The sequence below is a fragment of the Excalfactoria chinensis genome (assembly GCF_039878825.1).
Source record: "Excalfactoria chinensis isolate bCotChi1 chromosome Z unlocalized genomic scaffold, bCotChi1.hap2 SUPER_Z_unloc_4, whole genome shotgun sequence".
NCBI lineage: Eukaryota > Metazoa > Chordata > Aves > Galliformes > Phasianidae > Excalfactoria > Excalfactoria chinensis.
This window is the reverse complement of record NW_027315575.1, coordinates 517,800-588,137: the sequence shown is the minus strand read 5'-3', so window position 1 is coordinate 588,137 and position 70,338 is coordinate 517,800. Positions and strand designations below refer to the sequence as shown.

General features: G+C 49.1%; 2 protein-coding genes across 2 annotated transcripts; both read left to right on the top strand.

Annotated features, from left to right (window-relative positions):
• The first annotated feature begins 10,131 nt into the window (after positions 1-10,131).
• Positions 10,132-13,809, top strand: LOC140264751 (PHD finger protein 7-like). The gene is made up of 11 exons (XM_072360661.1): positions 10,132-10,183; positions 10,521-10,612; positions 10,700-10,801; positions 11,047-11,171; positions 11,342-11,504; positions 11,620-11,726; positions 11,926-12,039; positions 12,191-12,328; positions 12,487-12,533; positions 12,807-13,151; positions 13,709-13,809. Exons 1-11 carry the CDS (start codon positions 10,132-10,134, stop codon positions 13,807-13,809), a joined length of 1,386 nt encoding a protein of 461 aa, XP_072216762.1.
• Positions 13,810-33,948: 20,139 nt separating this feature from the next.
• Positions 33,949-49,076, top strand: LOC140264749 (G2/M phase-specific E3 ubiquitin-protein ligase-like). Its single transcript, XM_072360660.1, has 12 exons — positions 33,949-34,000; positions 34,338-34,429; positions 34,517-34,618; positions 34,864-34,988; positions 35,159-35,321; positions 35,437-35,543; positions 35,743-35,856; positions 36,008-36,145; positions 36,304-36,350; positions 36,624-36,968; positions 37,170-37,287; positions 48,743-49,076. The coding sequence occupies exons 1-12, from the start codon at positions 33,949-33,951 to the stop codon at positions 49,074-49,076; spliced, it is 1,737 nt and encodes a 578-aa protein (XP_072216761.1).
• The last annotated feature ends 21,262 nt before the right edge of the window (positions 49,077-70,338 follow it).

The following is a 70,338-nucleotide window of genomic DNA, read 5'->3' as shown; positions in this document are numbered from 1 at the left end:
TCTCTTCTGGCCAGGATGGCTCTGACACAGCTAACCTTGGCAGTCAAGGGTTACATCAAGTGTTTCATCGTGTTATCTTGCATTCCAATGTCATATTCAGGAAATCAACTTTCCTCAGATTGCTGCCGCCTTTTTGTTCTCAGGCCCGACTCCCACCTCCCTTCTCCTCCCTCCCTTTCCCCTTTGGCCTTCCCCAGGGGTTGGGTCTGCGGGTCCCCTTTTCCCATTGGTCACACAGGCAGCCTGAACTGGCGTGTAAACCCTCAAGGCACCTCCATCACCGTCCCTTTTTCTTCAGGCCGCTGGGCCTACGGGCCTGCTGACCCCCATCACAGACACAGATGGAGGTAAAGAGAACTCTGTGCTAAATAGCTGCAGAGAAGACAACCCTGTGATCTCGGCTCCTAACACCCCGCCGCAGGACAAAGCAGAGAAGAATGATGCCAATATGTGGGGAATATGTTAAGGGTTTATTTTTGTTATAAATGGGACAGGGTTTTTTTTATAAATGGGATGGGACAGGGTTGTTGCCACGCTGTCTTTGGGACTGTCTGTGGGGATGTCTTCTCTGTTGTTGGACCCGGGAGCAGCTGTGTGCCCGGGCTGGCCCACAGAGGAATGAAGACACGTGGACTGTCTTCAAGGTTTGTTTTCTTTGCCGCTTGGGACAGCAGCCATCAGGTGGGGATGGGACACGGCTGCTTCGGTGCCATCCTTGGGTCTGGCTGTGGGGACGTCTTCTCCGGTGGTTTGCCCGGGAGCGGCTTTGTGCCCGGGCTGGTCCGCTGAAGAGTGAAGCCAAGTCTGTGTGGACTCTCGTCAAGGTTTCCTTTCTACACAGCTTGAGACCGCAGCTATCGTGTGCGGTTGGGACACGGCCGCTCCTGTGCTGTCTTCAGGACGGTCTGTGGGGACATATCTTCTGGAGATTTCCCCTTGAAGCGGCTTTGTGCCCAGGCTGGTCCCCGCTGCCTGGACGGGCTGGTCCCCGCTGCCTGGACCGGCTGCCACAGCCTCCTCGGGGCCGGCTGCTGGAAGCTGAAGCCCGACGCCCCACTGGGGATCGGCTTCGAGTGTGGGCCCGCCTTCGCTGCCTGGATTGTCTCCGGCGTGGAGGCCGCAGGGCAACCCTCAAGGACCACCGTCGTGCTGGTGAGGCCGAGGTGTGGGTGCTGCTCTGAGCACCTTGGGCTGTGGTATGGCTCCCACCAAGACGTCTTCGGGGATGAGTCTGGGAGCCTGAGGCCCGGCCTTGCAACGGGGAGCGGCTCCTTGTGCTTCCGGTCCCCTGCTGCCTGGGCCGCGCTGTGGGCGCAGGTACTGCGGATCTTCTGCAGGACCACGCTGTCCTCCTTCTGGTGCGGGTCTGGGAGCAGGTATTGTCACCTGCAGCTGGTGCCCGTCTTCTCCCACCACGTCCTCGGCGCTGCTGAGTAGTGTCCTGCTCCTCAGATAGATGGGAGCAGGTGGTGGACTCCTCAGTGGCCAGCACTCTGGGCTGGATGCTGAGTTCAGGCAGCTGGGAGCTGCAGGATGGGCTGGATGCTGCCTGTTTAGCAGGACCAGAGCTGACGTTTTCAGGCCCTGTAACGATGTGGGGAAGGCAGTGGTACCTCCCGGATGGAAGTGCTGGGAAGCTCAGAGCTGATGCAGGAGTCTGTAAGGAGAGATGGGAAGCTCAGCAGGATGAACATGCAGCCCCAGGGCAGGACAGGCTGCCAGCCCCATGGGGCAGAGAGACTGTGGCAAGGCCACCCTGAGCACCTGCTGCCAGGCCATGCCTGGCCCCAGTCCCGCGGCACGTGGCTCTTTGCTTCTTACCGGTGCACACGCCAGCACAGCTGTCACACTCCCAGCTGCTGATCATTGTGGCCCAGAAGGAGCAGCACAGGTGCATGCCTTTTGCTGCACAGGAGCTACAGAGGAGCAGCTCCCAGAGCCTGCAGATGCAAAGGGGTTTGTGGCTGTGAGGATGAAGCCAACCAAGGCAGGGAGCAGCCGGCACAGTTCTGGTGCTCAGTCCTTGCTCCCCCCAGCCGATGGTGAAGCTGAGATCCCACACAGAGCCCAAGAGGACTGTGGAGCTCACTCACCCGTCCACCGGTGCACTCTCCCTGCCTCCAGGATAGGTGCACCTGCGGGCATCACAGCGCCCGTGCCTTTCTCTCAGTGGCTGGAATGACTCGTCGTCCCACCAAGATGGTCGTCTGCCAGAGAAGAGAGGGAATGTGATGACTCCCCAGTGCCCCAGGTGTAAGGCAGATCAGGGCATCCACCTTGAGCTCATTCCCAGCTTCTCCACGAAGCTGAGACCAGTGCTTGTGGGACGGCAAGGGACTGGGCCTGCCAGAGCTGGCACAGCTTCTGTGCCCGAGTGTCTGCAGAGCCGGGCAGAAGGACACCAACCTGACTGGGATTTGGATCCCCAGCGTGGTCATTCTGGAGCGGAATCGCCCTCTTGCTCTACAGACGGGGCAGACAAAACACATGGTGGCAGCGTGCGCGGCATATTTCTGCAGGAGAAGCACAAGCAGCGTGAGCACCAGCAGGGCTGGGTGCTACTCAGCACTGGCCGTGCCTGCAGCAGCACAAAACCATGACAAGGGTGCAGGGTGAGGGGAGGGCTCCTACCCTGATGCAGGCCCGGTGGAACCAGGCCTGTTTGCACACCGGGCACACCATGGTGTGGAAGGACGTGCTGTCCCCCACAGGCTCCACACAGATGACGCAGAGTGTGTTGGGAGATGGAGCTGCCTCCTCTGCCTGCTGAGGGCGATGCTCCCAGCAGAAGGACCTGGGCAGGAGGACAGAAGGGACATGCACGGTGAGAAGTGCTGTGAGGAGGGCAGAGGACCAGGAAAGAGCGCCAGGCCTGGGCTCTGGCTGTGGCAGGCTGCTGGCAGGTGTTGCTGTGGGTTCCTCTCTGGGAGGGACAGCAGCTTTGCTGCTGCGGCCAGACCTTACCTGTACTGCCCGAAGTATTGCGTCACGCACTCCCCGTCCTCGGCGCAGGGTAGATGGAAGCTGCGCTCACAGCCTGTCTCCGCGCAGCTGATGGCATTGGAATGCAAGATAACACGATGAAACACTTGATGTAACCCTTGACTGCCAAGGTTAGCTGTGTCAGAGCCATCCTGGCCAGAAGAGCAGTAACTGATTGCAGTTACTGACAATGCTATCCTTAGATATACATCCCTGCTCATTTAACCAGTAATGGGATCATGTCATCAGCCTAACTACATAATGCTCTCTGCTTATGACATGGAAGACTGGGAGGAAGTCTAAAATCACTTACCTGGATCTAAATAATATGTTAACAAACACTGGTTAATCCTGACACAGTTATGAGTTGGGATATTTGATTTATATTATTCCATAAAAATCATAGGATCATAGAATGGTTTGGGTTGGAAGGGACCTTTAAGATCATCTAGTTCCAGTCTCCCTTCTACCTTGCTCTAGACCCAGAAGGATGAAATACCTGTATTTCAGAAGAACGAAGTAATTAAGGGAATTATAATTAGACAGTGAGATGGTCTATTGCATAGCAGAAAAAAATACTTGGTCTAGTGGAGGACTAAATAGGAAGTTATCATTTAGTTACCACAGACTTGCATTATTTGAATCCAGAGTAATTCTGATGTATGTAAAGATCCTCAGGAAGGCTAGTGAGCATTAAGCAGGAGTACCTCGTTAACAGGGCTGTGTATTAACTGTATGTTACCCACATCAAATTAATTTAATCGCAAGATCAAAAAAGTAGCCTAGGAACAGCAGCTGCTGATGTATCGGATGCTTACTAACTACTTTGGTCAGGTTAAATATGGCGGAATCTTCAGGAATGTAAGTTATCCATGCATTCCCCAGGAAGATGACCAAGTTTTAGATGTGTAGTTTAAGATTTTGATTCCCAGTATTAAGCGTTTATTACAGGTCAATGTGTTCACTTAATGCATAACTGTACTTGGTATAAGTGAGAGCTGAATTACTTTGGGATTCATACATACATATATATATATATATTGTAGTTCTGAATAAAATTTGTGCTCTAAAGCATGAATTCCTAAGATCTGCAAGAATTCCTACCTTGAGATAAGCTCTAATGGACAAACACAATTCAGGGACAATTAGAGAAGCGCAGTTAATATTCATTATACTTCCCCTACGTGGAAAACTACAGCAAAATGGTCAGACTGTCATTAAGGGTCACGTTTTCCAAACACAAAGTTAAAAAATAGAACGACAGAGGCAGACTAGGTAGTTTTGAACTATGATGTCCAAGCAGTAGTTATTGTAGTTGTGTAGAAAGGAAACCTTGACGAGAGTCCACACAGACTTGGCTTCACTCTTCAGCGGACCAGCCCGGGCACAAAGCCGCTTCAAGGGGAAATCTCCAGAAGATATGTCCCCACAGACCGTCCTGAAGACAGCACAGGAGCGGCCGTGTCCCAACCGCACACGATAGCTGCGGTCTCAAGCTGTGTAGAAAGGAAACCTTGACGAGAGTCCACACAGACTTGGCTTCACTCTTCAGCGGACCAGCCCGGGCACAAAGCCGCTTCAAGGGGAAATCTCCAGAAGATATGTCCCCACAGACCGTCCTGAAGACAGCACAGGAGCGGCCGTGTCCCAACCGCACACGATAGCTGCGGTCTCAAGCTGTGTAGAAAGGAAACCTTGACGAGAGTCCACACAGACTTGGCTTCACTCTTCAGCGGACCAGCCCGGGCACAAAGCCGCTTCAAGGGGAAATCTCCAGAAGATATGTCCCCACAGACCGTCCTGAAGACAGCACAGGAGCGGCCGTGTCCCAACCGCACACGATAGCTGCGGTCTCAAGCTGTGTAGAAAGGAAACCTTGACGAGAGTCCACACAGACTTGGCTTCACTCTTCAGCGGACCAGCCCGGGCACAAAGCCGCTTCAAGGGGAAATCTCCAGAAGATATGTCCCCACAGACCGTCCTGAAGACAGCACAGGAGCGGCCGTGTCCCAACCGCACACGATAGCTGCGGTCTCAAGCTGTGTAGAAAGGAAACCTTGACGAGAGTCCACACAGACTTGGCTTCACTCTTCAGCGGACCAGCCCGGGCACAAAGCCGCTTCAAGGGGAAATCTCCAGAAGATATGTCCCCACAGACCGTCCTGAAGACAGCACAGGAGCGGCCGTGTCCCAACCGCACACGATAGCTGCGGTCTCAAGCTGTGTAGAAAGGAAACCTTGACGAGAGTCCACACAGACTTGGCTTCACTCTTCAGCGGACCAGCCCGGGCACAAAGCCGCTTCAAGGGGAAATCTCCAGAAGATATGTCCCCACAGACCGTCCTGAAGACAGCACAGGAGCGGCCGTGTCCCAACCGCACACGATAGCTGCGGTCTCAAGCTGTGTAGAAAGGAAACCTTGACGAGAGTCCACACAGACTTGGCTTCACTCTTCAGCGGACCAGCCCGGGCACAAAGCCGCTCCCGGGCAAACCACCGGAGAAGACGTCCCCACAGCCAGACCCAAGGATGGCACCGAAGCAGCCGTGTCCCATCCCCACCTGATGGCTGCTGTCCCAAGCGGCAAAGAAAACAAACCTTGAAGACAGTCCACGTGTCTTCATTCCTCTGTGGGCCAGCCCGGGCACACAGCTGCTCCCGGGTCCAACAACAGAGAAGACATCCCCACAGACAGTCCCAAAGACAGCGTGGCAACAACCCTGTCCCATCCCATTTATAAAAAAAACCCTGTCCCATTTATAACAAAAATAAACCCTTAACATATTCCCCACATATTGGCATCATTCTTCTCTGCTTTGTCCTGCGGCGGGGTGTTAGGAGCCGAGATCACAGGGTTGTCTTCTCTGCAGCTATTTAGCACAGAGTTCTCTTTACCTCCATCTGTGTCTGTGATGGGGGTCAGCAGGCCCGTAGGCCCAGCGGCCTGAAGAAAAAGGGACGGTGATGGAGGTGCCTTGAGGGTTTACACGCCAGTTCAGGCTGCCTGTGTGACCAATGGGAAAAGGGGACCCGCAGACCCAACCCCTGGGGAAGGCCAAAGGGGAAAGGGAGGGAGGAGAAGGGAGGTGGGAGTCGGGCCTGAGAACAAAAAGGCGGCAGCAATCTGAGGAAAGTTGATTTCCTGAATATGACATTGGAATGCAAGATAACACGATGAAACACTTGATGTAACCCTTGACTGCCAAGGTTAGCTGTGTCAGAGCCATCCTGGCCAGAAGAGCAGTAACTGATTGCAGTTACTGACAATGCTATCCTTAGATATACATCCCTGCTCATTTAACCAGTAATGGGATCATGTCATCAGCCTAACTCCATAATGCTCTCTGCTTATGACATGGAAGACTGGGAGGAAGTCTAAAATCACTTACCTGGATCTACCTGGCTGGAGGGCCGGGCCCAGAGAGTGGTGGTAAATGGAGTTAAATCCAGTTGGAGACCAGTCACGTGTGGTGTCCCCCAGGGTTCGGTGCTAGGGCCTGTCCTCTTCAACATCTTTATTGATGACTTGGATGAGGGCATTGAGTGCTCCCTCAGCAAGTTCGCAGATGACACCAAATTGGCTGGGAGTGTGGATCTGCCTGAGGGTAGCGAGGCCCTACAGAGAGATCTGGATAGGCTGGAGAGCTGGGCCGAAGCCAAAGGGATGAGGTTTAACAAGACCAAATGCCGGGTCCTGCACTTTGGCCACAACAACCCCAGGCAACGCTATAGGCTTGGGACAGAGTGGCTGGAGGACTGTGTTGAGGAAACGGACCTGGGAGTACTGATTGATGCACGGCTGAACATGGGCCGACAGTGTGCCCGGGTGGCCAAGAAGGCCAACGGCATCCTGGCTTGCATCAAAAACAGTGTTACTAGCAGGAACAGGGAGGTAATTGTCCCCCTGTACTCGGCATTGGTGCGGCCGCACCTTGAGTACTGTGTTCAGTTTTGGGCCCCTCACTGCAAGAAAGACACTGAGGCCCTGGAACGTGTTCAGAGGAGGGCTACGAAGCTGGTGAGGGGTCTGGAGCACAAGCCTTATGAGGAGCGGCTGAGGGAACTGGGATTGTTCAGCCTGGAGAAGAGGAGGCTCAGGGGAGACCTTATAGCTCTCTATAACTTCCTGAAGGGAGGTTGTGGTGAGCTGGGGGTTGGCCTCTTCTCTCGTGTAGACAGTGATAGAACTAGAGGGAATGGTTTCAAGCTGCGACAGAAGAGGTTCAGGCTGGACATTAGGAAGTATTTCTTCTCAGAAAGGGTAGTCAGGCATTGGAATGCACTGCCCAGGGAGGTGGTAGAGTCACCGACCATGGGGGTGTTCAAGAAACGTTTGGATGTTGCATTGAGGAATATGGTTTAGCTGGGAAGTATTGGTAATGGTTGGACTAGATGATCTTCTAGGTCTTTTCCAATATGAAAATTTCTGTGATTCTGTGATTCTGTGACGTGGTCTACCTGGACTTCAGTAAGGCCTTTGACACTGTCCCCCATAACATTCTGGTAGAGAAGCTGGCTGCCCGTGGTTTGGATGGGCGCACGCTCCGCTGGGTGAAGAACTGGTTGGATGGCCGGGCCCAGAGAGTTGTGGTCAATGGAGTGGAATCCAGTTGGCGGCCGGTCACAAGTGGCGTCCCCCAGGGCTCGGTGCTTGGTCCGCTCCTGTTTAACATCTTCATTGATGATTTGGATGAGGGGATTAAGTGCACCCTCAGTAAGTTCGCAGACGACACTAAGCTGGGAGGGAGTGTTGATCTGCCTGAGGGGAGAAGGGCACTACAGAGAGACCTGGATAGACTTGATCGATGGGCCAAGGTTAATGGAATGTGTTTCAACAGGGCCAAGTGTCGGATCCTGCATTTTGGTCATAACAACCCCAGGCAACCCTACAGGCTTGGGGAGGTGTGTCTGGAAAGCTCCCAGACGGAAAGGGACCTTGGTGTGCTGATGGACAGTCGGCTGAATATGAGCCAGCAGTGTGCCCAGGTGGCCAAGAGGGCCAATGGCATCCTGGCTTGTATCAGGAATGGTGTGGTGAGCAGGACTAAGGGAGTCATCCTGCCCCTGTACTCAGCATTGGTGAGGCCTCACCTCGAGTACTGTGTCCAGTTTTGGGCACCTCAGCACAAGAAGGACATGGAGGTACTGGAGCAGGTCCAGAGAAGGGCAACGAGGCTCGTTAAGGGCTTGGAGAATCAGCCCTACGAGGAGAGACTAAGGAAGCTGGGGCTGTTTAGTCTGAGGAAGCGGAGGCTGAGGGGAGACCTTATTGCCGTCTTCCAGTACCTGAAAGGTTCTTACAGCGAGAGTGGGGCAGGTCTCTTCTCACTAGTGACATGTGACAGGACGAGGGGAAATGGTCTCAAGTTGCGCCAGGGCAAGTTTAGGATGGATATTAGGAAGAACTTCTTTACAGAAAGGGTGGTTAGGTACTGGAATGGGCTCCCCAGGGATCACTGCAGGTTGAATCGCCATCCCTGGATGTGTTTAAGAGCCGTTTGGATGTGGTACTCAGGGATATGATTTAGCAGAGGTTTGTTGTTGTGGTGTTGTTTCGTGGTTGTTTTTTTAAGATATATGCTACTGGTTAGTCTGCGGTTGGACTTGATGATCTTCAAGGTCTTTTCCAACCTGAGTAATTCTATGATTCTATGATTCTATATAATATGTTAACAAACACTGGTTAATCCTGACACAGTTAGAAGTTGGGATATTTGATTTATATTATTCCATAAAAATCATAGGATCACAGAATGGTTTGGGTTGGAAGGGACCTTTAACATCATCTAGTTCCAGTCTCCCTTCTACCTTGCTCTAGACCCAGAAGGATGAAATACCTGTATTTCAGAAGAACGAAGTAATTAAGGGAATTATAATTAGACAGTGAGATGGTCTATTGCATAGCAGAAAAAAATACTTGGTCTAGTGGAGGACTAAATAGGAAGTTATCATTTAGTTACCACAGACTTGCATTATTTGAATCCAGAGTAATTCTGATGTATGTAAAGATCCTCAGGAAGGCTAGTGAGCATTAAGCAGGAGTACCTCGTTAACAGGGCTGTGTATTAACTGTATGTTACCCACATCAAATTAATTTAATCACAAGATCAAAAAAGTAGCCTAGGAACAGCAGCTGCTGATGTATCGGATGCTTACTAACTACTTTGGTCAGGTTAAATATGGCGGAATCTTCAGGAATGTAAGTTATCCATGCATTCCCCAGGAAGATGACCAAGTTTTAAATGTGTAGTTTAAGATTTTGATTCCCAGTATTAAGCGTTTATTACAGGTCAATGTGTTCACTTAATGCATAACTGTACTTGGTATAAGTGAGAGCTGAATTACTTTGGGATTCATACATACATATATATATATATATTGTAGTTCTGAATAAAATTTGTGCTCTAAAGCATGAATTCCTAAGATCTGCAAGAATTCCTACCTTGAGATAAGCTCTAATGGACAAACACAATTCAGGGACAATTAGAGAAGCGCAGTTAATATTCATTATACTTCCCCTACGTGGAAAACTACAGCAAAATGGTCAGACTGTCATTAAGGGTCACGTTTTCCAAACACAAAGTTAAAAAATAGAACGACAGAGGCAGACTAGGTAGTTTTGAACTATGATGTCCAAGCAGTAGTTATTTTAATTTGGGCATAAGACAGTAATGCCACTATGTGCTGCTGTGCTTCCAACGTGCAGATATCTTGAGTGTCTTCCTGCCAGTGATGCCGTTCCCCCTTGTCCTGTGGCCATCAGAGCCTGGGAAGTCGGTCAGCACACGCACTAGAAATGCGGGCTGCGCTGTTGACCCGCAGGCCTTTCCTAGACTCTCTGCTGTGCCGTCCCAGCACGGGCGCGGTGCGGAAGGCCTGAGGGAGGCCATCTTTGCTCCCTAAGGATGCTGTCAGCACCGGGCCCCTAACTCTGCATTGCCCACAGGAGCTGCCACCCTCCCAGACGTGTGCTGCACCCTCAGCCCCTGTGATGTCACAGTGGTGACCGTGATGTCACAGTGGTGGCAGGGAGCGGCCATTGTGACCCGCGGGGCCGGGAGCAGAGCTAAGGCTGCTGGGCTGGGGCCGAGCTCAGTGCGGCTTGGTGAGGTGTGGAGAGAGCACTGACTCTCTTGTTTCTTGCCAATGATGCCGAACGTGTTTGGAGGGAAGGAGGAGGCCCCCAACTCTGGGGAGCCAGGTGAGAGCAGCGTATCCCTGTGCGCAGCTCCCCGCTGCCAGGCAGAGGGCTGCTGGGGGTCTGCCTGTGGCCAGGAGGAGAGAAAGGGACAAGGAGGAGCTTCCCCAGCACTGTGGGCAGGCAGGGCCCCTCTGCTCCTCGGCCAGGGAACCCAGCCAAGCTGTGGCTGCTGCTGGCAGCACTAGGCCTGCAATGCCCCCTTCCCCTCCACCCCTTCCAGCCCTGCCCCTCAGCCGGCATGGCAGGCCCGGAGCAGGGCCCGGGGATGGCCCCCAGGGACACCCGGTCCTGCCAGGTGCTCAGCGCTGCTCACGGTTGCTCTCTCCTTCCTCTGCAGTGTGCATGCTGTGCCGCCGGGCACAGGTCCACCCCGACATCTGTGGACAGATATTTGCCACTGGTGGGCTCTGCGTCCACCAGTTCTGCTTGGTGAGTTCCCTCGAGGCCTAGGGCTCCTGCCAGGGATGCTCCCTTCCTTTCCGGCCTCACGAGATCACGCTCTTTTCTCTCTTACAGTTCTTTGCCGATGGCCTCTTGGAATGGAGAAGCCGAGAGGGGGGGATTTTTGGCTTCCCCCCTGGCGCCATCCAGCACACAATCCAACTGGCAGACCAGAAGGTGAGGACCTGAACTGAATGGGGAGCTTGGTGTTGGCAGAGGCTCACACTGGCTTTGCGTGGGCCCAAAGAAAGTGATCATGGCTCCGGTACAAAGTCCCACCACAGCAGACAAGCCTCGTCTGCCAGGTGGCTCTCCAGAGCGTGGGGCAGTGCTGCCCACAGCCTGTGCCCTGCCTGGAAAAGTGGGGTCGGCCGCGGAGGCCCTGAGCCCACAGCTGATGGGCACTGGTCTGTTCTTTGCAGCACTGCTTTGTCTGTGGCGAGAGGGGAGCTGCCATCAGCTGCGCGGAGACAGGCTGTGAGCGCAGCTTCCATCTACCCTGCGCCGAGGACGGGGAGTGCGTGACGCAATACTTCGGGCAGTACAGGTAAGGTCTGGCCGCAGCAGCAAAGCTGCTGTCCCTCCCAGAGAGGAACCCACAGCGACACCTGCCAGCAGCCTGCCACAGCCAGAGCCCAGGCCTGGCGCTCTTTCCTGGTCCTCTGCCCTCCTCACAGCACTTCTCACTGTGCATGTCCCTTCTGTCCTCCTGCCCAGGTCCTTCTGCTGGGAGCATCGCCCTCAGCAGGCAGAGGAGGCAGCTCCATCTCCCAACACACTCTGCGTCATCTGTGTGGAGCCTGTGGGGGACAGCACGTCCTTCCACACCATGGTGTGCCCGGTGTGCAAACAGGCCTGGTTCCACCGGGCCTGCATCAGGGTAGGAGCCCTCCCCTCACCCTGCACCCTTGTCATGGTTTTGTGCTGCAGGCACGGCCAGTGCTGAGTAGCACCCAGCCCTGCTGGTGCTCACGCTGCTTGTGCTTCTCCTGCAGAAATATGCCGCGCACGCTGCCACCATGTGTTTTGTCTGCCCCGTCTGTAGAGCAAGAGGGCGATTCCGCTCCAGAATGACCACGCTGGGGATCCAAATCCCAGTCAGGTTGGTGTCCTTCTGCCCGGCTCTGCAGACACTCGGGCACAGAAGCTGTGCCAGCTCTGGCAGGCCCAGTCCCTTGCCGTCCCACAAGCACTGGTCTTAGCTTCGTGGAGAAGCTGGGAATGAGCTCAAGGTGGATGCCCTGATCTGCCTTACACCTGGGGCACTGGGGAGTCATCACATTCCCTCTCTTCTCTGGCAGACGACCATCTTGGTGGGACGACGAGTCATTCCAGCCACTGAGAGAAAGGCACGGGCGCTGTGATGCCCGCAGGTGCACCTATCCTGGAGGCAGGGAGAGTGCACCGGTGGACGGGTGAGTGAGCTCCACAGTCCTCTTGGGCTCTGTGTGGGATCTCAGCCTCACCATCGGCTGGGGGAGCAAGGACTGAGCACCAGAACTGTGCCGGCTGCTCCCTGCCTTGGTTGGCTTCATCCTCACAGCCACAACCCCTTTGCATCTGCAGGCTCTGGGAGCTGCTCCTCTGTAGCTCCTGTGCAGCAAAAGGCATGCACCTGTGCTGCTCCTTCTGGGCCACAATGATCAGCAGCTGGGAGTGTGACAGCTGTGCTGGCGTGTGCACCGGTAAGAAGCAAAGAGCCACGTGCCGCGGGACTGGGGCCAGGCATGGCCTGGCAGCAGGTGCTCAGGGTGGCCTTGCCACAGTCTCTCTGCCCCATGGGGCTGGCAGCCTGTCCTGCCCTGGGGCTGCATGTTCATCCTGCTGAGCTTCCCATCTCTCCTTACAGACTCCTGCACCAGCTCTGAGCTTCCCAGCACTTCCATCCGGGAGGTACCACTGCCTTCCCACATCGTTACAGGGCCTGAAAACGTCAGCTCTGGTCCTGCTAAACAGGCAGCATCCAGCCCATCCTGCAGCTCCCAGCTGCCTGAACTCAGCATCCAGCCCAGAGTGCTGGCCACTGAGGAGTCCACCACCTGCTCCCATCCATCTGAGGAGCAGGACACTACTCAGGAGTGCCGAGGACGTGGTGGGAGAAGACGGGCACCAGCTGCAGGTGACAATACCTGCTCCCAGACCCGCACCAGAAGGAGGACAGCGTGGTCCTGCAGAAGATCCGCAGTACCTGCGCCCACAGCGCGGCCCAGGCAGCAGGGGACCGGAAGCACAAGGAGCCGCTCCCCGTTGCAAGGCCGGGCCTCAGGCTCCCAGACTCATCCCCGAAGACGTCTTGGTGGGAGCCATACCACAGCCCAAGGTGCTCAGAGCAGCACCCACACCTCGGCCTCACCAGCACGACGGTGGTCCTTGAGGGTTGCCCTGCGGCCTCCACGCCGGAGACAATCCAGGCAGCGAAGGCGGGCCCACACTCGAAGCCGATCCCCAGTGGGGCGTCGGGCTTCAGCTTCCAGCAGCCGGCCCCGAGGAGGCTGTGGCAGCCGGTCCAGGCAGCGGGGACCAGCCCGTCCAGGCAGCGGGGACCAGCCCGGGCACAAAGCCGCTTCAAGGGGAAATCTCCAGAAGATATGTCCCCACAGACCGTCCTGAAGACAGCACAGGAGCGGCCGTGTCCCAACCGCACACGATAGCTGCGGTCTCAAGCTGTGTAGAAAGGAAACCTTGACGAGAGTCCACACAGACTTGGCTTCACTCTTCAGCGGACCAGCCCGGGCACAAAGCCGCTTCAAGGGGAAATCTCCAGAAGATATGTCCCCACAGACCGTCCTGAAGACAGCACAGGAGCGGCCGTGTCCCAACCGCACACGATAGCTGCGGTCTCAAGCTGTGTAGAAAGGAAACCTTGACGAGAGTCCACACAGACTTGGCTTCACTCTTCAGCGGACCAGCCCGGGCACAAAGCCGCTTCAAGGGGAAATCTCCAGAAGATATGTCCCCACAGCCAGACCCAAGGATGGCACCGAAGCAGCCGTGTCCCATCCCCACCTGATGGCTGCTGTCCCAAGCGGCAAAGAAAACAAACCTTGAAGACAGTCCACGTGTCTTCATTCCTCTGTGGGCCAGCCCGGGCACACAGCTGCTCCCGGGTCCAACAACAGAGAAGACATCCCCACAGACAGTCCCAAAGACAGCGTGGCAACAACCCTGTCCCATCCCATTTATAAAAAAAACCCTGTCCCATTTATAACAAAAATAAACCCTTAACATATTCCCCACATATTGGCATCATTCTTCTCTGCTTTGTCCTGCGGCGGGGTGTTAGGAGCCGAGATCACAGGGTTGTCTTCTCTGCAGCTATTTAGCACAGAGTTCTCTTTACCTCCATCTGTGTCTGTGATGGGGGTCAGCAGGCCCGTAGGCCCAGCGGCCTGAAGAAAAAGGGACGGTGATGGAGGTGCCTTGAGGGTTTACACGCCAGTTCAGGCTGCCTGTGTGACCAATGGGAAAAGGGGACCCGCAGACCCAACCCCTGGGGAAGGCCAAAGGGGAAAGGGAGGGAGGAGAAGGGAGGTGGGAGTCGGGCCTGAGAACAAAAAGGCGGCAGCAATCTGAGGAAAGTTGATTTCCTGAATATGACATTGGAATGCAAGATAACACGATGAAACACTTGATGTAACCCTTGACTGCCAAGGTTAGCTGTGTCAGAGCCATCCTGGCCAGAAGAGCAGTAACTGATTGCAGTTACTGACAATGCTATCCTTAGATATACATCCCTGCTCATTTAACCAGTAATGGGATCATGTCATCAGCCTAACTCCATAATGCTCTCTGCTTATGACATGGAAGACTGGGAGGAAGTCTAAAATCACTTACCTGGATCTACCTGGCTGGAGGGCCGGGCCCAGAGAGTGGTGGTAAATGGAGTTAAATCCAGTTGGAGACCAGTCACGTGTGGTGTCCCCCAGGGTTCGGTGCTAGGGCCTGTCCTCTTCAACATCTTTATTGATGACTTGGATGAGGGCATTGAGTGCTCCCTCAGCAAGTTCGCAGATGACACCAAATTGGCTGGGAGTGTGGATCTGCCTGAGGGTAGCGAGGCCCTACAGAGAGATCTGGATAGGCTGGAGAGCTGGGCCGAAGCCAAAGGGATGAGGTTTAACAAGACCAAATGCCGGGTCCTGCACTTTGGCCACAACAACCCCAGGCAGCGCTATAGGCTTGGGACAGAGTGGCTGGAGGACTGTGTTGAGGAAACGGACCTGGGAGTACTGATTGATGCACGGCTGAACATGGGCCGACAGTGTGCCCGGGTGGCCAAGAAGGCCAACGGCATCCTGGCTTGCATCAAAAACAGTGTTACTAGCAGGAACAGGGAGGTAATTGTCCCCCTGTACTCGGCATTGGTGCGGCCGCACCTTGAGTACTGTGTTCAGTTTTGGGCCCCTCACTGCAAGAAAGACACTGAGGCCCTGGAACGTGTTCAGAGGAGGGCTACGAAGCTGGTGAGGGGTCTGGAGCACAAGCCTTATGAGGAGCGGCTGAGGGAACTGGGATTGTTCAGCCTGGAGAAGAGGAGGCTCAGGGGAGACCTTATAGCTCTCTATAACTTCCTGAAGGGAGGTTGTGGTGAGCTGGAGGTTGGCCTCTTCTCTCGTGTAGACAGTGATAGAACTAGAGGGAATGGTTTCAAGCTGCGACAGGAGAGGTTCAGGCTGGACATTAGGAAGTATTTCTTCTCAGAAAGGGTAGTCAGGCATTGGAATGCACTGCCCAGGGAGGTGGTAGAGTCACCGACCATGGGGGTGTTCAAGAAACGTTTGGATGTTGCATTGAGGAATATGGTTTAGCTGGGAAGTATTGGTAATGGTTGGACTAGATGATCTTCTAGGTCTTTTCCAATATGAAAATTTCTGTGATTCTGTGATTCTGTGACGTGGTCTACCTGGACTTCAGTAAGGCCTTTGACACTGTCCCCCATAACATTCTGGTAGAGAAGCTGGCTGCCCGTGGTTTGGATGGGCGCACGCTCCGCTGGGTGAAGAACTGGTTGGATGGCCGGGCCCAGAGAGTTGTGGTCAATGGAGTGGAATCCAGTTGGCGGCCGGTCACAAGTGGCGTCCCCCAGGGCTCGGTGCTTGGTCCGCTCCTGTTTAACATCTTCATTGATGATTTGGATGAGGGGATTAAGTGCACCCTCAGTAAGTTCGCAGACGACACTAAGCTGGGAGGGAGTGTTGATCTGCCTGAGGGGAGAAGGGCACTACAGAGAGACCTGGATAGACTTGATCGATGGGCCAAGGTTAATGGAATGTGTTTCAACAGGGCCAAGTGTCGGATCCTGCATTTTGGTCATAACAACCCCAGGCAACCCTACAGGCTTGGGGAGGTGTGGCTGGAAAGCTCCCAGACGGAAAGGGACCTTGGTGTGCTGATGGACAGTCGGCTGAATATGAGCCAGCAGTGTGCCCAGGTGGCCAAGAGGGCCAATGGCATCCTGGCTTGTATCAGGAATGGTGTGGTGAGCAGGACTAAGGGAGTCATCCTGCCCCTGTACTCAGCATTGGTGAGGCCTCACCTCGAGTACTGTGTCCAGTTTTGGGCACCTCAGCACAAGAAGGACATGGAGGTACTGGAGCAGGTCCAGAGAAGGGCAACGAGGCTCGTTAAGGGCTTGGAGAATCAGCCCTACGAGGAGAGACTAAGGAAGCTGGGGCTGTTTAGTCTGAGGAAGCGGAGGCTGAGGGGAGACCTTATTGCCGTCTTCCAGTACCTGAAAGGTTCTTACAGCGAGAGTGGGGCAGGTCTCTTCTCACTAGTGACATGTGACAGGACGAGGGGAAATGGTCTCAAGTTGCGCCAGGGCAAGTTTAGGATGGATATTAGGAAGAACTTCTTTACAGAAAGGGTGGTTAGGTACTGGAATGGGCTCCCCAGGGATCACTGCAGGTTGAATCGCCATCCCTGGATGTGTTTAAGAGCCGTTTGGATGTGGTACTCAGGGATATGATTTAGCAGAGGTTTGTTGTTGTGGTGTTGTTTCGTGGTTGTTTTTTTAAGATATATGCTACTGGTTAGTCTGCGGTTGGACTTGATGATCTTCAAGGTCTTTTCCAACCTGAGTAATTCTATGATTCTATGATTCTATATAATATGTTAACAAACACTGGTTAATCCTGACACAGTTAGAAGTTGGGATATTTGATTTATATTATTCCATAAAAATCATAGGATCATAGAATGGTTTGGGTTGGAAGGGACCTTTAACATCATCTAGTTCCAGTCTCCCTTCTACCTTGCTCTAGACCCAGAAGGATGAAATACCTGTATTTCAGAAGAACGAAGTAATTAAGGGAATTATAATTAGACAGTGAGATGGTCTATTGCATAGCAGAAAAAAATACTTGGTCTAGTGGAGGACTAAATAGGAAGTTATCATTTAGTTACCACAGACTTGCATTATTTGAATCCAGAGTAATTCTGATGTATGTAAAGATCCTCAGGAAGGCTAGTGAGCATTAAGCAGGAGTACCTCGTTAACAGGGCTGTGTATTAACTGTATGTTACCCACATCAAATTAATTTAATCACAAGATCAAAAAAGTAGCCTAGGAACAGCAGCTGCTGATGTATCGGATGCTTACTAACTACTTTGGTCAGGTTAAATATGGCGGAATCTTCAGGAATGTAAGTTATCCATGCATTCCCCAGGAAGATGACCAAGTTTTAAATGTGTAGTTTAAGATTTTGATTCCCAGTATTAAGCGTTTATTACAGGTCAATGTGTTCACTTAATGCATAACTGTACTTGGTATAAGTGAGAGCTGAATTACTTTGGGATTCATACATACATATATATATATATATTGTAGTTCTGAATAAAATTTGTGCTCTAAAGCATGAATTCCTAAGATCTGCAAGAATTCCTACCTTGAGATAAGCTCTAATGGACAAACACAATTCAGGGACAATTAGAGAAGCGCAGTTAATATTCATTATACTTCCCCTACGTGGAAAACTACAGCAAAATGGTCAGACTGTCATTAAGGGTCACGTTTTCCAAACACAAAGTTAAAAAATAGAACGACAGAGGCAGACTAGGTAGTTTTGAACTATGATGTCCAAGCAGTAGTTATTTTAATTTGGGCATAAGACAGTAATGCCACTATGTGCTGCTGTGCTTCCAACGTGCAGATATCTTGAGTGTCTTCCTGCCAGTGATGCCGTTCCCCCTTGTCCTGTGGCCATCAGAGCCTGGGAAGTCGGTCAGCACACGCACTAGAAATGCGGGCTGTGCTGTTGACCCGCAGGCCTTTCCTAGACTCTCTGCTGTGCCGTCCCAGCACGGGCGCGGTGCGGAAGGCCTGAGGGAGGCCATCTTTGCTCCCTAAGGATGCTGTCAGCACCGGGCCCCTAACTCTGCATTGCCCACAGGAGCTGCCACCCTCCCAGACGTGTGCTGCACCCTCAGCCCCTGTGATGTCACAGTGGTGACCGTGATGTCACAGTGGTGGCAGGGAGCGGCCATTGTGACCCGCGGGGCCGGGAGCAGAGCTAAGGCTGCTGGGCTGGGGCCGAGCTCAGTGCGGCTTGGTGAGGTGTGGAGAGAGCACTGACTCTCTTGTTTCTTGCCAATGATGCCGAACGTGTTTGGAGGGAAGGAGGAGGCCCCCAACTCTGGGGAGCCAGGTGAGAGCAGCGTATCCCTGTGCGCAGCTCCCCGCTGCCAGGCAGAGGGCTGCTGGGGGTCTGCCTGTGGCCAGGAGGAGAGAAAGGGACAAGGAGGAGCTTCCCCAGCACTGTGGGCAGGCAGGGCCCCTCTGCTCCTCGGCCAGGGAACCCAGCCAAGCTGTGGCTGCTGCTGGCAGCACTAGGCCTGCAATGCCCCCTTCCCCTCCACCCCTTCCAGCCCTGCCCCTCAGCCGGCATGGCAGGCCCGGAGCAGGGCCCGGGGATGGCCCCCAGGGACACCCGGTCCTGCCAGGTGCTCAGCGCTGCTCACGGTTGCTCTCTCCTTCCTCTGCAGTGTGCATGCTGTGCTGCCGGGCACAGGTCCACCCCGACATCTGTGGACAGATATTTGCCACTGGTGGGCTCTGCGTCCACCAGTTCTGCTTGGTGAGTTCCCTCGAGGCCTAGGGCTCCTGCCAGGGATGCTCCCTTCCTTTCCGGCCTCACGAGATCACGCTCTTTTCTCTCTTACAGTTCTTTGCCGATGGCCTCTTGGAATGGAGAAGCCGAGAGGGGGGGATTTTTGGCTTCCCCCCTGGCGCCATCCAGCACACAATCCAACTGGCAGACCAGAAGGTGAGGACCTGAACTGAATGGGGAGCTTGGTGTTGGCAGAGGCTCACACTGGCTTTGCGTGGGCCCAAAGAAAGTGATCATGGCTCCGGTACAAAGTCCCACCACAGCAGACAAGCCTCGTCTGCCAGGTGGCTCTCCAGAGCGTGGGGCAGTGCTGCCCACAGCCTGTGCCCTGCCTGGAAAAGTGGGGTCGGCCGTGGAGGCCCTGAGCCCACAGCTGATGGGCACTGGTCTGTTCTTTGCAGCACTGCTTTGTCTGTGGCGAGAGGGGAGCTGCCATCAGCTGCGCGGAGACAGGCTGTGAGCGCAGCTTCCATCTACCCTGCGCCGAGGACGGGGAGTGCGTGACGCAATACTTTGGGCAGTACAGGTAAGGTCTGGCCGCAGCAGCAAAGCTGCTGTCCCTCCCAGAGAGGAACCCACAGCGACACCTGCCAGCAGCCTGCCACAGCCAGAGCCCAGGCCTGGCGCTCTTTCCTGGTCCTCTGCCCTCCTCACAGCACTTCTCACCGTGCATGTCCCTTCTGTTCTCCTGCCCAGGTCCTTCTGCTGGGAGCATCGCCCTCAGCAGGCAGAGGAGGCAGCTCCATCTCCCAACACACTCTGCGTCATCTGTGTGGAGCCTGTGGGGGACAGCACGTCCTTCCACACCATGGTGTGCCCGGTGTGCAAACAGGCCTGGTTCCACCGGGCCTGCATCAGGGTAGGAGCCCTCCCCTCACCCTGCACCCTTGTCATGGTTTTGTGCTGCAGGCACGGCCAGTGCTGAGTAGCACCCAGCCCTGCTGGTGCTCACGCTGCTTGTGCTTCTCCTGCAGAAATATGCCGCGCACGCTGCCACCATGTGTTTTGTCTGCCCCGTCTGTAGAGCAAGAGGGCGATTCCGCTCCAGAATGACCACGCTGGGGATCCAAATCCCAGTCAGGTTGGTGTCCTTCTGCCCGGCTCTGCAGACACTCGGGCACAGAAGCTGTGCCAGCTCTGGCAGGCCCAGTCCCCTGCCGTCCCACAAGCACTGGTCTCAGCTTCGTGGAGAAGCTGGGAATGAGCTCAAGGTGGATGCCCTGATCTGCCTTACACCTGGGGCACTGGGGAGTCATCACATTTCCTCTCTTCTCTGGCAGACGACCATCTTGGTGGGACGACGAGTCATTCCAGCCACTGAGAGAAAGGCACGGGCACTGTGATGCCCGCAGGTGCACCTATCCTGGAGGCAGGGAGAGTGCACCGGTGGACGGGTGAGTGAGCTCCACAGTCCTCTTGGGCTCTGTGTGGGATCTCAGCCTCACCATCGGCTGGGGGAGCAAGGACTGAGCACCAGAACTGTGCCGGCTGCTCCCTGCCTTGGTTGGCTTCATCCTCACAGCCACAACCCCTTTGCATCTGCAGGCTCTGGGAGCTGCTCCTCTGTAGCTCCTGTGCAGCAAAAGGCATGCACCTGTGCTGCTCCTTCTGGGCCACAATGATCAGCAGCTGGGAGTGTGACAGCTGTGCTGGCGTGTGCACCGGTAAGAAGCAAAGAGCCACGTGCCGCGGGACTGGGGCCAGGCATGGCCTGGCAGCAGGTGCTCAGGGTGGCCTTGCCACAGTCTCTCTGCCCCATGGGGCTGGCAGCCTGTCCTGCCCTGGGGCTGCATGTTCATCCTGCTGAGCTTCCCATCTCTCCTTACAGACTCCTGCACCAGCTCTGAGCTTCCCAGCACTTCCATCCGGGAGGCACCACTGCCTTCCCACATCGTTACAGGGCCTGAAAACGTCAGCTCTGGTCCTGCTAAACAGGCAGCATCCAGCCCATCCTGCAGCTCCCAGCTGCCTGAACTCAGCATCCAGCCCAGAGTGCTGGCCACTGAGGAGTCCACCACCTGCTCCCATCTATCTGAGGAGCAGGACACTACTCAGCAGCGCCGAGGACGTGGTGGGAGAAGACGGGCACCAGCTGCAGGTGACAATACCTGCTCCCAGACCCGCACCAGAAGGAGGACAGCGTGGTCCTGCAGAAGATCCGCAGTACCTGCGCCCACAGCGCGGCCCAGGCAGCAGGGGACCGGAAGCACAAGGAGCCGCTCCCCGTTGCAAGGCCGGGCCTCAGGCTCCCAGACTCATCCCCGAAGACGTCTTGGTGGGAGCCATACCACAGCCCAAGGTGCTCAGAGCAGCACCCACACCTCGGCCTCACCAGCACGACGGTGGTCCTTGAGGGTTGCCCTGCGGCCTCCACGCCGGAGACAATCCAGGCAGCGAAGGCGGGCCCACACTCGAAGCCGATCCCCAGTGGGGCGTCGGGCTTCAGCTTCCAGCAGCCGGCCCCGAGGAGGCTGTGGCAGCCGGTCCAGGCAGCGGGGACCAGCCCGTCCAGGCAGCGGGGACCAGCCTGGGCACAAAGCCGCTTCAAGGGGAAATCTCCAGAAGATATGTCCCCACAGACCGTCCTGAAGACAGCACAGGAGCGGCCATGTCCCAACCGCACACGATAGCTGCGGTCTCAAGCTGTGTAGAAAGGAAACCTTGACGAGAGTCCACACAGACTTGGCTTCACTCTTCAGCGGACCAGCCCGGGCACAAAGCCGCTTCAAGGGGAAATCTCCAGAAGATATGTCCCCACAGACCGTCCTGAAGACAGCACAGGAGCGGCCGTGTCCCAACCGCACACGATAGCTGCGGTCTCAAGCTGTGTAGAAAGGAAACCTTGACGAGAGTCCACACAGACTTGGCTTCACTCTTCAGCGGACCAGCCCGGGCACAAAGCCGCTTCAAGGGGAAATCTCCAGAAGATATGTCCCCACAGACCGTCCTGAAGACAGCACAGGAGCGGCCGTGTCCCAACAGAACACGATAGCTGCGGTCTCAAGCTGTGTAGAAAGGAAACCTTGACGAGAGTCCACACAGACTTGGCTTCACTCTTCAGCGGACCAGCCCGGGCACAAAGCCGCTTCAAGGGGAAATCTCCAAAAGATATGTCCCCACAGACCGTCCTGAAGACAGCACAGGAGCGGCCGTGTCCCAACCGCACACGATAGCTGCGGTCTCAAGCTGTGTAGAAAGGAAACCTTGACGAGAGTCCACACAGACTTGGCTTCACTCTTCAGCGGACCAGCCCGGGCACAAAGCCGCTCCCGGGCAAACCACCGGAGAAGACGTCCCCACAGCCAGACCCAAGGATGGCACCGAAGCAGCCGTGTCCCATCCCCACCTGATGGCTGCTGTCCCAAGCGGCAAAGAAAACAAACCTTGAAGACAGTCCACGTGTCTTCATTCCTCTGTGGGCCAGCCCGGGCACACAGCTACTCCCGGGTCCAACAACAGAGAAGACATCCCCACAGACAGTCCCAAAGACAGCGTGGCAACAACCCTGTCCCATCCCATTTATAAAAAAAACCCTGTCCCATTTATAACAAAAATAAACCCTTAACATATTCCCCACATATTGGCATCATTCTTCTCTGCTTTGTCCTGCGGCGGGGTGTTAGGAGCCGAGATCACAGGGTTGTCTTCTCTGCAGCTATTTAGCACAGAGTTCTCTTTACCTCCATCTGTGTCTGTGATGGGGGTCAGCAGGCCCGTAGGCCCAGCGGCCTGAAGAAAAAGGGACGGTGATGGAGGTGCCTTGAGGGTTTACACGCCAGTTCAGGCTGCCTGTGTGACCAATGGGAAAAGGGGACCCGCAGACCCAACCCCTGGGGAAGGCCAAAGGGGAAAGGGAGGGAGGAGAAGGGAGGTGGGAGTCGGGCCTGAGAACAAAAAGGCGGCAGCAATCTGAGGAAAGTTGATTTCCTGAATATGACATTGGAATGCAAGATAACACGATGAAACACTTGATGTAACCCTTGACTGCAAGGTTAGCTGTGTCAGAGCCATCCTGGCCAGAAGAGCAGTAACTGAGTAAGAACCCATCGTCTTGTGCCTTCGTGACGGAGGAGGATGACTCTATGAAGGGAAAAGGGGGTAAAGGCAGGTCTTCTAGGGATAAGCCTGATGAAGTGGTATTGGGTTAGGAGCAAGGTGAGGGGCTCGGCTGAGGTGCGCCTATACCAATGCACGCAGTATGGGAAACAAACAAGAAGAGTTGGAAGCCATTGTGAGGCAGGCAAACTATGACCTAGTTGCCATAACGGAAACATGGTGGGATTGCTCCCACGACTGGAGTGCTGGAATGGATGGCTACAAACTCTTCAGGAATGACAGGCGAGGAAGGAGGGGTGGCGGTGTGGCTCTCTATGTCAGGGATTGCTTTCATGCTGCAGAGCTTGTGACTGGGGACGATGTGGTAGAATCCCTATGGGTAAAAATCAGGGGAAGGGCCGATAAGGCTGACATCCTGGTGGGCGTCTGTTATGGACCGCCAAACCAGGATGAAGAGGCAGACGAGCTGTTCTATAAGCAGCTGGCAGGAGCTGCGCGGTCACCGGCCCTTGTCCTCATGGGTTACTTTAACTTCCCTGACATATGCTGGGAGTACGGCATGGCGGAAAAGAAGCAGTCTAGGAAGTTCCTGGAATGCATAGAGGATAACTTCCTAATGCAGCTGGTGAGAGAGCCCACGAGAGGAGCCGCTCCGCTAGACCTGCTGTTCACAAACAGGGAAGGTCTAGTGGGAGATGTGGAGGTTGGGGGCTGCCTTGGACAGAGTGACCACGAAATGGTAGAGTTCTCAATTCTAGGTGGAGCCTGGAGGCAGAACAGCAAAACTGCCACCCTAGACTTCCGGAGGGCAGACTTTGATTTGTTCAGAAGACTAATAGGGGCAGTCCCCTGGCGTTCAGTCTTAGCAAACAAAGGGGTCCAAGATGGCTGGTCGCTCTTGAAGAAGGAAGTCTTAAAGGCGCAGAAGCAGGCGGTCCCCCTGAGCCGCAAAATGAGCCGGTGGGGAAGAAGACCGGCATGGATGAATAGGGAACTGTTCTTAAGGTTACGGGAGAAAAAGAGAATCTACCGCCTGTGGAAGGAGGGAAGAGCAACTCAAAAAGTCTACAAAGAGGCTGTTAAGATGTGTAGAGGGAAAATCAGAGAGGCAAAAGCCCAGCTTGAATCGAAGCTGGCAGCTGGGGTAAAAACAAACAAGAAACTCTTTTACAAATACATCAACTGTAAGAGGGATACAAAGGGGAATCTCCATTCTTTACTGGACGAGGCTGGGAATGTGATCACAGAAGATAAGGAAAAGGCAGAAGTTCTGAATGCCTCCTTTACGTCTGTCTTTAAAAGTCATCTCGGTTATTCCCAGGGCTCCCCATGCTCTGGCTTGGTAGCCTCGGCTGGGAAGCAGACTGAACCCCCTGTGATTCTTGAAGAAGAGGTCAGGGAATTACTGCTCCAACTGGACTGCCACAAGTCCATGGGGCCGGATGAGATTCACCCAAGAGTGCTGAAGGAACTGGCAGAAGTGATCGCTGAGCCGCTTTCTGTTATCTTTCAGCGCTCCTTGTTAATGGGTGAGGTCCCAGAAGACTGGAGGCTTGCCGACGTGACTCCCATTGACAAGAAAGGTTGTAAGGAGGATCCGGGGAACTACAGGCCTGTGAGCCTGACCTCGGTGCCAGGGAAGGTAATGGAACAGATTGTCTTGAGGGAGATCACGCGGCAGGTGTGGGATGACCGGGAGATCAAACCTAGCCAGCATGGGTTCGTGAAGGGCAGGTCCTGCATGACCAATCTGATCTCCTTCTATGACCCTGTGACCCGGCTGATGGATGAAGGTAAGGCTGTTGATGTGGTCTACTTAGACTTCAGCAAAGCCTTTGACACTGTCTCCCATACTATTCTCCTGCAAAAGCTGGCAGCCCGTGGCTTGGATGGGTACACTCTCGGCTGGGTAAGGAGCTGGCTGAAGGGCCGGGCCCAGAGAGTGGTGATAAATGGAGTTAAATCCAGTTGGAGACCAGTCACGTGTGGTGTCCCCCAGGGGTCGGTGCTAGGGCCTGTCCTCTTCAACATCTTTATTGATGACTTGGATGAGGGCATTGAGTGCTCCCTCAGCAAGTTCGCAGATGACACCAAATTGGCTGGGAGTGTGGATCTGCCTGAGGGTAGCGAGGCCCTACAGAGCGATCTGGATAGGCTGGAGAGCTGGGCCGAAGCCAACGGGATGAGGTTTAACAAGACCAAATGCCGGGTCCTGCACTTTGGCCACAACAACCCCAGGCAACGCTATAGGCTTGGGACAGAGTGGCTGGAGGACTGTGTTGAGGAAACGGACCTGGGAGTACTGATTGATGCACGGCTGAACATGAGCCAACAGTGTGCCCGGGTGGCCAAGAAGGCCAACGGCATCCTGGCTTGCATCAAAAACAGTGTTACTAGCAGGAACAGGGAGGTAATTGTCCCCCTGTACTCGGCATTGGTGCGGCCGCACCTTGAGTACTGTGTTCAGTTTTGGGCCCCTCACTGCAAGAAAGACACTGAGGCCCTGGAACATGTTCAGAGGAGGGCTACGAAGCTGGTGAGGGGTCTGGAGCACAGGCCTTATGAGGAGCGGCTGAGGGAACTGGGATTGTTCAGCCTGGAGAAGAGGAGGCTCAGGGGAGACCTTATAGCTCTCTATAACTTCCTGAAGGGAGGTTGTGGTGAGCTGGGGGTTGGCCTCTTCTCTCGTGTAGACAGTGATAGAACTAGAGGGAATGGTATCAAGCTGCGACAGGGGAGGTTCAGGCTGGACATTAGGAAGTATTACTTCTCAGAAAGGGTAGTCAGGCATTGGAATGCACTGCCCAGGGAGGTGGTAGAGTCACTGACCATGGGAGTGTTCAAGAAACGTTTGGATGTTGCGTTGAGGAATATGGTTTAGTTGGGAAGTATTGGTAATGGTTGGAATAGATGATCTTCTAGGTCTCTTCCAACCTGAAAAATTCTGTGATTCTGTGAAAACTACAGCAAAGTGGACAGACTGTCATTAAGGGTCACGTTTTCCAAACACAAAGTTAAAAAATAGAACTATAGAGGCAGACTAGGTTGTTTTGAACTATCATGTCCAAGCAGCAGTTATTTTAATTTGGGCATAAGACAATAATGCCACTGTGTGCTTCTGTGCTTCCGACGTGCAGATATCTTGAGTGTCTTCCTGCCAGTGATGCCGTTCCCCCTTGTCCTGTGGCCATCAGAGCCTGGGAAGTCGGTCAGCACACACACTAGAAATGCGGGCTGCGCTGTTGACCTGCAGGCCTTTCCTAGACTCTCTGCTGTGCCGTCCCAGCACGGGCGCGGTGCGGAAGGCCTGAGGGAGGCCATCTTTGCTCCCTAAGGATGCTGTCAGCACCGGGCCCCTAACTCTGCATTGCCCACAGGAGCTGCCACCCTCCCAGACGTGTGCTGCACCCTCAGCCCCTGTGATGTCACAGTGGTGACCGTGATGTCACAGTGGTGGCAGGGAGCGGCCATTGTGACCCGCGGGGCCGGGAGCAGAGTTAAGGCTGCTGGGCTGAGGCCGAGCTCAGTGCGGCTTGGTGAGGTGTGGAGAGAGCACTGACTCTCTTGTTTCTTGCCAATGATGCCGAACGTGTTTGGAGGGAAGGAGGAGGCCCCCAACTCTGGGGAGCCAGGTGAGAGCAGCGTATCCCTGTGCGCAGCTCCCCGCTGCCAGGCAGAGGGCTGCTGGGGGTCTGCCTGTGGCCAGGAGGAGAGAAAGGGACAAGGAGGAGCTTCCCCAGCACTGTGGGCAGGCAGGGCCCCTCTGCTCCTCGGCCAGGGAACCCAGCCAAGCTGTGGCTGCTGCTGGCAGCACTAGGCCTGCAATGCCCCCTTCCCCTCCACCCCTTCCAGCCCTGCCCCTCAGCTGGCATGGCAGGCCCGGAGCAGGGCCCGGGGATGGCCCCCAGGGACACCCGGCCCTGCCAGGTGCTCAGCGCTGCTCACGGTTGCTCTCTCCTTCCTCTGCAGTGTGCATGCTGTGCCGCCGGGCACAGGTCCACCCCGACATCTGTGGACAGATATTTGCCACTGGTGGGCTCTGCGTCCACCAGTTCTGCTTGGTGAGTTCCCTCGAGGCCTAGGGCTCCTGCCAGGGATGCTCCCTTCCTTTCCGGCCTCACGAGATCACGCTCTTTTCTCTCTTACAGTTCTTTGCCGATGGCCTCTTGGAATGGAGAAGCCGAGAGGGGGGGATTTTTGGCTTCCCCCCTGGCGCCATCCAGCACACAATCCAACTGGCAGACCAGAAGGTGAGGACCTGAACTGAATGGGGAGCTTGGTGTTGGCAGAGGCTCACACTGGCTTTGCGTGGGCCCAAAGAAAGTGATCATGGCTCCGGTACAAAGTCCCACCACAGCAGACAAGCCTCGTCTGCCAGGTGGCTCTCCAGAGCGTGAGGCAGTGCTGCCCACAGCCTGTGCCCTGCCTGGAAAAGTGGGGTTGGCCGCGGAGGCCCTGAGCCCACAGCTGATGGGCACTGGTCTGCTCTTTGCAGCACTGCATTGTCTGTGGCAAGAGGGGAGCTGCCATCAGCTGCGCGGAGACAGGCTGTGAGCGCAGCTTCCATCTACCCTGCGCCGAGGACGGGGAGTGCGTGACGCAATACTTTGGGCAGTACAGGTAAGGTCTGGCCGCAGCAGCAAAGCTGCTGTCCCTCCCAGAGAGGAACCCACAGCGACACCTGCCAGCAGCCTGCCACAGCCAGAGCCCAGGCCTGGCGCTCTTTCCTGGTCCTCTGCCCTCCTCACAGCACTTCTCACCGTGCATGTCCCTTCTGTCCTCCTGCCCAGGTCCTTCTGCTGGGAGCATCGCCCTCAGCAGGCAGAGGAGGCAGCTCCATCTCCCAACACACTCTGCGTCATCTGTGTGGAGCCTGTGGGGGACCGCACGTCCTTCCACACCATGGTGTGCCCGGTGTGCAAACAGGCCTGGTTCCACCGGGCCTGCATCAGGGTAGGAGCCCTCCCCTCACCCTGCACCCTTGTCATGGTTTTGTGCTGCAGGCACGGCCAGTGCTGAGTAGCACCCAGCCCTGCTGGTGCTCACGCTGCTTGTGCTTCTCCTGCAGAAATATGCCGCGCACGCTGCCACCATGTGTTTTGTCTGCCCCGTCTGTAGAGCAAGAGGGCGATTCCGCTCCAGAATGACCACGCTGGGGATCCAAATCCCAGTCAGGTTGGTGTCTTTCTGCCGGGCTCTGCAGACACTCGGGCACAGAAGCTGTGCCAGCTCTGGCAGGCCCAGTCCCTTGCCGTCCCACAAGCACTGGTCTCAGCTTCGTGGAGAAGCTGGGAATGAGCTCAAGGTGGATGCCCTGATCTGCCTTACACCTGGGGCACTGGGGAGTCATCACATTTCCTCTCTTCTCTGGCAGACGACCATCTTGGTGGGACGACGAGTCATTCCAGCCACTGAGAGAAAGGCACGGGCGCTGTGATGCCCGCAGGTGCACCTATCCTGGAGGCAGGGAGAGTGCACCGGTGGACGGGTGAGTGAGCTCCACAGTCCTCTTGGGCTCTGTGTGGGATCTCAGCCTCACCATCGGCTGGGGGAGCAAGGACTGAGCACCAGAACTGTGCCGGCTGCTCCCTGCCTTGGTTGGCTTCATCCTCACAGCCACAACCCCTTTGCATCTGCAGGCTCTGGGAGCTGCTCCTCTGTAGCTCCTGTGCAGCAAAAGGCATGCACCTGTGCTGCTCCTTCTGGGCCACAATGATCAGCAGCTGGGAGTGTGACAGCTGTGCTGGCGTGTGCACCGGTAAGAAGCAAAGAGCCACGTGCCGTGGGACTGGGGCCAGGCATGGCCTGGCAGCAGGTGCTCAGGGTGGCCTTGCCACAGTCTCTCTGCCCCATGGGGCTGGCAGCCTGTCCTGCCCTGGGGCTGCATGTTCATCCTGCTGAGCTTCCCATCTCTCCTTACAGACTCCTGCACCAGCTCTGAGCTTCCCAGCACTTCCATCCGGGAGGCACCACTGCCTTCCCACATCGTTACAGGGCCTGAAAACGTCAGCTCTGGTCCTGCTAAACAGGCAGCATCCAGCCCATCCTGCAGCTCCCAGCTGCCTGAACTCAGCATCCAGCCCAGAGTGCTGGCCACTGAGGAGTCCACCACCTGCTCCCATCCATCTGAGGAGCGGGACACTACTCAGCAGCGCCGAGGACGTGGTGGGAGAAGACGGGCACCAGCTGCAGGTGTCCAGACCTGCTCCCAGACCCGCACCAGAAGGAGGACAGCGTGGTCCTGCAGAAGATCCGCAGTACCTGCACCCACAGCGCGGCCCAGGCAGCAGGGGACCGGAAGCACAAGGAGCCGCTCCCCGTTGCAAGGCCGGGCCTCAGGCTCCCAGACTCATCCCCGAAGACGTCTTGGTGGGAGCCATACCACAGCCCAAGGTGCTCAGAGCAGCACCCACACCTCGGCCTCACCAGCACGACGGTGGTCCTTGAGGGTTGCCCTGCGGCCTCCACGCCGGAGACAATCCAGGCAGCGAAGGCGGGCCCACACTCGAAGCCGATCCCCAGTGGGGCGTCGGGCTTCAGCTTCCAGCAGCCGGCCCCGAGGAGGCTGTGGCAGCCGGTCCAGGCAGCGGGGACCAGCCCGTCCAGGCAGCGGGGACCAGCCCGGGCACAAAGCCGCTTCAAGGGGAAATCTCCAGAAGATCCGTCCCCACAGACCGTCCTGAAGACAGCACAGGAGCGGCCGTGTCCCAACCGCACACGATAGCTGCGGTCTCAAGCTGTGTAGAAAGGAAACCTTGACGAGAGTCCACACAGACTTGGCTTCACTCTTCAGCGGACCAGCCCGGGCACAAAGCCGCTCCCGGGCAAACCACCGGAGAAGACGTCCCCACAGCCAGACCCAAGGATGGCACCGAAGCAGCCGTGTCCCATCCCCACCTGATGGCTGCTGTCCCAAGCGGCAAAGAAAACAAACCTTGAAGACAGTCCACGTGTCTTCATTCCTCTGTGGGCCAGCCCGGGCACACAGCTGCTCCCGGGTCCAACAACAGAGAAGACATCCCCACAGACAGTCCCAAAGACAGCGTGGCAACAACCCTGTCCCATCCCATTTATAAAAAAAACCCTGTCCCATTTATAACAAAAATAAACCCTTAACATATTCCCCACATATTGGCATCATTCTTCTCTGCTTTGTCCTGCGGCGGGGTGTTAGGAGCCGAGATCACAGGGTTGTCTTCTCTGCAGCTATTTAGCACGGAGTTCTCTTTACGTCCATCTGTGTCTTTGATGGGGGTCAGCAGGCCCGTAGGCCCAGCGGCCTGAAGAAAAAGGGACGGTGATGGAGGTGCCTTGAGGGTTTACAGGCCAGTTCAGGCTGCCTGCGTGACCAATGGGGAAAGGGGACCCGCAGACCCAACCCCTGGGGAAGGCCAAAGGGGAAAGGGAGGGAGGGGAAGGGAGGTGGGAGTCGGGCCTGAGAACAAAAAGGCGGCAGCAATCTGAGGAAAGTTGATTTCCTGAATATGACATCGGAATGCAAGATAACACGATGAAACACTTGATGTAACCCTTGACTGCCAAGGTTAGCTGTGTCAGAGCCATCCTGGCCAGAAGAGCAGTAACTGAGTAAGAACCCATCGTCTTGTGCCTTCGTGACGGAGGAGGATGACTCTACGAAGGGCAAAGGGGGTAAAGGCAGGTCTTCTAGGGATAAGCCTGATGAAGTGGTATTGGGTTAGGAGCAAGGCGAGGGGCTCGGCTGAGGTGCACCTATACCAATGCACGCAGCATGGGAAACAAACAAGAAGAGTTGGAAGCCATTGTGAGGCAGGCAAACTATGACCTAGTTGCCATAACGGAAACATGGTGGGATTGCTCCCACGACTGGAGTGCTGGAATGGATGGCTACAAACTCTTCAGGAATGACAGGCGAGGAAGGAGGGGTGGCGGGGTGGCTCTCTATGTCAGGGATTGCTTTCATGCTGCAGAGCTTGTGACTGGGGACGATGTGGTAGAATCCCTATGGGTAAAAATCAGGGGAAGGGCCGATAAGGCTGACATCCTGGTGGGCGTCTGTTATGGACCGCCAAACCAGGATGAAGAGGCAGACGAGCTGTTCTATAAGCAGCTGGCAGGAGCTGCGCGGTCACCAGCCCTTGTCCTCATGGGTGACTTTAACTTCCCTGACATATGCTGGGAGTACGGCATGGCGGAAAAGAAGCAGTCTAGGAGGTTCCTGGAATGCATAGAGGATAACTTCCTAATGCAGCTGGTGAGAGAGCCCACGAGAGGAGCTGCTCCGCTAGACCTGCTGTTCACAAACAGGGAAGGTCTAGTGGGAGATGTGGAGGTTGGGGGCTGCCTTGGACAGAGTGACCATGAAATGGTAGAGTTCTCAATTCTAGGTGGAGCCTGGAGGCAGAACAGCAAAACTGCCACCCTAGACTTCCGGAGGGCAGACTTTGATTTGTTCAGAAGACTAATAGGGGCAGTCCCCTGGCGTTCAGTCTTAGCAAACAAAAGGGTCCAAGATGGCTGGTCGCTCTTGAAGAAGGAAGTCTTAAAGGTGCAGAAGCAGGCGGTCCCCCTGAGCCGCAAAATGAGCCGGCGGGGAAGAAGACCGGCATGGATGAATAGGGAACTGTTCTTAAGGTTACGGGAGAAAAAGAGAATCTACCGCCTGTGGAAGGAGGGAAGAGGAACTCAAAATGACTACAAAGAGGCTGTTAAGATGTGTAGAGGGAAAATCAGAGAGGCAAAAGCCCAGCTTGAATCTAAGCTGGCAGCTGGGGTAAAAACAAACAAGAAACTCTTTTACAAATACATCAACTGTAAGAGGAATACAAAGGGGAATCTCCATTCTTTACTGGACGAGGCTGGGAATGTGATCACAGAAGATAAGGAAAAGGCAGAAGTTCTGAATGCCTCCTTTACGTCTGTCTTTAAAAGTCATCTCGGTTATTCCCAGGGCTCCCCACGCTCTGGCTTGGTAGCCTCGGCTGGGAAGCAGACTGAACCCCCTGTGATCCTTGAAGAAGAGGTCAGGGAATTACTGCTCCAACTGGACTGCCACAAGTCCATGGGGCTGGATGAGATTCACCCAAGAGTGCTCCGCTTTCTGTTATCTTTCAGCGCTCCTTGTTAATGGGTGAGGTCCCAGAAGACTAGAGGCTTGCCAACGTGACTCCCATTTACAAGAAAGGTTGTAAGGAGGATCCGGGGAACTACAGGCCTGTGAGCCTGACCTCGGTGCCAGGGAAGGTAATGGAACAGATTGTCTTGAGGGAGATCACGCGGCAGGTGTGGGATGACCAGGAGATCAGACCTAGCCAGCATGGGTTCGTGAAGGGAAGGTCCTGCATGACCAATCTGATCTCCTTCTATGACCCTGTGACCCGTCTGATGGATGAAGGTAAGGCTGTTGATGTGGTCTACTTAGACTTCAGCAAAGCCTTTGACACTGTCTCCCATACAATTCTCCTGCAAAAGCTGGCAGCCCGTGGCTTGGATGGGTACACTCTCGGCTGGGTAAGGAGCTGGCTGGAGGGCTGGGCCCAGAGAGTGGTGATAAATGGAGTTAAATCCAGTTGGAGACCAGTCACGTGTGGTGTCCCCCAGGGGTCGGTGCTAGGGCCTGTCCTCTTCAACATCTTTATTGATGACTTGGATGAGGGCATTGAGTGCTCCCTCAGCAAGTTCGCAGATGACACCAAATTGGCTGGGAGTGTGGATCTGCCTGAGGGTAGCGAGGCCCTACAGAGCGATCTGGATAGGCTGGAGAGCTGGGCCGAAGCCAACGGGATGAGGTTTAACAAGACCAAATGCCGGGTCCTGCACTTTGGCCACAACAACCCCAGGCAACGCTATAGGCTTGGGACAGAGTGGCTGGAGGACTGTGTTGAGGAAACGGACCTGGGAGTACTGATTGATGCACGGCTGAACATGAGCCGACAGCGTGCCCGGGTGGCCAAGAAGGCCAACGGCATCCTGGCTTGCATCAAAAACAGTGTTACTAGCAGGAACGGGGAGGTAATTGTCCCCCTGTACTCGGCATTGGTGCGGCCACACCTTGAGTACTGTGTTCAGTTTTGGGCCCCTCACTGCAAGAAAGACACTGAGGCCCTGGAACATGTTCAGAGGAGGGCTACGAAGCTGGTGAGGGGTCTGGAGCACAGGCCTTATGAGGAGCGGCTGAGGGAACTGGGATTGTTCAGCCTGGAGAAGAGGAGGCTCAGGGGAGACCTTATAGCTCTCTATAACTTCCTGAAGGGAGGTTGTGGTGAGCTGGGGGTTGGCCTCTTCTCTCGTGTAGACAGTGATAGAACTAGAGGGAATGGTATCAAGCTGCGACAGGGGAGGTTCAGGCTGGACATTAGGAAGTATTACTTCTCAGAAAGGGTAGTCAGGCATTGGAATGCACTGCCCAGGGAGGTGGTAGAGTCACTGACCATGGGAGTGTTCAAGAAACGTTTGGATGTTGCGTTGAGGAATATGGTTTAGCTGGGAAGTACTGGTAATGGTTGGAATAGACGATCTTCTAGGTCTCTTCCAACCTGAAAAATTCTGTGATTCTGTGAAAACTACAGCAAAGTGGTCAGACTGTCATTAAGGGTCACGTTTTCCAAACACAAAGTTAAAAAATAGAACTATAGAGGCAGACTAGGTTGTTTTGAACTATGATGTCCAAGCAGTAGTTATTTTAATTTGGGCATAAGACAGTAATGCCACTGTGTGCTTCTGTGCTTCCAACGTGCAGATATCTTGAGTGTCTTCCTGCCAGTGATGCCGTTCCCCCTTGTCCTGTGGCCATCAGAGCCTGGGAAGTCGGTCAGCACACGCACTAGAAATGCGGGCTGCGCTGTTGACCCGCAGGCCTTTCCTAGACTCTCTGCTGTGCCGTCCCAACACGGGCGCGGTGCGGAAGGCCTGAGGGAGGCCATCCTTGCTCCCTAAGGATGCTGTCAGCACCGGGCCCCTAACTCTGCATTGCCCACAGGAGCTGCCACCCTCCCAGACGTGTGCTGCACCCTCAGCCCCTGTGATGTCACAGTGGTGACCGTGATGTCACAGTGGTGGCAGGGAGCGGCCATTGTGACCCGCGGGGCCGGGAGCAGAGCTAAGGCTGCTGGGCTGGGGCCGAGCTCAGTGCGGCTTGGTGAGGTGTGGAGAGAGCACTGACTCTCTTGTTTCTTGCCAATGATGCCGAACGTGTTTGGAGGGAAGGAGGAGGCCCCCAACTCTGGGGAGCCAGGTGAGAGCAGCGTATCCCTGTGCGCAGCTCCCCGCTGCCAGGCAGAGGGCTGCTGGGGGTCTGCCTGTGGCCAGGAGGAGAGAAAGGGACAAGGAGGAGCTTCCCCAGCACTGTGGGCAGGCAGGGCCCCTCTGCTCCTCGGCCAGGGAACCCAGCCAAGCTGTGGCTGCTGCTGGCAGCACTAGGCCTGCAATGCCCCCTTCCCCTCCACCCCTTCCAGCCCTGCCCCTCAGCCGGCATGGCAGGCCCGGAGCAGGGCCCGGGGATGGCCCCCAGGGACACCCGGCCCTGCCAGGTGCTCAGCGCTGCTCACGGTTGCTCTCTCCTTCCTCTGCAGTGTGCATGCTGTGCCGCCGGGCACAGGTCCACCCCGACATCTGTGGACAGATATTTGCCACTGGTGGGCTCTGCGTCCACCAGTTCTGCTTGGTGAGTTCCCTCGAGGCCTAGGGCTCCTGCCAGGGATGCTCCCTTCCTTTCCGGCCTCAGGAGATCACGCTCTTTTCTCTCTTACAGTTCTTTGCCGATGGCCTCTTGGAATGGAGAAGCCGAGAGGGGGGGATTTTTGGCTTCCCCCCTGGCGCCATCCAGCACACAATCCAACTGGCAGACCAGAAGGTGAGGACCTGAACTGAATGGGGAGCTTGGTGTTGGCAGAGGCTCACACTGGCTTTGCGTGGGCCCAAAGAAAGTGATCATGGCTCCGGTACAAAGTCCCACCACAGCAGACAAGCCTCGTCTGCCAGGCGGCTGTCCAGAGCGTGGGGCAGTGCTGCCCACAGCCTGTGCCCTGCCTGGAAAAGTGGGGTCAGCCGCGGAGGCCCTGAGCCCACAGCTGATGGGCACTGGTCTGCTCTTTGCAGCACTGCTTTGTCTGTGGCGAGAGGGGAGCTGCCATCAGCTGCGCGGAGACAGGCTGTGAGCGCAGCTTCCATCTACCCTGCGCCGAGGACGGGGAGTGCGTGACGCAATACTTTGGGCAGTACAGGTAAGGTCTGGCCGCAGCAGCAAAGCTGCTGTCCCTCCCAGAGAGGAACCCACAGCGACACCTGCCAGCAGCCTGCCACAGCCAGAGCCCAGGCCTGGCGCTCTTTCCTGGTCCTCTGCCCTCCTCACAGCACTTCTCACCGTGCATGTCCCTTCTGTCCTCCTGCCCAGGTCCTTCTGCTGGGAGCATCGCCCTCAGCAGGCAGAGGAGGCAGCTCCATCTCCCAACACACTCTGCGTCATCTGTGTGGAGCCTGTGGGGGACAGCACGTCCTTCCACACCATGGTGTGCCCGGTGTGCAAACAGGCCTGGTTCCACCGGGCCTGCATCAGGGTAGGAGCCCTCCCCTCACCCTGCACCCTTGTCATGGTTTTGTGCTGCAGGCACGGCCAGTGCTGAGTAGCACCCAGCCCTGCTGGTGCTCACGCTGCTTGTGCTTCTCCTGCAGAAATATGCCGCGCACGCTGCCACCATGTGTTTTGTCTGCCCCGTCTGTAGAGCAAGAGGGCGATTCCGCTCCAGAATGACCACGCTGGGGATCCAAATCCCAGTCAGGTTGGTGTCTTTCTGCCCGGCTCTGCAGACACTCGGGCACAGAAGCTGTGCCAGCTCTGGCAGGCCCAGTCCCTTGCCGTCCCACAAGCACTGGTCTCAGCTTCGTGGAGAAGCTGGGAATGAGCTCAAGGTGGATGCCCTGATCTGCCTTACACCTGGGGCACTGGGGAGTCATCACATTCCCTCTCTTCTCTGGCAGACGACCATCTTGGTGGGACGACGAGTCATTCCAGCCACTGAGAGAAAGGCACGGGCGCTGTGATGCCCGCAGGTGCACCTATCCTGGAGGCAGGGAGAGTGCACCGGTGGACGGGTGAGTGAGCTCCACAGTCCTCTTGGGCTCTGTGTGGGATCTCAGCTTCACCATCGGCTGGGGGAGCAAGGACTGAGCACCAGAACTGTGCCGGCTGCTCCCTGCCTTGGTTGGCTTCATCCTCACAGCCACAACCCCTTTGCATCTGCAGGCTCTGGGAGCTGCTCCTCTGTAGCTCCTGTGCAGCAAAAGGCATGCACCTGTGCTGCTCCTTCTGGGCCACAATGATCAGCAGCTGGGAGTGTGACAGCTGTGCTGGCGTGTGCACCGGTAAGAAGCAAAGAGCCACGTGCCGCGGGACTGGGGCCAGGCATGGCCTGGCAGCAGGTGCTCAGGGTGGCCTTGCCACAGTCTCTCTGCCCCATGGGGCTGGCAGCCTGTCCTGCCCTGGGGCTGCATGTTCATCCTGCTGAGCTTCCCATCTCTCCTTACAGACTCCTGCACCAGCTCTGAGCTTCCCAGCACTTCCATCCGGGAGGCACCACTGCCTTCCCACATCGTTACAGGGCCTGAAAACGTCAGCTCTGGTCCTGCTAAACAGGCAGCATCCAGCCCATCCTGCAGCTCCCAGCTGCCTGAACTCAGCATCCAGCCCAGAGTGCTGGCGACTGAGGAGTCCACCACCTGCTCCCATCTATCTGAGGAGCAGGACACTACTCAGCAGCGCCGAGGACGTGGTGGGAGAAGACGGGCACCAGCTGCAGGTGACCAGACCTGCTCCCAGATCCGCACCAGAAGGAGGACAGCGTGGTCCTGCAGAAGATCCGCAGTACCTGCGCCCACAGCGCGGCCCAGGCAGCAGGGGACCGGAAGCACAAGGAGCCGCTCCCCGTTGCAAGGCCGGGCCTCAGGCTCCCAGACTCATCCCCGAAGACGTCTTGGTGGGAGCCATACCACAGCCCAAGGTGCTCAGAGCAGCACCCACACCTCGGCCTCACCAGCACGACAGTGGTCCTTGAGGGTTGCCCTGCGGCCTCCACGCCGGAGACAATCCAGGCAGCGAAGGCGGGCCCACACTCGAAGCCGATCCCCAGTGGGGCGTCGGGCTTCAGCTTCCAGCAGCCGGCCCCGAGGAGGCTGTGGCAGCCGGTCCAGGCAGCGGGGACCAGCCCGTCCAGGCAGCGGGGACCAGCCCGGGCACAAAGCCGCTTCAAGGGGAAATCACCAGAAGATCCGTCCCCACAGACCGTCCTGAAGACAACACAGGAGCGGCCGTGTCCCAACCGCACACGATAGCTGCGGTCTCAAGCTGTGTAGAAAGGAAACCTTGACGAGAGTCCACACAGACTTGGCTTCACTCTTCAGCGGACCAGCCCGGGCACAAAGCCGCTCCCGGGCAAACCACCGGAGAAGACGTCCCCACAGCCAGACCCAAGGATGGCACCGAAGCAGCCGTGTCCCATCCCCACCTGATGGCTGCTGTCCCAAGCGGCAAAGAAAACAAACCTTGAAGACAGTCCACGTGTGTTCATTCCTCTGTGGACCAGCCCGGGCACACAGCTGCTCCCGGGTCCAACAACAGAGAAGACATCCCCACAGACAGTCCCAAAGACAGCGTGGCAACAACCCTGTCCCATCCCATTTATAAAAAAAACCCTGTCCCATTTATAACAAAAATAAACCCTTAACATATTCCCCACATATTGGCATCACTCTTCTCTGCTTTGTCCTGCGGCGGAGGGTTAGGAGCTGAGATCACAGGGTTGTCTTCTCTGCAGCTATTTAGCACGGAGTTCTCTTTACCTCCATCTGTGTCTGTGATGGGGGTCAGCAGGCCCGTAGGCCCAGCGGCCTGAAGAAAAAGGGACGGTGATGGAGGTGCCTTGAGGGTTTACAGGCCAGTTCAGGCTGCCTGCGTGACCAATGGGGAAAGGGGACCCGCAGACCCAACCCCTGGGGAAGGCAAAAGGGGAAAGGGAGGGAGGGGAAGGGAGGTGGGAGTTGGGCCTGAGAACAAAATGGCAGCAGCAATCTGAGGAAAGTTGATTTCCTGAATATGACATCGGAATGCAAGATAACACGATGAAACACTTGATGTAACCCTTGACTGCCAAGGTTAGCTGTGTCAGAGCCATCCTGGCCAGAAGAGCAGTAACTGATTGCAGTTACAGTCAGTGCAGTTTCGGTCCGTTCCTTTACGGGGGAACCCCACACCACCAGAACAGCCTGACAGTTCCTGTGAGAGTGGCTGTTGTCGGCCGGCATTGCCAGAGCTGGCCATCTTGAACTGTCCTGAGGGAATATTGTAGAGTTCTGGAAGATGAACAGAGCTGTCAGCTTTGTTTTTTATTAATATAAATAATAGTTTATATTGATACGCAATTAATATATGTAAGTGGAAGACTACTTGGCCTTTTCTTTAGAACTGTCACTCTTACAAGTTTATTAATTTAAGACAATGTTTCCATCCAGGGTCTCTTTCTTTTCTGACTGACTGTAAACTTAGAAATAACGGAGTTACACCTAAATGACTTTTGAAAGACCCAAGAGCAGAGATCATGCTGTTGTAATTGAACAAAAGCACTCTCAGTTTGTATACCAGAAATGAATGCATAATGTTATGAATCTGAGGCTCCAGCTCATCCGATTGACTTTGTGTTGCTGTAGTGTATAAGTACAGTAAATATGAGATGCTTTCTAGTGGAGATAACAAGGGTTTCTTTAAGCTGGATAAATAGCATCTGAAAGCTGAGTCGCTTATGAAACAACTCTGAGATCAAAGGACAAGGTATTTACAGTGAAAGGTTTTAATATTAGGTTCCTCCCTGTTTCTTTTCCTCTACAGTGTTGGTGCAGAGAAACAACCACGTGACAAAATATAGAGCCTGTTTTAAATGGAGGCTTTAGTTCGTATTTGTTTTTCATTCTTGTATCACCTGCATGTGGGATTTTTGATTTTCAGAGGTAATTTAAAATGTTATCATCCTCCTCATCTAATTATTACAGAACTTTTAGGCTGATCTTGCCTTTAAATGTAGCAAAGCTAATGTTAAGAAAGGATAGTACTGATAATGCATGGAATTTGGTTTTCCTCCTATACTTAACAAAGAAATTACCCTTAATTTCTGTCTTAACTAAAGGATACTAAGCTTTGTGCAGCTGCCATAGTAGAGCCAGCACTGCTGCGGATGAGCCTGGGGAGCCTGGCAAAGAAAGGAGAATTCAGTTCATTACCCAGTTCTGTCATTCCTGATACCAAAAATTATGCTAGGGTTAGAAAGGAAAAACTGTCTGTATACCTGTCTGAAATTAAATCACTTGCTGCTTTTAGTTTTCTTTAAAATAATGTGTGAAGCAGCTGCTGTTTTTCATGGTACTGTTTCTTACTTTTGCTTTGTGAATCTCCACCCCTCCTTAGGGATTAGTTAACTATTGCCTAACTATTACCTTCAGTCAGCATAGCCTTCATAGAACCATTAAGGTTGGAAAAGACATATAAGATCATCTAGTCCAACCTCAACCCACCCCCACCATGCCCACTAACCATGCCCATCAGTGCCACATCTACATATCTCTTGGACATCCCACCGTTACCTTCTACAAACTGTTCCAATACTTGCCCACAGTTTCACGGAAGAATATTTTCCTAATATCCAGCCTGAGCCTTCCCTGGCACAACTTGAAGCCACCACCTCTCCATGGGTATTTAAGGCTTCGTTCTGAATTTGCTGGTGCTTCTAGTCAACATATGGCTATGCTTTGCCAAACAAAATCTGCATCAGTCTCTCATGTCAGTCCCTTTCAAGTACAGTGTGAAATATTTGGAGTGAAGCTGCTGAGGCTTAAACTGGCAGTCAACTGATCACCACAGCCAAAAACAAGACCAAATTTAATCATAAACTCAAAATCTATATTTGGAACTTTAATTGGTCTTCTATAGAATGACTGGGACACTGCAGGAAGAGGAGTAAAGAGCCATGGATATACAGCATGCAACTTTCCAGACAAGAGGCATTGCTTTGAACTAGGAGTTCATGCCTGCTGGTATCTGTTACGTGAATGTCCTTCGTGCTAGTACAGCTGAGTGCCATATTTTAGAACTGTTTATCCTAAAAACTCACAAGGGAGATGGAAAAATTACTTATAGATGATGGGTGTGAGAAATGCTCAGCTTCAATGATTCTCGATTGGGCACAGTTCTTGGTGAAGCAGCAAAGCTTTTACTTGTCTCTGCTCTATTCTGCTGCTTAGCATCTTTCTTGTGAAAAATAACACATGCAGCCATTTTTTTGGTAAGCAAGTTGTGAGTTCATTAAGAGCCTATACCTTGGTACTGGAAGTTTCCATTGCAAAAAGACAATCTAACTCTCATATAGGCTTGATAAAGAAAGAGGTCATGGGGTTGAAGTACTGAAGACCTCAGCTACTCCTCAAGATTTCCAACTTAGCGATCCCCTAATTAATGGGAGAAGAGCACATTTTGTAATGACATCCAAGTATCCCAGATACCAATAGAAATGTTACCCAGCGCTTGTGGGGTCAATTCTGTGTTGTTCCTGGCACAGGTGGGGTCTTTAGGCAAGAACTGAGTGTGAAGGCAGTGCAGTGCCAGTGGATACTTCTGGATTGTTCACTTCTGCAAGACAAAGGAAAGAATTCTCCAAAAAGCCTTTTTTTTTTTTTTTTTGGCAGAAGAATTCTTAGAGCTCCAGCCTCTCAAATGAACACAGCAGTGCATTCTCAGAGATCACTGCCCACATGTCTGAGTCTCACTCAGACATAGACAAAAAGAAAACAACAAGCCTCTGTTTAAGAAGACTTTTTTAAAAGCTTCCCCAGCTTTCCTCAGCTCAATGCCTAAGAAAAGGTTTGAAACCTAATGCCTGCAGAGAGTTCCCAAATGTCTGTGGAAAGCAAAAAGGAAGCTCAGAAAGACCACAGTCATCTCCAGGACTTCTCAGTCCAAGTCAAATGAAATAAGAAGAGCATAAAGCAACCGAGAAAACAGATTGATATCGGGAACTGGTTAGCAGGTTTGTGAGATCTATGGATCTATGGATCACCACTGTGACTGGTGGGGTAAAACCTGCACCTCTGTATGCTGACAGACCTGTCATGGAGAAAAGAGGCTAGAAGAAACAATATCCTGCACAGACATATTGCAAAGCCCAGCAGGGTTGCTTGCAATGGGTCCATTGTCTGGATTTGTGGAAAACTGAGAGATGTACAGTCTGAAAGATCACATGGTTGAGAACTTCTTGGCATTGCTAAAACAAGATATACCACGGCTTATACATTTAGGTAGGAGCTTAAAAAGACAAATACGCTAAAGGATGCCTTATGGAACTAACATCAGTTGCTAAATGAGAAAGAGCTAAAGAAGCACAGATGTGTGGGCTGGCAGGACACAGTGCTATCCTGTGCAGTGTGGGTATACAGGCAGATCACCTGACTGTGCTGCTTACTATTGGTATGAAAAAGTGAGGTGCGAAGTTGTAAAAGCTTTAACTTTTGTAGGCCAGGCTTCAGTATTTCTGCTCTGCAGATGCAGTCTGCATTTCGACCTGTTCTGTGAAACAACAAGGTACAGAGCATGGTTTTAAAAGTCATCTAAGGCTGTTTGACTGAGTTTATTAAGCTTAATTCAGCAGCAGTGCATACATGCTTCCTCCTCAATGAGAGGAAGCCTATAACTATTTTGAGACAATGAACTATTTGTGTCAGATTCACCTTCAGACAGATACTTGCAGTCCATGCTCTCATTACTCTTTCTAAACTGATAGACATGAGACGAAATGGAATCTCCAGCAAACTCATTTATTGCTCTTTTAGACTACAAACTAAGAGGTACTTGGAGAAAAAAAAAAAAAAGTATCCTTGCACAAGAAGTGAAGATTTACCTTATTTCCTATCTTTTTCTTCTTTTTCTTCTTCTTCTTCTTCTTTTTTTTAAGCATATTTTCTACTTTTTTTGTACATTTCCCCATATTTTTCACTGTAAAGCTTTAATCATATCTTCACATAGTCTTCTTGTTCTCCTTTGTTTCTAGGCTTTGTTTTTGCCCATCTCCTTTTGTTTTACTTATTTGCCTTTATTTGCATTATGGAAGGCACTTATTTGCATTCCATCTCTCCTCCCAGTTTTGAGGTTTCTCAGGGCAATAATTGGCATAAAAAATCTGCTATTCTGGTGACCATTTCATGTAATTGTGCCTCTCTCTACCTCCAGCACAATGGCAAATGTATATATTTGGCAAGTTTTCTCTAAGAAAATCTGTGCTAGAGTAAATTTTAGTTTGGATTGCTCACTGGAATGATTTCCTTAGGCTTTATCATTCAGTGTTAATGCTTTCTTCTTATTTTGTCATGCTGGGTCAAAATAAAGACCGCTCGGACAAGCTTTCAGCCAGCTTACTTGGCAACATCTGAGTGGCCCTTCCGTGCTGGGAGATGTTTCCCAATGTGCACCTTCTTTTCCAAGCAAGCTGAAGAAGCAGAATTGACATCGTTTAATATGCTGTCTGCTTGCCCAATTGGCTGTCAGGCGTGTCATAGCACCACAGTATTGTGCTGATCAGAACAGATTGCTGCTGTTTGGCTGAATAATCAATACTTGCTGATAAAGTTTTGTGAAATGTAGGAAGTTGTGTTTCATAGCTACTCATGAAAACAAATTTCTCTGTGGTGATCTAGAATTAAAGAACCTCTTTTTAAGGAAAATGTTTCATGCTGTGTTTTCTTATTTTGCTTTGTGTTTCTTTTCCATTTCTTTTTTTCTTCCCAGTTATGACACATGAATTGGAAGGGATCTACAAAAGTCATTAAAACAAATTCCATGTTCCACACAGGACCATCCAAAGTTCAAACTCTCTGTTTGAAAGCTGTGTTCAAGCACTTGAGCTCCAGCACCTGTTTATGACATAGAACAAATAAAAAGGCTCACAGCATACACACTGGCTAAACCAAAATAGTTTAAAGGAGAGGGATACCTAGCCCTCACATCTAGATGGTAGATAGTTGTAGGAAAATATGGTATTTTTGTGGTCTTGCGAAGTAAAATATTCAACTTAACAGTATTAGCAGACCACAAGCTAATATAAATGTTGCTTGATAATGCTGAAGTGATAATATTACTTATGCTAAAACAATAGCTTATCAAACACAAACACATAAACATATAAGAAATACAAATAATTTCTCACGATTCAAACAAATGCAAGATGTTTATGAAGCATGGCTTGATGATTAACATCTGAAGATATGTTTGCATATGCAAATAACCAGATTACGTATTAAATAAAATAAATGTCTTACACTGAAGAACATACAGCAGGCTCCACTCCACATAAATACACTGTAAATGCCAAGGTAAAGGCTGCATCAGTAAAGAGGCTTCAGACCTCTTTTCTAGCACATACTTTGGTCTGATGTGTGTAGAATGGAGATTCGTTATTCCCAGTAACATTCTAGCTTTGTATAGGCAAAGATCAATAATGTTACACTAATCTATCTGAACACAGATAGAAGCAGCACTCTTTTGGCTTTGAACTGAAGATATCTAACATGTAAGGAAAACATGTCATTATAAAAGCAATGATGGGCAAAACCAGGATCTGCTTCTTCAAACCTTAACCACTCTCTGTGGGCTCGTAGTACATGGGTGCAGATAATCTGCCCTATTCAAAGCAGAAAATAAAGATGGTGTTGCCTTAATTTTTCTTCTGTAAATAAATAAAAAGGTAGTCCCCAAATACCTTATCTCCCTGTGCTTTTGGATCTCATCTCAGCCCACCATATTATCGAAGCATCTCTTAATAATATTAACTTTATCACGGCTGTGCTAGTGAAATTAATCAGCACTGTTTCTGAATTCCTTTGACTTGACATCACAGTCAACAGGTGAGAAGCTGAACTATTTCTTCATCGACTTCTTGTGCAGCTTGAATTATGTATATACTTGTATCACTTTTCTTCTGACTTACTTGCCGTTAAAATCATTCCCTTTATGATCTTTGAAATCAAGAACACCCACAGCATTCAAGTTAGGTGCGTTAGATTTGTTTCTGAAATATTTGGCACTTATCAAGGATTTTGAAATAAGGCTGATAGGAAGCATGGGAATCAAATTATTTTTGCTTGCTTATGCAGGTAATTGTTTTATATGTCTGAGTCATCAGAAACACAAAGCATTGATCTTTAAGCAGGAAAACAGCCACCCTGGCTTCAGCACTTGAACTTATGTTGAACAAACTTCATTCAAGAAATATATATCTGTGCAAATTTGGGGGAAAAACAGCATAAAAACAAAACAAAACAATACAAAACAAAACAAAACTCCCTCCTCCCAAAATAGGGCAGAATATTTGAAATCAAAATAAATCTGCCTTTGCTGGATTTGTTTCACATCTACTTGAAACAAAGCATTCAGCACCCTCTGTCCATTTAGGTTAAGGATTCAGTGTCCACGCTAAAGTGTGCTAATCAGACACGTACCCATTTATTAACTCCTGCATTTAAGGTGATGGGTTTGCCAGTTTCTTCTTACCAGAGGAAATTACTACAGCACGAAGGTATTTTTGTGAAGGTCTAAATGCAACATAGCTCTGTCAATAAACTTGATTAATGAAGAGAAAAGAGAAAAACTCCAATTACTTGTTACTGAAAAAAAGAAAGCCTACTTCCAGCAGATGCACATTATAAAAACAAGGAAGCTTTGAAGTACGTGTGCAGTTCAGAATTTGATCAGGAATACACTTATGGCAAGCTTTTTACACTTCTGTACATTGAGATGTCTTGTTTTCCTCTACCAAATATGGTTTTATTTGGAGGTTTTAACAACAGTAATTAAACAAACAGAAGGGTCGGTTTCCCAGGGCAAAAAAATAAATAAATGCAGGAGGGGCAAGAGAAATAATCTTACTTGAAAGAAAAGAACAGCCAAACAAAGAACAAAAACCCTAAGGAAAACAAACAAACAAAACCACAAACAAATACCAGCTAAGCGACCGATCTGAACTGGAAATCAAAACATTTATTAAGAGCCCTCAGCCTTTTTACCCTGTTTGAAGGAGCACTGCCCTCTGGCAGAAGTCGTACGGGCTGCCCGCGTTCCTCTATAGCCAGCACTCCGCAGGGTTCGAATACCTTGCAGGAACCCGAGCTGAGGTTCTGCAGGAGCTCCACGAGAGGGAGGCAGCAGAGCGGGCTGCAGAGCGCCGGGGATGGAGCAGCGAGATGGGAGCTGATGGAAAACGATGAAGACCAACGAATGCAATCCGGCTGTGTCCTGATGGGGACGCAGGTTCTGCCGTCCCAGTCTCCATAGAAAGCCTCTTCTATCATGACTCTTTTGTAGACGTTTTGCTTTGCTTAGCTCAACAAATCCCAAATGGTGACAATTTATTTCAAATATGCAGCTAGCTTTCATAAGAATAAAAGGAACAAATGAGTGGGTTGGATATATGCCCAGCTCTGCACAATAGATTAGGGCAGAGGCAACGTACTTTCTCATCTTTTCACGTTTCCAGCTTTTGCTGGTGAGTTTGCACATGTGCAGATTGCAGCCTGATTGAAAACCTCCCATACTTTTGTTTTGAGTGTTTTACAAATATGATCACCAGGATAAGTCCCTACAGCAAAATTCATTCAAAATATAATTTCCTTAAAAGTCACAAGACAAGGCTTCAGCACCCTTCACATCTAGGAAACATGCATCAGTCATGGAAAATGGACAAACATACATTGTGATTAGGAAACTAAGCATGGGCAACAGAATTGTGCAGCTTTTGCTTGGGGAGTATAAAATCTGTGTTAGGAAAGGCTTACTTGGAAAAGAAGAAATTCAGCCACTACAAATGATTTGTGTTATGTCACATAACATGTAGGTTGTATGTACTGAGACAGGGTAGGTTTAGGTTAGATATTAGGAGGAAGCCTGAGGAAGGGCTGCAGGACAAGGTCACATTAACAGGAGGATGCTGTGACTGATCACCCTTGATCATCTCAGGATCCACAATTTAGGAATGCCAAATTTGTCCAGAAAACTGAGGAAATGATGCCCAGAGAGCCAGAAGCCATCATCCTGAGTGAACAGATTAGGGTCATGAACATGGGTCAGCAGTTGCCAGTGTTGGTGCCACTTTTGCAAGCATCATGTACTATGGTGTGCACCTTTTTTACCAGGTGAGTTTGACCTCACAGTCACAGCATCCTGAGGCCCATGCTGTTAGTGTGGATGCTTGGTGCCAAGAGCAGTGGTCTTTCAGGCCTTGGAACACCCAGAGAACTCACAAATTTAGGAGCAGACATCATAACCATACTACTGTAGTGCTAACAGAGCTGCTGACCTTGTAGTTATCCACAAACGTCATTGTAGTTATCCCATAGTTATCTCCCACACCACTAAATACTAACTGTAGTAACTACTGACATACCTGCATTACCATATGTACACACTATAGTTATATAAACTCTCTTACTACAGATGATATTAAACATCATTCTGTAGATGTGAAATTGCCACATTTTCATTCTGTCTCTGACAGTAGCTCATCCATCCACCACAATGGCATCTATGAGTGATGTCCCCATACTGTGTCAGCATGTGGAGTGACATTTCTACACACCAGAATGAGCAGACGGTTTGTAAACAAGTTCTGCCGTTACAAAGTGCCCCATCTGCTTTAAAAGGGGGATGAAAAACCACTGATCTAACAAGCACGCAAGCAATCAAATAAATAAAACAGTTGAGGTGACAGATAGATGAATGATTTTGTTTCATGGCATGCCAAGTTTACCAGTCAAACAACAGAAAACCTGTTCTGATGAGGGAACTGCAAATATTGATATGAATTCCGCACTTGAGTGTGCCACCTTCTCCTCTTAGTTGGTAAAAGATTAGAGAAAAAAATTCTGACAAATCTGAAAGCTTGAAAGAAGTCCATGTCATAGCAAACCTGGGAAACCCTCGACTCGTGTCCTTTGCACTTTGCCCTTGATATTTCCTATCTGCAGTTAACAGTTATGCAGGTTCTGCATTTTGTTGTTTAAGTACTCATTGGAAATTCGTTCAGAATTTTCAGCATCTGCAATGGCTTTTACTGCTGTTTTAAGGCAATACAAAAAGTAAGACAAAAATGATCAAGCATCAGATACTGTAACTGTAGCAGAATTGTCACCCGGAGATAATGGACCCAGAGTAAAATGACTGCAAAGGAATCTAGAAAATATAAAAGAAGACAGCACCCTGCCTACAGGAAACAAAGATCTGTGGCTGGATATTATGTCTATTCCTGCTGAAGTGGTGAGGGCATAACATAACATAACATAAAGGGTAGGTAAGCCAGTCTGTGTAATGGTAACAGGAAGAACTTTTTGGTTTGTTAAAAGATGATTTTCAGTTTTAAATATCTGAGGGTTCATGAACTGGTGACATTGAGTTGAGTTTCTCTAAAATATTTACAGTATCTGAGATTCTCCTCTTGCTTTCCAAAAAATACACGATGTGAAACTGAATATGTGAGTGCACATTTGCCATGTACCTTGTAACATCTATATCTTATTATCTGTGGTATTTGTTCTTGCAACAGTTCACCACCATTGCATGTCATAAATTAAGAGGATCAGTGTTTATCAGCTGGATTAGATTTGAAAACTAGATCTGAGTGAAGTTTTACATCTTGCTTATCCTGCAGAGGTGTGTTCTCAGTGCAGAGAAAGTGTTAAGGCTCCCTTGGAGTGAACACTGTGAAATATGGAGACTACAGACAGAGTGAGTGACAGGAGCACAGCCCAAAATACACATCTTCATCTACTTGCAGAGTTTGTTTTACAGTTCTCTTAAGAGTATCTTCTGGCCAAATGCGTGTAAGCTTATGTGCATGCCTCTGTCAATGGGTGCAGGTCAAAACAGTCATCTTTAATTGAAGATGTATTCAAAAATCATATTGTCATGATTGACTGAATTGCAGCATCACAACGCATGTTCCTGTAAACCACCCATTCCCTGCAACTGTGTACCTCAGCCATGGGCATAGTTAAAGCAAGAGCCACAGATGAACGATGTGGCCTTCTGTTTCTATTTTCTCTGGTGCTGGACTTTATGTCAATAGCCTAAACAAGAAGAGGGGACAAAAATTGTTCTGGGAGCCACATACTCTACAGAGGCTCAGCTCATATTTTGTTTCGTGACCTACTGAAAGCTTTGCAGACACCAGTGTTTTCTGTTTTCTCCTGTCTGTGATGTGTTCCTGCATTTCTGCTTCCCAGCATCTACTGGCTTACCTGGGAGCACATCCTCCAGGGAGAAGGAAGACAAGAATTAGACTTTCTGTTTTGAAGAACTATTTACAGTGCTTCACCTTCACAACAAATTCATACAGAGTGGCACTAGCAGATCTTCACGGTGGCTTTTCTTGTGGCACAAGAGCTCTCTATTTCAGGTATAGGAAGTCAGGGGAGGAAGGCGAGGCTGAACTGGAGCAGGCTGGTTGAACTGGAGAGCAAGAAGAAAATGCACAGGCAGTGAATACAGGGACAGCTGTCTTGGGAGGAGTATAGGGATACTATATACATATAGGCTATGTAAGGACGGGGACAGGAAGGCCAAGGTCCAGCTGGAGCCAGAATTGGTGTGGAATGCAAAGAATAAAAAAGGCATCTACAGGTATATTAACCAGAAAAGGAAAGTCCAGGAGGGTGTGGACTCCCCTGTGAGCAGCACAGGCAGGCTTGTACCAATGGACAAGGAAAAGACTGAAGTACTCAACAACTTTTTTTGCCTCAGTCTTCACTAGTGACTGCTTTTCACACATCCCTTGAGTGGACCATTTGGAAGATAGATGAGGGAGAAATGTTTGTCCTACTTGTCATAAAAAAATCAGGTTCATTATCACCTAAGGAGCCTGAACATCCATAAGTCTGTGGGTCCTGATGAAATGTGTCCCAGAGTCCTGAAGAAACTGGCTGACATAGTTGCCAAGCTACTCTCAGTGATGCCTGAAAAGTCGTGGCACTCAGGTGAAGATCCTGGTGACTGGAAAAATGACGATGTTGCACCCACTTTTACACACAGTAGAAAGGATGGTCCAACTTGCTTCACCTCTGTGCCAGGGAAGATCATGGAGCAGATCCTTCTGGGAGACGTGCTAAGGCACACGGAAGACAGGGAGGTGATACAGGAGAACCAGCAGTGCTTCACCAAGGACAGGTCCTGCATGGCCAACCTAGCAGCCTCCTATGATAGCAGAACTGCATCAGTTGGACAAGGTAAGAACCACTGATGTCATCTATCTGGCTTCATTGTGGCCTTTGACATATTCTCCCATAACACCCTCCTCTCCAAATTGGAAATATTTGGAATTGACTGGTGTACTTTCTGATGGATGAGGAATAGGTTGCAAGACCGTGCTCAGATAGCGGTGGTCAATGGCTTAATGTCTGAATGCATGGTCAGCACTTCAAGGGAGGTGAGATGAGGCCCCTCTATTCTGAGCTGGTGAGACCTCACTGGAGCACTGCTTCCAGATGTGGAGTCCTCAGTACAGAAGAGACATGGACCTGTTGGAGCCTGTCCAGAGGAAGGCCTCAAAAATGATCCCAGGGATAGATCGCCTCTCCCAGGCTGGGAGAGCTGGGGCTGCGCAGCATGGAGTAGGGAAGGCTCCAGGGACACCTGTGAGCTGACTGCCAGTGGGGATTGTAAGAAAAAAGTCATACTCTTCAGTAGGGTCTGTTGTGAGAGGAGAAGGGGAAATGGTTCCAAAATCAAGGAGAGAAGATTTAGATTGGGTACAAGGAAGAAGTTTTTTGTAATAACAATGGTGATACACTGAAACAGGTTGCTCAGAGAGGTAGTGAATGTCCTGTCCTGAGAGACACTGGAGACATCTGAGGTCAGGCTGGATCAAGCTCTGAGCAGCCTGACCTAGCTGTCAGCATCCCTGTTCATTGCAAGAGAGTTGGACTAGATGACCTTTAAGAGTCCCTTCCAATATTCTATTCTATTCTATTCTATTCTATTCTATTCTATTCTATTCTATTCTATTCTATTCTATTCTATTCTATTCTATTCTATTCTATTCTATTCTATTCCACTCCACTCCACTCCACTCCACTCCACTCCACTCCACTCCACTCCACTCCACTCCACTCCACTCCACTCCACTCCACTCCACTCCACTCCACTCCACTCCACTCCACTCCACAGTGCATATGTGTGTTTTCTAGAAAACAGGCACAAAATGCAGTTCAGGGTGTGTGAGAAGGGGTGTGGCTTTGGGGTGGGAGATAGTCCTGATGTAAAAATAATAAAATAAATAAATAAATAAAAGTTATTTTTGCTTTGTTACATACAACAACAATGCTTTCAAGCCTGTGTTTCCAGCCATCTGGTTACGCGAACATGTTTTGAACTGAACTTTGTACATTTTACTAGGCGTCTTGGAAAGTGTGATTTCATTAGCATAATAACTGCAGGTAAGTGAAGCTGATGGCAGGAACTGAGTCTGGGACAGAGGTGTGTATCCATCTAAAGAGGGAATACTTGGCAATACATGAAGGGGTGGAGAGGCAAAGGGGAAGAGATAGCAAGACTTAAGGCTATAAAAAAGATGCTGTCTTCTTCCAGAAACCCTTGGACATGGTACTGTATTAATTATCTATTTTATCTGTTTATTTCTCCTGGGGCCTAAACAAAGGCTCCACACACAACTTGGCTAGCAGCTCAGTTGAAGACCCCAAACCCCTTAGAAATCCTTATCCAGCTGTATTGCTTTGGAGTACTCACCCTGTTAACAGCACATCTTATCAAGGCCAGGCTATCATGGCCAAGGCTCCTGACACAGAACAACCGATCACAACTCTTTGACTGCACCCAGCCAACTAATTCTTAATCCACTGGATAGTCCATCCTTCAAATCCACACCTCTCCAATTCAGAGAGAAGGATGTGGTGAGGGACCATGTCAAAGACTTTGCAGAGGTCCAGGTAGATGACATCCATCGCCCTTCCCTGTCCGCTGAAGCCATCATTCCATCATAGAAGGCCACCAGATTGGTCAGGCACAATTTGCCCTGAGACAATTTCCGTGTACATGGAAAAATCACTACAAAGTCTTTAAATGGGGTGTACAGAACAGAACAAAAATGTTTTAAAGGAACAAATTACTTTTGCCAACAACTGAAAAAAAAAAAAAAAAAAAAAAAAAAAAAAGGCTTTTCTTCTTCTGGCTGAGATTTCATTTAGTTTTGTTTGAATAAAAGCTGCAATGTTCTCTTTGTGGTGAAAAAGTCATGAATGTCCTGTGTGACATAAAGCAGGAGGGGACTGGAATTAAAAAGACTGGTTCTCTCCTGTATGAATTTGGGGACGTCATTTTGCTTCCCTTCATCTGAGACACCAAAAAATATAAACACTTGCAAGGCACTGAATTCTACAGAGGATAAATGGCTGCAGGAGTACCAGCTAGTACTGCTGTTTCTGACAAGTCAGAACCTCTAAGAAGGCATGGAGAAATGGTGACTGTGCCATTACATTATAATCAGTCTGTGAATTCACTTCACAGCCATGGGGGAGAAAAGAGGGTCAGTCAGATAACTGGCAAAGGGGTAAAGAAACTATGTGAGAACAAGGACTGTGAACTCTAACCAACCCTTCAGATGCTTATAAAACTTTATATCAGCCTCTCCATCTCCCCTCATGCAATGCCTCACTCTCCTATGTGGTCTGTTCTCCTGCATAGCACATCACAAATACCTAATTGCTGCTTTTACCATCTTTTGTCAATTGTGACAATTATGTCAGTTTGACCAGATGCTGACAGTGAGGTCAGAACAAAGCACTCAAAGGATGACAGAAGCAGTTTGCTATCCAAAAAGGAGTCAGTTATTATATCATGTTTAAACTTACAGGTTTGGTTTGTCTTTAGCTAAATGTCTAGTTGCAAACAGCAGTAATGAGTCAGCTAGAGAGAGGAACAGTTAAAATGACCTTAATGACTCCTTGTTAGCGTGTCTTCATGTCATCTGTCTCACAAAGCTAAACGTGACGCTGAGACGTGAGGTCAGTGTTACAATTGTTGTCTATATTCTTTACCTCTAGCTCAGAAGAGTAAATAGAACGCAGAGCTGTAGAGCCATCAGAAAGGATGTTCAAAGATATCCAGTTCTGGTGAGTTTGCAGTTTAATATCTGCACATCATGCTTAATTCTGCGTGCCAACCACAAGTGTAGACTTCCAGATGAGCAGGTGTGGAGTGGCACCTCCAAACACTGCTAACTCATTCTTGCTGATCTTCATCGCTCATCTGTGCCACCAAGACATGTTAGGGTAGACAGGCAAGAGCAGCTCCAATCTGACGTAAAAGAACAGATTATGAAAATGTTACTTTAACTTGTCTGCAGACTGGAGAAAGAGGGTTAGTAAAACTGGCCTAACACGGCTGTGATGGCTTAATACCCACCTACCTACATCTTTGAGTCTAAACATCTCTGAGGTGTGAGGCAAGCTAGGAAAAGTGACATAACATCCAAACAGCTGCCTGGCTGAGGATTTTTCAGCCTTGAACCCCTTCAGTCTATACCAGCAGTGCCTTTAAAAACCTTTTCTGAACAATTGAAATTCTGCAGGAATTCCCTCACAGAACTGAGTTTCCTCCCCTGGAAAAGTTACCCTGCTGAAACTTGAGCATTTCAAGCATTTTCTCCAGATACATTTTTTGTTTTGTTGTTGTCGTTGCTTTTCTTCGTTGGTTTGTTTGTATTGATTCAGATTCCGAAATACTCCCATGAAAGTGAAGCCAGCTTTTCTTCAGGGGTTTTTATGAAAACAAAGACAGGAGGGCAATGTTCAGGGTATCCCCAAGGAGCATGCTACCAATTGGAAGCTAAATAAATATTAATGAATTGCTAACCAGATTTCTACTGGCATACTAAACACAACTTATGGCTGCGTGGTAAGTGTCCAGAATCTCAGAATGTACAAGGAGTCATCCATTAATTAGGCCATGGAACCATGAGGACAAAGTACGAAGGCAAGGAGAAGGTATCTGGGAAAGCTTAGACACTGGGTAGCCCCCTTGCTACCTGTTATTCCCGTCTCCATGTACTGTCTGGCAGATAGGGTGGTAGGAGCCAGCAGATCAAATATTTCTGCAATAAAAAATCAACTTCAGTTTTCATGTGAGACCCAGTGATCATTTTATTATTTTTTTTAACTTATTAATACCACAGTGATGTTATAAAATATTTTTTTTCATGTATAATCCATCAGAGTTATTTAATTTCTGTAATAAATAATATATGCTTATGTAACACACAACAAATATATGTAATTGTAATGTAATAATATAAATTTGGCTACACAGTACAGAAAAGTGATGAAGGAAATCTAGATTGCACATAAGTAGGAGGAGAGGGAAATGAAGAAAAAAAGAAGTGCCAAAATACAGAAATCTTTCCTTGAAACAGAGTATGTGCTTCTGTTCGTTAATGAACAGAGACAGAAACAAGGATATATTTATGTGCTCTGCCTCACTTTATCTACAGATCAAATTACTCCTGAGATTTGCTCCCAAATGAACAATTTCAAACACACCCGATTTCAATAAATCCTAAATTTAGAGCCTTTCTTTCTTTAGATTGTAAGGTAAGAGATGTTATCAGCACCTTAACTGAAAACATTAAATAACAGTAATAATAATGAAAAGAAAGAACATGCTCTATTCTCATGGAAATTTCCGTGATTCCTTAGAGAACGCAGCACTATTAAACCCCTGAAACACGGATTTGGATCTCATGATTTAATTAGCAAATTACACCCCTGTAAGAAGTTTTCACAGGTTAACGGTGGAAAAGAAATCAGGTCTTTTATTAGTCATTCTAAACTACCTCTGTATCGGAATTGCTATTTAATTACCTCCTCTGTTTAAGTCTGTCTCATTACATCTGAATGAGATCTGAATCACAGGACGTGACCTCTGTAAACTTCAAAATGTTAAGGGAGAGGGAAGTTAGCCCAGTAGGTACCTGGGTTGCTGATTCTCTTAATAGGAATCACACCACTGTACTGCTGAACTACTGCAGTCTCTGTCCTGAGCCTGCCTTTGTCAAATAATGTTTTTGTTGTGCCTTAGACATACTGACTGCCCTGAAGGTGATAGGGTTATTAAAAAAAAAAAAGAAGAAGGTGGTGAAGAGGGGGGCTTCTGTAGGCTGTAAAACACAGAGAAAATAAAACAGTTACGTGTCAAGAGCCTTTACTGTGGTTACAGTCGTAATGAGGTGAGGATGGGTTTTGCTTTTCATTAGCAGAGTAACTACGGCACTCTGTATCTCGGTATAATCACATTGCTTTATCCTTTCCATTACGTTTACACTCAAAGTTTATACACAGAAGTTCTGTAAAGATCATCGTCAACCAACCAGTTTCCCAGGAATTAAATAGAAATATTTCTACGCAGAAAATTCAGGATCTATTGCATCAGACTGTAAGTCTGAAGGTTACTTTGAGTCATGAAGCAGAGACACTGACGATAAGCGTGAGCACTGGAAAGCAATTTTAAAAGCCCTCTAATTCATTACCATCCTGGTAGTTTTTGCTTTGCTCACACTGAGGATTACCTTACAGAACACTCTCGGTGCTTATACTTTCATAGCAACACAGCTGACAGAAATGGGGAAGGAAGAGTTCATAGCTGGAAATAAAATAGATTTTTCTTTGTCTTCCTTGAAGGGAACTGCAATCTAACTTCTACATTGCTCTTTTACTGAAAAAGATGTTTAATAAAATTACTGCAATTTACACCATTGTGAGATTAAGAGTTCCTAGAATTTCAATTAGGATTTGCAAGAATTACTACAGTTTTGAACACCACAATGATGATACCCTCCAAACAGAAGACCAAGGAGCTACTTCATTCATGAGAAAAAAAAAGCTCCAAACCACTCCATCCCAGAAGTTCATAGCACAAAGAGGGTACTTGGAAATAAGCTATCAACATCAGAGAACAAAACAAGACAAACCTAAGCTTCTAAGCATTACTTTGATTTAAAACTAATTTTCCTACTTGAATAAAAAATGCATCTGTAAACAGGGGAAAATCAAATAACTCTCCATTCACACCAACGCAGAAAATGAGCTTCTTCATGAGGTGAGCTTCTTGTCAGTGTCATTGCTGCCAGCCTCTGCCAGAACAATAACTCTGACTTTCTGACAAGTTTGGTCCTGCGTGGGCAATTAGAGTTGTGTTCTTCTAACTGCCCTTGAGTCACTCTCATGCAACATGTAATAGGGGCAGCTTTAAGGGTAGATAAACAAACTACGTTGACCAAAAAAAAAAAAAGAAGCAGATTCTTGAACATCATTTTCTTTGCCCTGAAACGAGTGAGCAACAAAAGAAGCCCAACTACAACAGAAGCCCACAAGCAGAGAAAAAGTTTCTCGTTGCAATGGTTTATTTAATAAATACAGTATTTTGTAGAAATATTCTGATTTCCCAAGAGGTGAATAATATCCCCCTGAGAACAGGTTTTTTTCTGATCTGTGTTGTTATATGAGCAGTAAGATTTGCTATTCACCATTCACAACGGTTGTATGTTTTTGCATTTTCCCTGACTGATTTGAAAGTATACAGAGGAAGGGAGGATGGGGGAGAGGTGGCGGAGAGACGAGGTTTATATTCAATTCTAGACAAACACCATAATAGAATGGGAAGGAAATGATGGGATTTTAATACCCACTCCTTATCAGCTGTGTCAAGCCCTCAGTGCTCTGTCTCTGCACTAGCAGAGCAGAAGACAGGATCTGAGATGGCTCAAGTCTGGCTGCCACTGAGGTACAGATGCATCCCCACTTCCACAGCTGAGCACAGGGGTGTTTTTTCTTCTGCCCCGGCCAGTGGTGCCATGCCATGGGTCTGCCATGATCCGGAACTGTGGGAAAACACCCCCCACAGCGCTCAGCAGGAGGCTGTAATGAAAACATTTCCCCACAGATTTCTCTACAGACTAGTTTCTGTAGCACCACAACAACTACAAGGCTCAGGGCCACTTGAATGCCGCGGTAGGATACGTTAAACTCATACAATACCATTTCCCCTTAGCAGGTCTGTTCAGCTCATTTAATTAAGCCTGTGAGTGACTGCCCCTCTCTTTCGGCTAGGATGTAACTCAAGGATAGCTTAATATTGGCATTTTAGTCATCTGTCCAGAAGTGAAGCATTTCTGAGCTAGAACACCAGCAAATTCTGTATGTGTGTGTGTGTGTTTTAATGCTGCTCTGCTAATGAAATTTATCCACTTGTACTAATGAAATTAACACAGAACATCATATCAACTGATGAGTATACACCGGTAATATGGTTTAAAGGTGTTGCAGGTTGCAGTAGAATGAGGTGTTAAATATTATTTATAACACGCCAAGGGTTTTTTGTTTTGTTTCAATTGCTTTCCTTGCACTTTGTAATTATTCCTGACAGTTAGCGTGAAGTTGTTGGCATAAAAGTCATGAAAATATGTACACATTTCTGTTTCTGCTGAGCACTGTGCCTTGACCGATGAAGAAAGAAAGTGGCAGTTCATACAGAGAATAGCCCCAAACATCTGTTGGTGTTTTTTGTTATATCCTTTAAAAGATACCATGCGAGTCAGGTGTGAGTACAAGTGAGGGGGAAGAAGGGGCAGGATGCTGTGATTCAGAGGACTGGCACTGGAATAAAGAACCCATGGAAAATGGGTTTTGCTTGCAGGCGTAAGGATGAGTGATGGCATGGCTGAACCCTCTTCTCATCCCCCAAGCCCAGGCTGGCTCACCCACAGCCCTGCAGTGCACCCTGCATGGCTGCCAGCCTTGTGCTCACCTCCAGAGTGGCAGCAGCCAGCCCTGCCAGGAGGTTTGTCTTGTCCTTGGGCACTGAGGGAATGCTGCTGGCCAGAATCAGGTTTTCCACAGCACAGCTGCAGATGGCAGAAGAGGGAGCTCAGCTTTTACACCCAGTGGGTGACTGAAGTCAGCCCAGAGTGCAGGCAGATCCAAGTTCCTGGTTCCTCAATGTTCTTGATCTTTCTGGAGTGCCGACGTACCCCTCACCCTCCAGTGCTGTTTCAGAAAGTACATTTCACCTGGCTGGAGGGAATATTGCTGCTCTCATTTTTAATTATTGCTATGCAAAGCAGTGTTGAAGAAAGTCTGTGCAGCACTGAGGCACCGTGATACAAAGGGTCTTGCTGCACAACTACTGACAGCAGAGAAAAATCCAAATGATTTCAAACAAGATTGATATTACTTATTACATAAGACAAGAAGACCTAAGCAAGCTGTGTGACTAAGATCCAAGGCTTTTCCAGTCATTAGATACTACAGTTTCTTTTGCAAAGAATCCAATGGCAACTGAAGCTACTTTATGAATACCTGTTAATATTAATACCGCTCAATAACTGTGGGTAAATTTGATGCCAGTTCATTGAGGTGTCAGTAAGGTCCTGTGTGTCATTCTTACCCAGAGCAAGAAGTATTTAGTTCTGCTTCTGCAAACCTTGTAAATTCAGAAGCAACAGAAATGCTGTAGGTTTGCTCTCACAGCAGAGGAGAGCAGAAGCTGCACTGCTGACTTTGACAAGGCTTCCCACATCAGCTTTAATGGTAAGTAAAAGGTGCAATACTTGTGCACTGCAACTGAATTTCCTTTGTTTTGTTTGTTTGTTTGTTTGTTTTTACTTATCGTGTATCTACTAATCAGGTGAGAAGAAATAAGCTTTAAAATGTCATGAATGAGAGCAGGATGTGATGTTACATCACCATATCATACACTGAATTGCTGGAGGTCTGTCAAACCAAACAATAACCAGTGACTGCTCAGCAGACTTCCATTAAATCTGCCCAGAAACATTCAGTGTGACAAAGGATATAAAATAATAAATCCTATTCTTCCTATAATATAGGAAACTAAGAAGACCTAATGAACAAATGAGAAATATGGTAAGTATGTCAGGAAAGGACAAGATGCCATTGTTTTTGTAAAGCCTTTGACCTCCCCACTGAAAGTATTCACAGTTCTGCATTACTGCACATAAATCTGAATTATCCACACAGACAAAGAAAGCAATAACTTAAAAAAATAGATCAGAAGTCCTTCATATACACAGTTCTCTTGGGATTTCTCTTCAAGAAAAAAACACACTCGTTTTTCACTAATATTTCATTGAGGCAAACCTTAGTGGTTTTTTTTCCTCTCATACACACTTACACGTAAAGATGTACATATACATGTACGTAACTACATGCATATTTCATATTTACTTGTTTGTCTTTGACACACTGCTCTTTCCTTTCCAGTGTCCACCAACTCACGTCCTATGTAACTGTAAGTAAGCAGTGATGTGAACTGTTGGTGCACAAATGATTCTGCCGTATTCTTACCATGTCTTCATATCGTGTCTGGATTTTGCACGATATGTATGTGTGTATATGTATAGATACACCTGCATTCCTGAGAGAGCGCACTTGTGTACGAAGGAGAGGGAACTGTCTCATCACAAGAGGAAACTTGACCTAGGTGAAATGGCAAGCAAGTCCATAAGTATCTAGTTATTTCCAAAACAATGATATGCCCTGGTCCCAGTGAGGATAGAGTTAATTTTCTTCCTAGTAGCTGGTACAGTGCTGTGTTTTGGATTTAGGATGAGAATGTTGTCGATAACACACCAATGTTTTAATTGTTGCCGAGCGGCGCTGCAATGAGCCAAAGATATTTCAGCTTCTGGAGGGCACAAGTTGCTGGGAGGGACAGAAGTGGGACTGCTGAGGGATGCCCTGTGCCATAGGGCACTGTGCTAACAATAAAGCTGAGGGGATCTGGCTGTGTGGGACTGCTCAGGGAATGGCTGAGAATTGCCCAGCTGGTGGTGAATAATTGCACTGTAACTGCATCGTGTGTCACTCTTTATGTATATTATTTTTGTTATTGCTTTTGGTTTTCTTTTCTTTCTCGTTTAGCTGTGTTTATCTCAGCCCACAAGTATTTGTGCTTTACTGTTTTCTCCCCCATTCAAGGGGAGCAAGGGAACAACTGTGCCCCTTGCAACATCCCACCAGGTTAAACCACAGCACGGTGCCTGTTCTGCTGACGGGTGCTTTGCTGTCCACCGTAGCCTTCAGGATCACAAAGCACAAATCCTGCCCATCTCTCTGACACTGCCGCAGTCTTCTGTTCTGAGTGCCTCCGACAGCTGACACTCTGCCAGCTTTACCCTTCTACATGGCAGTTCATCAATAAAACCAAACCACTCTGTTATCACTTCAAAATTTAAACACGAATAGGAGAACTGTGCATTTTGTTGTTGTTGTTGTTGTTTTGGGGTATTTTATAAGCACGTTCTTGATAAGGACATACAGTGAATGCAAATACTGCCTTGGCAGCTGTGTACAGCATTTGCTGGAGGGATCGAAGCTATTCGTATTGCAGAAGAGTTTTCCTACAGTAAATGTAGATTTTGGATTGAATAAGGACTACCGTATGCTAAACATTTTGGTAAAAGCATTGCAAAAGTGTTATCAAGATAAGCTTGGGCTCCCTAAAAGACCTTCTTGAGTGTAACAGACATGAAGAAGGGTGCAGTCAGGCAAATTTTTGTCACAGTTTTCTTGTTCATCCTGTAGTGTACAGTAACTAACAAGTCCAAGTAAATGCACTCAAATGAGTGCTGCATTTCACTAACATTGTGCCATTCCCCTGTATGCGTGCCTTCATGTATGTATGTGTGTAAGTATTTGTTTCATGGGGTAGTTTACTTCCCTTAGGTAAATTTACTACACTTAGGCCATAAAACACTGGGAAGTCCAGCAGTATGACTGAAGAAATGCTCGCAGGGATTGTGCTGTATGGCAATCCAAAAACAAGGCATCAGGCTGAAGCTTTTGATGACAAATACATATATAACAATACATAATACATATACATAATGTAATTTTGCCATCAGCTTCAGTTAATTTAGGCTTGGGACCTGAATTGTATGAATCATATTCCAACTGTCTAGTGAGGTCTGCCCACGTTGTTCTGTTAATGGGCTGTCTAATTTTCAGGACGGAAATCTCTCTAAATCCAGTGTTTTGAAAATCACAATTGATGGCACAATCACAATTGATGGCACATCAGTCATACTGCGTGGCAGCTGTAATTCTTCTGATTGACCATGTAACACAGCTGCCCTGGTAGGAGGATTTCAGGTCTCAGGGACTCAAAGCCCTTAGCACATGCGTGTCTTTAAGTGTGTGAGTGGTCCACTGGGAGCTGACACAGTAACTCATGGAAAACGTGTGGCTGGATCTGAGGCCAAAGATTACACGTATAAGAAAGAAAAGAGAGGAAATTCCACAACAATGACTGGAGCAGTCAGAAGAAGGGTAGAGGTGCCAAGGCAGCAGCCACTTCCTGAACCACGGCCCTGATCAAGGGCAGGAGAAAACCACCTCCGGGAAGACTGTGATGAGTTTGCAGCATTGCACAAATCTCTAACTACCTTCACACCCCCCAGAATAATGCAACGCTTGGATGCATGAGTGGTTTCAAAATCAGTCAACGTCTTTCTTGGCTAAAAATTCCAGTGCCAGAAGCCATATGATTGACTCAAAGCAAACAGCCTTTCAAGTGAATCACACATCCAGGCAAGCCCAGACAGGATGCTGTTAAGTATAAATTGGCCATCATAACCGTTATCTCTCTTTAGGAACTTCAGCATCAACAAAATCCCTGGCAAACACAGACCAACCTCACATGCCGGGCCCAGGCCTGCATTCTCTCCAGTGGTAAAGTTCCCACAGCAGCGGAAATTTTATCCTAAGATAACAAAGGCTCTCTCCCTTTGGAGTGAAGATCAGAGCTTAGTTTTCTGCAGGGAACAAATAACTCCAAACATCTTCATATTGCTCTGTATTGCGTCCTAACTAGAGAGTCTCCTCATGGAGCATCCATGAAAGAGAAGGCAAAAGGATTGGGAAAAACATGGTCTCTCCTCCACCCAAAACTGTTTATGCGTTGCTTATCTGCCTTCCTTCCTAGCCACACCTCTACAAACACAGCCAAGCCACTCAACAGACTTTTTCTCCATGTTATTAAGGTACTACGGATGTTAAATGCTCAAGGTTTATTTTCTGCCACACTTACAAGCTAAGTAGGTAATTTACCAAAATAAATATATGAGGAAAATCTCATATGACTGGAGAGGTGAGCTGACAGCTCTACTGGCAATGTGGGAATGAGCTCACCAATCTACAACAATCCAGACCTGGTAGACAGCTTGGGCCAATGCTCATAGGGCGAGCATAAGCAATTCAGGTTCATGGGAATACATCAGATGGCCCTCCATCTGCAGCCATTAGCTACAGCTCCAGAGCTCTATCAGTTTCTCCAGCCAGTCAGGCTCTCTCACTGAACACAGACAGGATCTCCCTTAAAATGGGAGACATCTGACTGGGGAAGTGGATGAATGAACAGTGGTGGAAAAACAACTGGTAACTGTGATGCAGGAACATCCAAAGCAATCTGAAACAGGACTTTTTACATGTTTTCCCATAGTTCCCACCACTGTATTTCTAAGGAGAGATCCAGTACAGCAAGCTGGGTAGCTTCAACTTGCAGGGTTGTTGTGCTACTTTAATATACATGTACGTTGCTCTGAAAGAAATGCCTCCTAATTTTTCCTGTGAACTACAACAAAGCCCAATAACACTATTAGGTACAGCAAATTCTCAGCTACAAAGCACTAATTTTCAAAACAGACACCGTGTATTTTTGGCAGGGATGAATAAGAACCTTCGTGTTGAGCCCATAAAGACCTGCACCAGTGGAGCTGACCCAACTGTTGCTGTTTCCATTACAAAATGTACCACCCACCTCCTCACTGTGCTCACATCCACAGTTTGGCCATGGAGGAATGCCATTCTACCAGACTGCCCTCTGTCACACAGCAACAGAATGTAATGGAGTATTGGTGGGAGGATTCACCCTTTACTGCTGTGCCACCCACACCCATCTCTGATGTCATGGGCCAATAGAATAAAACAGCAGGCATTACATTCAGAGCAGCCCTTATACTTAATACATGGATGTGATATATACCTTAACCTGAACTATTTCTCCTCCAGCTTTGCTTAACTGCTGACATGGAGGCAGCTGTCCTCTCTGCAGTTAGGCAGGACAGTACTTTGTGTATTTACTGTAAATTATGCAGGATAATTTATAAAACTGAATTGTAACAACTTCGGAGATTTTCAGGCAGGGTATTAAAGCAAAATGTTGCTTAAAGATAATAATTAAAGTCTTTGCATCGTTTCTTCCAAAGACAAGGCAATTCTGTTATTTCATTTGCCCACTTATCCTTCACTTACTGTCAGTGGAAAACACTGTTGTGTATTCCTGCTAAAAATTACCACATAGTGGATTTGGTGATAGGAACCTCCCATTTTCCACCTCAAAGGCAGCTGCAGCAGATGTACCAGTGACAAAATGCTCCCCTACTTCCATGATGTTCTGTGCAAGACCATACAGTTTCCAATGGATCTCTTTGGGATACTCATAGCAGAAGCTGCTGTTCGGAATCAACACTGAGAACTCTGACTGTTACTGAAAGCAGTCCAGCCCAATCAGTTCATAACCTCTATTTTGATACTTATTGGCATTTCAGTTCAGTCATAAAAGGAAAAGAAAACGTGTTAGCAGTTTAAATTTAAACAAACAAACAAACAAAAAAAGAAGAATAAGAGAAGCCAGTATCTAATCGGATATAGCACAGGAGCAAAGTTTTAGGATAGCATAGCCGTTGGGCAGCAAACACAAACAAATCCAAGCCCACTCATAGTGCACTTGCAGATCAGCAGAACATTTGTGTTTCTGTGATCAGATAATGATGTTTCTTCTTTGGTTTCAAAGATCATCCAGTATGCTGCCTCAGCTGGGAGACAAGCTCACAGAAGGAGCTATTTTCCATTTTCTGGACATCTATTTAACAGAAATATGAAGATACGAAGTTGATTTTCCTGGCATCTGAAGGAAATGAAAAACAGTGGTAAACTTCAGGAAAACGAGTGCTGAGAGCTTTGCATTCGAGAGGACTGTCCTCACAGCTGCTTCTTCTGCCGTACTGATTGACAGTGTCCCCATCCCTGTGTTGTCACAGCTAGCACCAGTTAAATCCCTAAATCCACATAGCATAGTCCAGAGTGCACCTCTGCACTCCAGAGTAACAGCTCCATCCCTACTATTGCCTTTTCTGCCAGTGATCCTGGCAAAACATCACTAGGTTTAACACCAGAAGTATAAGTATTCAAAACAGGTTTGGGCAGCTACCTGTTATAGACCAAGATGAAAAGAGAAGCAATCAGAAGTATGATATAATTACAGGGTAATAAAACTATAAACATCATTAACACATCAATTTAATATTTGGCTTTCTCATCTGGGTGCACCAATCCACCAGTGTTTCCAATAGTTTCCATTTCAGGTTAAGCAAAAATCGTGTTTTTTGACTGATGCCCATCGGTGTGCACTTTTTCACCCATGGCACAGGACAAAAGATGTCAGAAATATTACCAAGGGAAGCTCATCTGCCCACAGTATGATTGAAAACTATATGAGAAAATGTTTCACTTTATAATAAGGATTTAATTTACCTGGCTGTCTCTACTGGAGGAAAAATGTATAAAAGTAGAGAGACTGCAAAATGTTGTTGCTGTCAAGGAACATCCCCTCAACATCCAACTTTCTGACTCCTGAATACTGGGAAGTTCTGAGGCTGCTGGATAACACACTGCTTCAGAGCAGGCCCGTATAAGCAGCATTCCCACAGCCAGAACATTCCTGTACTGGAAGCTCCAGCAGAGGGAAGACCACTCCAACATTCATGTCCAGATTGGCAAGAAAGGAGATCATAGCGTGGCTCACAAACAGTAACTTGTGACAGGGAAAACCTGCAGCTTGAAGCAGGAAGGGCTGTGTGCAGGGGGGAACACAGGGGGATTGAAGTGGGTGATGCAGACTTCGTTCCAGGGAGGGACTGGAGAGAGGAAAAGAGGAGTACTGCAGGCTGGTATCTGATTTGGGGCCACTTCAGATACTGTTCACCCAGTTCACGACTGGATCAGACCTAAACATTGATACGAAGTTGGTTGCTGGTTTGAATAAAGAGAGCAAACACAGTCCTCTGAGAACACCAGCCATTTTTATACCCAGAACAAGCCTGTGAAACTTGTTTTGATTTGCTTAATTTAGGCTATGCCTACTGAGAAGAAAACGCTTTGGGAACTGGACACCCTGCTGTTCTTCATTTGCTTTTTTTTTTTGTTCTTGTACTTGAAACCGGACAAGAAGAAATGTTTGGGGTGAAAAAGGAAATGCTGGTAGCATTTAAAAGGCTGTTCTGGGGTGTCAAACAGGGAGTCTGCATATCACTTTCTTGTTACAACGAATGCAAAGCTGCCACAAAGCACTCCACCCCTGATTTAAAGTGGGGGTTTCTGAATGAGAAAACTGCCAGACCAAAAGCTATTTATGCCACCTACAAAACACTGAGGTATTCCAAGTGTGCTCTATCTCAGTTACCAACACGTCTGCAGTTAACTCACTGTTCTGCTGACGTTTGAAAAGCCTGCTGAAGTCTTGCAGGAAAAAGACAAACAAACAACATGAAAACTAAAGAAAACAGATCAAAAAACACCAAACAAACAAACAAACACACCCACAACACCCTCTCCTGCAAGCTGATATTAAAAACGATTGCATTTATTCACAGTAATATGAGGGATTCTGCATATACGTAACTCTGAATTCCTGCTGGTAGAATATAAGCCTCTGAATGATAGAAAATAAGATAAAACTCTGTTAAGGCATCATAATATTTAGGGATCACCTGATGAGAACCTCTATTTCATTTTGCCTACATGGGATGGAAAGAATCTACCCTGATGTGCATCTGCTTTGTCCTGCATAGTCTTACATTGCTTTCCTGCATCCATTTCTGGTGTGCAAGTTGAGAAAAAAGCACTCTTGTTTTTTTTCCTGATTCTTAAACACCCCTGTACAGATTATGGCTTTAAAAACAATTTATATTTATTTATGTGTTTATTTTTAATAAAAGGTCTAATCAGAGGATGCATCTCAAATCCCTATATTCTGTTTCTAGATATGTATTTCCAAGTGTTACTGTGAACAGTACCACTGTACCCTTTGCTAAATTGAGTTTGTTCTAAAAGAATGGTTACAGCTGGTGAAGATCATGTTACTTTTGTACTATCCCACCCCAGAAAAAAAGGAAAAGAAAGCCTCTAGAAACATTTTAATATAAATCTCTCTGTACAAATACACATACAATTAGATATAGACATTTTTATGTATATATGTAGACTTACCTGTGGTGAAAATGTTGCAGCCGTATAAGAATGAAGTGGAACAAAGCCCTTACTCATAGTGAGAGTCAGATCATTAACAGGAAAGGAGGTGAAATCTGGAAGCCGGTTCCTACTCAAAAACCACAACCGTGAGGAAGGCTGCAAGGTTCTTTATGAATCAGCCAACCTTCTGATCTCTGGGGATAATTAACTGCCTGAAAACAAATGCACCTGGAATCCTTCTGTTGAATATCTATTCAACCGCAGCAGCAACAGAATAGAGGCAACAAAAGCGATGAAGCTCAGGAGCTTCAGGTGGGTGACTGCTGTAAAGGGCTTCAGGAGTCTTCAGCAGAAATCAGGGACTGATGAACAGAAAGTGAAGATGGTAAAAGATTTTGTGGTTGCATTTTGATCTACACAAGCAAAGGAAAAAGGTGTTGCACAAGTACTGCATGGAAGCGTGACATTAAAAAAAAGAAAGAAGAAGAAAGTGGTGTAAATTAAATTGTTTACAAGCCTTTTTTTTCCCCCTTTTTAACCACAGTCCTATTGAGCAGCTGGAGCTCAGGCTTCCTGCAGTACATGGGGAGCATGGATGTTTCTTCACAACCTGACAAACAGTTGGAGGTACAGATTGAAGCTGGGACACCACGTTTTACACAGATACAGCAAAAATAAAAGCTTAGAGCAATTTTCCTGCAGAAATTTGGTGTTCTTGTTCTCCACATGCTCTGCAAATACAGTTTAAATGATGATGACAATGATGTTTGTAAAAATATGTGGAAGCTCGAGGAAATATGGTCTGAATGAGGCTTTCAATTGCCTCTACAGTAATACTGGTTTAACTTTATCTTCTTTAGAATATACAAAATTTGCTTTAATCAGCTCAAAAAAATGTGAATACTTAGAAGTGATTCTATATTTGAAAATATCGCTAACGTACATTTTAGGGCAAAGCTAAAAATACCAATGTAAGGAAATAGCCCTTTTATTGTAAGTTATTTAGCTACTTCAAACTTAATGCAGGGGTCAGAGCTGCACCATCCCAATGACTTCCCAGTGATGCACTTCTCTGTAACACCAAATACCTGCAGAACAGGGCTGGTTTATTTGCTAACTTCAGCATACAATGTGGATATTCAAAGACTCTCATATTTCTGCACCTCCATGGGGACAGAAATTCGAGGTTCAGATGTTCTTTGGGAGTGGGAGGGTTAAGTTTCACCTCCACAGCAGAGCGGAAGGAGGTTAAGTTAGCACAGAGCACTGTGATGTGAAAGGAGATTTCAACAGAGACAAGATGGAGGCTGTTTCCACACGTCCAGTGCACTGAAAAACTGCAGAAATTCAGTCCAAGAAAGGAAACTCAAAGAAAACACACTGAGCTTGCAGAGAGCTTAAAATCTCTTAGGCACTTTTCTATTATGTGGCTGGACACCTGTCCATCCTTTTGGAGAGCAGCAGGCTGACAGCCCCAGGCAGCAGTGTAGGCTGGGAGGGTTTCTATGGAGACTTTGGAAGTCACAGCTTCTTCCCTGGCCTTCCTATGGGCAAGACCACCTCCCGAGTGTGCTCTTCCTCTTGAGCCTCAATCCAGACCACTTTTCATTCATGAAAATGATACCCTTTTAGAAATTATTTAGATTTTTAGGTCCTCAGATTAAGCAGGTGCTTGTTCTCTCCTAACAAAGTACTATGTTAGACAGCTAAGGTCCACTGATGTTGCTGATGTTTGCTCTGATTGTTAGCCTGCTAGCACTAGGATGGGCTTCCAACCTTGTGCAGCTGAAATTTCACACGCAAAATTTAGCTTTCCCAGTCAGCACCTCTGATTGCTGCTCTTCAGACTGAACGTGCAGAGACCCAGACCCATCCAGAAGGAAATGAACTCAGAAAATAACATGTTCACCTTGACATGTGAACTCACCGGGTAGAGCCATAAATTGGTCTGGGATCCCTTTTACAACAATTGCACAGACCCTGTGAGAACTATTAGGTAAATGCTACTTGCTAATACAGATATGAATAGTACTGATGGCAAGCAGTCTGGATGTAGACAATCATTTCATTTCTTAAGAGTCCATTTAATCTTTGTTAGTATGACCGTTTACTTTTCCTCCTTTAAAAGTTTTCTTTGGTGAGAGACAAAGATTCTGTCACTCGAGTGACAAGGAACAGTAGATTCCATTGGGTCTGCATTACGTTTCCCTTACTGCTGCCTACCTTCTGCTACCTCATATTTCCTCCTCTTTTTTGCTAGGACAGCCACCCACATGATAGCAAGGAGCCAAGCTGGAATATGCTTTGTATTAAATTTATTTCTCTCATCTGATTAGCAGATACTGTGTGAAGAAAATGAAGAAGAAATTGTGCACATGCTGGAATTTTCAGAAGCATATTTACTGGATGAAACAACTTCAATGGATTTCTGACATACCGAAGAGGGAGCTACATCTTTATATCCATGGGCATGGCAAATATTGCCTCTCTGATCACCTGCTTTTGGAAAGAAATGGATGTGAAAGAATCTATATTGACAAGTGCAGAAAGAAGAATCATGGTTCAAGCTATAGAACACCACGACATGTGTCACATCCTGGTTTCAGCTGGGACAGAATTAATTTTGACCCAAGTAGCCGGTGTGGTGCTGTGTTTTGGATATGGAATGATGACAACATTGATAACACACAGATGTGTTGTCCAGTTGCTGCTGAGCAGTGCTGCACAGTTCCAAGGACATTTCAGTTGTTCAGCTTCTCGTACTGCCCTGACAGTGAGAGGGCTGGGGGGGCACAGGGAGCTGGGAGGTGACAGTGCTGGGCCAGCTGACCTAAACTGGTCAAAGGGGCCCTCCAACTGGGGTGAGTGGTGAGTGAACAGCTATGTGGTGCTTAGCTGCCCGCTGGGTTAAGCCACAGCATACACCTGTTATTCTTGAGCATGATTATCAGTCTGAAATACAAATCTAAAGACATGGATGTGTTTCAGGCCCCCTCATGTCCCAAGCCATGTACTCATTTGCAACAAGACCAGAGATGCAGCAACTGCAAGGTTTTGGTGGTGAGTCATAGCTGGGAATATTCTTGGCATCCTGCATCTAATGAATAAACCTTCAAATAAGCTGGGTCATGGTATAGCCAAGACAGGAGCTGAGGGACATGCAGAAGGCTGTGTGCAGACAAAAAGCTCATGGGTGCTGACATATGAAGAAAGGTGAGATTTTGCTTATTCCCATTGGACAAGAAAAACCATAGCTTTGCATGGATTTTGTTAGCGGTGTGAGGAAAAGCAGAGAGGTAGGAAGACAGAATCATTTTGGAAGTTAGGCAGGAAAACCAGTACCTGTTTGGAAGAGAAGCAGGCCCACAGATGTGCTGTAAATAGAGTTAGTATTAGAGTGTGTGTTGTTAAAGGATGGGATCAGAAGCATCCGGGTGAGATGTGTTGTGGTGAAGCGAAGGTGATGCTAGAAGCACAGAGTGTGATAGCTAGAAGGCTGTTGCCTGCTGGGCTTCAGGCTTCCCTGAGATAAAAGGGCAGCTTCCAAAAACAAACACTACACACATATTTTAAGGCAGGCTGATGAAGAAGGGGCCAAACTGGGAATTTTCAAGATTCTGCTTTTTGCATCAATTCATTGGAAATAAGTATTAGACATGAAAAGTTTTGAGGATCTGGGCTGTCTATTCACACTATCACCCAGCTTTCCAAAACATTTAGTACATAGATTTGTAACTAAAAATCTTCTATTTAAATTAAAACAAAACAAACAAACAAACAAAAACAACCCATCCCTTTGTTTGTAATAAAAACTAATCTTTTTATTTTTACTTTTTTTCCTATGATTTTTTAATTTCTCCAGTGTTTAAGCCTGCCGGAAGAGTTTCAGTGCTATCATAACATCTCAACTGACCCAAATCACTCCTGGCTTTCAGTGTCCATTAGCAAAATAAATCGATACATGCAATTTTTGGGAGGTTTTTTTTCCAGTTTTTTTATTGCCAGCTGTTCTCCTGATGAACTGATTATGGGGACAGACAAGCTTATAAAGGACAAAGACATATACAACCTTTGCAAGTGACACTATCAGACTGAGGAAATTGTAAAGGAGAATTCAGTCCCCAAGTAGCTTAATTCTGCCTGTACGTGCCCTTATCAACTCACAGCCAATGCTCCTTAGGTGCCTGCCCAGCAAAATAAACAAACAAACCAGCAAATAATAATACTAATAATAAAGGAAATAAAAATGTAAATGTGATTAAGTGAAGTTTGAAACGGCCCAGTGTTGGCTTATAGGGCTCAGGAAATAAATAAGAATATGAAGCATAATTTTTTTTCTCAAGGGATGTAGTGAGGGCAGAAACGCTTCACTTTCAGACTCATTATCTGAATCATCTTGCAATTAAAGCCTGCAGGCTGAGCTTGGGTCTGTTCCACCTGCTTTGCATCAGTTTCAGTGATTTTGTACAGTTCAAAACCTACCTCAGCTGCCCACCAAATAATGCCTTCAGTGTAAGGAAATCCCCCTGGAGTCAATCTTTAAACATTCTCTCCTGGCCTTTTGTGTCAGGGCAGGGCCAGTGAAAGCTCCCTTTCTGGGACATCTACAGGCTCCCAGTAATTGCTTGTTTCTGGGCAGTGGGTGTTAAATTCACTGGCTTGTGGCTACTTAATTTACAGTTAAGTAACCAGCGATGTTTACTTGATAACATATCCAGCAGCACCAAAACACAGCACATAAACATTCTGAACCAGAGACCAGCTGCAGGGTGGACAAAAGCTGCCCTTTGTGACTGCAAGCAAAACACATTCACTCTTCATAAAACAGAGAGTGAAAATTCCCCAAACCCCAGGCTCCATCTCAAGCATGAACTGAGATGTGCCTTGTAAAAGAGAAGATCTCTAGTGCTAAAGGTTTTGTCCAAGTAACTGAGGAAGAGATCAGAGGGAAAAAGTAAAGTGAAAAAAAAAATAGAGTTCCTTAAAGTTGTATTCCTGCTTGTGAAAGAATATCTTTTGCTGATAGCTTAATGCACGGGAGCCTGCAACTCAATGACCACAGCTGCCTTCAGAGACTTTCGCACATTTCTCACCAAACATGTTAATATTTGCAGTTCCTCATTACATAACATTAGCCCAAACTGACAAATATCAGGAATTACTCTG

What these genes read in the sequence shown, in the direction of transcription:
- LOC140264751 (XM_072360661.1), top strand. Translation starts at nt 10,132, where the DNA reads ATGCCGAACGTGTTTGGAGGGAAGGAGGAGGCCCCCAACTCTGGGGAG. An exon ending in GGAGGTACCACTGCCTTCCC is followed by an intron (nt 12,534 to 12,806) that starts ACATCGTTACAG and finishes GCAGAAGATCCG; the next exon opens with CAGTACCTGCGCCCACAGCG. An exon ending in CAGGCAGCGGGGACCAGCCC is followed by an intron (nt 13,152 to 13,708) that starts GTCCAGGCAGCG and finishes TCTGTGGGCCAG; the next exon opens with CCCGGGCACACAGCTGCTCC.
- LOC140264749 (XM_072360660.1), top strand. Translation starts at nt 33,949, where the DNA reads ATGCCGAACGTGTTTGGAGGGAAGGAGGAGGCCCCCAACTCTGGGGAG. An exon ending in GCGTCCACCAGTTCTGCTTG is followed by an intron (nt 34,430 to 34,516) that starts GTGAGTTCCCTC and finishes TCTCTCTTACAG; the next exon opens with TTCTTTGCCGATGGCCTCTT. An exon ending in TCCACCGGGCCTGCATCAGG is followed by an intron (nt 35,322 to 35,436) that starts GTAGGAGCCCTC and finishes CTTCTCCTGCAG; the next exon opens with AAATATGCCGCGCACGCTGC.